Below are 72,089 nucleotides of genomic sequence, written 5' to 3' on the forward strand. Positions count from 1 at the left end.
CCACAAATGTTATGTAGTGTGCTTGCAAGTTGCTAGTGCTATTGTGACAACTTTCTGCTGAATTATTTTGTGTGAATCTTAAAGAGCATTGGTTACAGTATGTTTTTCTTTCTTCATATAGATGCTCCTTCCAAACTAACACGGAAGGAGCTGGCTAGACGGGCCCGGCAAAGGAAGCTGGAGGCGATTGTCGCCGAATATCGGCGGTTGGTGGCCCGGGAGGAGGAGGACAAGCAGTCTCAGTCGACAACATCCAGCACGACAGCTGCATCCTCCTCCGTGCACCCTGGGTCAGCCAGTCAGCGCAAGCCTCCAGCGGTACGGAGCCGTGGTACCGCAGCCACCCATCACCACCAAGCAGCCAAAAAATCAACTGCCCCCCACAGCAGGTGCGAGGCACGCGTACACCGCCTAACCCTCAGGGTGTCCTACCTTGAGCAGGAGATGCAGAGAGTGAAAACCCTGCTCAAGAAGAACCTCTGCAAGGAGCAACGGGACCACCTGGCCAAAGGACACCGCCGGCGGCAGTAGAGGAGAGACTGTCCCTTGCCCCTTTTTTAAAGACTTTTTGGGGGGGGGAGGGGGGGATTGGGAGTTGGGTTTTTTGGACTTTGGGGACTTTTTTATTTCACGGACATTCTTTGGGGTTAGGGAGGGGGGTGGGTTGGGTCTTTTGGGATAGTTTATTTTTGTTAGGGATAACAATAATTATTTACTTATAACTGAAACATAGCAGACGCTAAATAAACAAAGGTAACTGTTATGATTAGAGCGCACAGCAGGTAAAGGTTGTCACAGTTTAAACTAATCAGAAATGGTGCTCCAAGTGAAACCAAGTCGGTTACCACGACCTGATTAGAGAGTTATAATAATTATAGCTCAAACAAATTCAACTATTTTCACTGAGCACTCAGAAGTCCACAAATACTTTTTCAAGCGATGCAGTTCAGTTTATTCTTTTTTCATAATTCAATTGTCTTCTTCATTGAATTACAATCTAAAGTATTTGTGGACTTCTGAGTGCTCAGTGAAAATAGTTGAACATAGCAGACGCGTTTTTACTGTTTTGCGGGGGAGTTGGGGGGGTTAACTGTACGTTTGTTTTCCTGAAACTTAACTGGCTGCTTGATTCAAATTGTCTAAGTAATCGCCCAAATGTTTACAAAAGTAAGTGCTACTCACAGAGTTAGTGAATTCAATTGTCCTACAACTTTACTAGTACTACCGTCAGTCTCTCCTCTCTCCTCCTGACCGTCCTGACTCGTGCAGATCCGGTTGCTCCCCTCTGTTCTCCTGCTGGGTATCGTAGCGCTTCTCCCACGCTGCTTGTATTATCTGCATTCTTCAGCTGAATCCACCATAGCGCCGCATTGTGCATTTGACTTGCTCTGTCCTCAGCGCTGCTTTGCTGCTTTGGGATTGCTGCTCTGTGTTTGCTCTGTGCCTAATTTCATAGCGCCGCCTGTCATTCTTATTGTGCTGTGCTCATAGCGCTACTCTATGTTAACCATTTCTCTTCTAAAATATATATTTTGATCATTGCACCCCACTGCTCGCCCCAACCTCTCCCAGCGTTAAGTGTTTGTTGTTGTTGCAGCCATTTGCTTCCTGTGACGTCCTAGCCCGTCCCTCCAATCACGCTCCCGCCTCCCAGCTGAGCCTGCCTCCCACAGATAGATTAGACCGACCCCTCCCCCCGAGAGCTGTGACCGTCCTGACTCGTGCAGATCCGGTTGCTCCCCTCTGTTCTCCTGCTGGGTATCGTAGCGCTTCTCCCACGCTGCTTGTATTATCTGCATTCTTCAGCTGAATCCACCATAGCGCCGCATTGTGCATTTGACTCGCTCTGTCCTCAGCGCTGCTTTGCTGCTTTGGGATTGCTGCTCTGTGTTTGCTCTGTGCCTAATTTCATAGCGCCGCCTGTCATTCTTATTGTGCTGTGCTCATAGCGCTACTCTATGTTAACCATTTCTCTTCTAAAATATATATTTTGATCATTGCACCCCACTGCTCGCCCCAACTTCTCCCTGCGTTAAGTGTTTGTTGTTGTTGCAGCCATTTGCTTCCTGTGACGTCCTAGCCCGTCCCTCCAATCACGCTCCCGCCTCCCAGCTGAGCCTGCCTCCCACAGATAGATTAGACCGACCCCTCCCCCCCGAGAGCTGTGACCGTCCTGACTCGTGCAGATCCGGTTGCTCCCCTCTGTTCTCCTGCTGGGTATCGTAGCGCTTCTCCCACGCTGCTTGTATTATCTGCATTCTTCAGCTGAATCCACCATAGCGCCGCATTGTGCATTTGACTCGCTCTGTCCTCAGCGCTGCTTTGCTGCTTTGGGATTGCTGCTCTGTGTTTGCTCTGTGCCTAATTTCATAGCGCCGCCTGTCATTCTTATTGTGCTGTGCTCATAGCGCTACTCTATGTTAACCATTTCTCTTCTAAAATATATATTTTGATCATTGCACCCCACTGCTCGCCCCAACCTCTCCCTGCGTTAAGTGTTTGTTGTTGTTGCAGCCATTTGCTTCCTGTGACGTCCTAGCCCGTCCCTCCAATCACGCTCCCGCCTCCCAGCTGAGCCTGCCTCGCCCCTCCCCTTCGACTATCCACTTATGACAGTGGCTTTTGCGCGCAGCGTTCACGCGCAGCGACCGCGCCCAATCCGCGCCGAAGGTGCGCCAAAGGTAAGCCCGTCTACGCCCGTCCGCGCCTGGACCGCGCCCAGCGCCATACCCCCTGCCCCTCGCAATGCCCAGCCCTCCCGCATTACCTACGATGCCACCACCCTCCTAGCCCTTAACCGCGGCCGTCCCCCCAACTACGTCCAAGCCGCTCCTGGACACACCCATGGACCTTTCTCATGCTACTCCTGCAAATTCATCGGCACCGTCAACAACTCCGCTACGATCACACCTCAGATTCCCGACCCCAACCACCTACAATGCATCTTGCTCAACACCCGATCGGTCCACAGGCATGCCATTGACCTATGGAATCTACTAGACACCATCTCTCCGGACGTCGCCTTCCTTACAGAAACATGGATGAACGCCTCCTCCGCCCCAGACATCACCATTGCCATCCCAGAAGATTATAAGATCATACGCAAGGACCGTACCGGCCACACAGGAGGAGGAATCGCTATCGTCCATAAGAAATCCATCCACATCTCAACCAGCTCTGACGTCAATCTCGCCAACTCTGAACACCTTCACTTCCAGATCCACATCGACCCCAAGACCACACTTAGAGGCACCCTCCTTTACAGGCCACCAGGACCCCGCGCACAATTTAGTGAGGACATCACGGACTTCATCACTTCACACGCGCTCCCCTCCAAAGATTACATCCTTCTGGGAGACCTCAACTTTCACCTTGAAAAGAACAACGACCGCAACTCCACCACCCTTCTGGACAACCTCGCCAACCTTGGACTTAAACAACTGGTCACTTCCCCCACCCACATCGCAGGTCACACTCTCGACCCTATCTTCACCTCCAGCAATCATGTCTCCTTCAACCACACTACGGCTCTCCTCTGGACTGACCACAGCTGCGTTCACTTTACCTACAACAAGCCCAAACCCAACAACCACCCCCAACCAACTCTGCAAAGAAACTGGAACAAAATCACCATCGACCAGATCTCCTCATCACTTCTTCTAAACCCCCCAGCCCACTCCTCAAACCCCGACCAAGCCGCCACCAACCTCACCCTATGGTTATCCAACAGCGCCGACATCCTAGCACCACTGAAAAAACGACAAAGCAAACTTGGCAGCAAGAAGGCCTCATGGTTCAACGAGGATATTAAGAAATCCAAGAAACTCTGCCGCTCCCTTGAGAAGGCCTGGAAAAAAGACCCAACCACCAGCACCAAGGACGCCTTCAAAAACGCCACCCGCATACACCACCAACTGATCCGAAAGGCCAAGAAAACCGCCTTCAAGGACCGACTAGATAACAACGCCCACAACAGCAAGGAACTTTTCAACATCGTCAAGGAATTTACCAATCCCTCGGCCAACTCTAACGACATCACCCCCTCTCAAGCCCTCTGCGACTCCCTAGCCTCATTCTTCCACAATAAAATTGCAGACATCCACAACAGCTTCGACAACCAACCCGGAGACCAACCCACCCAACCATCTGCTGGATCTTCTCCCCCCTCGAACATCCTTAATGACTGGAACCCAATCTCCACTGAGGACACCATCCGCCTGATGAACTCCATCCACTCAGGATCCCCCACAGACCCATGCCCTCACCACATCTTCAACAAAGCAGACTCCATCATAGCACCGCACCTCCGAGACGTCATCAACTGCTCCCTCAAATCCGCCACCTTCCTGGAAAGCTGGAAACACGCTGAACTCAACGCCCTTCTGAAAAAACCCACAGCGGACCCCACCGAACTCAAAAATTACCGCCCCATCTCGCTCCTTCCATTCCCGGCCAAAGTCATCGAGAAAGCTGTCAACAACCAGCTCGCCGCCTTCCTCGAAGCCAACAAATCCCTCGACTCCTCACAGTCCGGCTTCCGAGCAAAACACAGCACTGAGACCGCCCTCATCGCAGCAACAGACGACATTCGAACTCTACTGGACAATGGAGACACAGTCGCCCTCATCCTCCTCGACCTCTCCGCAGCCTTCGACACAGTCTGCCATAGCACCCTTCTACAGCGCCTCAGAAACATCGGAATCCAAGGAAAAGCACTAGATTGGATCACCTCGTTCCTCACCGGAAGAACCCAGAGAGTCCACCTTCCACCATTCAAGTCAGAGGCCACTGAAGTCATCTGCGGCGTACCACAAGGATCTTCACTCAGCCCCACCCTTTTCAACATATACATGAGCCCCCTCGCGGCCATCGCCCGCCAACACAACCTCAACATCATCTCCTACGCGGATGACACTCAACTGATTCTATCACTCACCAATGACCCTAGCACCGCCAAAACTAACCTACACGAAGGAATGAAAGAAGTAGCCGAATGGATGAAACACAGCCGTCTGAAACTGAACTCAGATAAAACAGAAGTCCTCATCTTAGGTACCTCCCCCTCCGCATGGGACGACTCTTGGTGGCCAGAAGCCCTTGGAAAAGCACCCATCCCGACAGACCACGCACGGAACCTGGGCGTCATCCTGGATTCCTCACTTTCAATGAACAGACAAGTCAACGCCGTCTCCTCATCCTGCTTCAACATTCTTCGCATGCTCAAAAAAACATTTCGTTGGATCCCCACCGAAACTAGGAAAACGGTCACCCACGCCCTGGTCACGAGCCGACTGGACTATGGAAACACCCTCTACGCCGGGACTACCGCTAAACTCCAGAAAAAACTCCAACGAATCCAAAACGCCTCAGCCAGGCTCATATTAGACATCCCGCGCAAAGAACATATCTCTGGTCACCTGAAAAACCTCCACTGGCTTCCCGTCAATAAGAGGATCACTTTCCGGCTCCTAACCCACGCACACAAAGCACTCTACGAAATCGGACCAGAATGCCTCAACACACGACTGTCCTTCTACACCCCCTCCCACCAGCTTCGATCTTCCAACCAAGCCCTTGCCACTGTACCTCGCATCAACAAAACCACCATGGGAGGTAGATCCTTCTCCTACCTGGCAGCTAAAACCTGGAACTCACTTCCCACTTACCTTCGCCTTACCCAGAACCACCTTGCATTCAGAAAGCAACTTAAAACGTGGATATTTGACAAGTAATTCCCCACCCCTCCTTAAGCGCCTTGAGACCCTCTGGGTATGTAGTGCGCTATATAAATTCTCTGACCTCACCTGACCTGACCTCCTACTCCATTATTCTTCCTCCCCCCAAACGCTTATCTTACCTGTGAGTCGTGTTTGAAAATAGGGCTAGGCACAGGGCTGGCTGCATGGCAAATGATGATTAAGGTTGGCAATCCTGGGCGGATGAAATGGCATTGTTGTGGTGGTAGTAGTGGTGGTACACAGTGGCAGTAGCAGCATATGAAAAAAAAGAAAATGAAACCTTGAGTAGCCTGAGCGGAGCATTAGAACGGTACGATGGATAGCACAGTACTCCAGAACAGTGCCATAATTTAGCCTAGCAAATGCTAAAGTATTCAAAGTATAACTACTAGTTGTGTGGAGTTTGGCTTTGGCTACTACAAGAAATAGTCCTGAAGGACACAGCAGCGTAATCCTTTGCCACGTGTAGGAGGAGGATGTTCTTGATGAACAATCCAGTTGATGGCGCCCATGAAAATCAGATTTGATTTGCAAAAAGTCATGGGTCTGTGTCAAGCTGAGTAAGAATATATCCTCGGATTCCTTCACCAGCCTTGAAATTTAATTAATTTTCTGTTGCTATGACCTTATCCTCCCCAGCAAGTGTGTGGAATTATTGTTGTCATTTACTCACACCTCAATGAAAACCACACAGCCCGGGGGAAGAGGGTTAGGGTTTGGAAATTGGATGGGAATGGGGTTTTTGGGGAAAGTTTTGTTGAGAGAGTAAAAAAAAGCACCGCATGGACAAACAACAAATGAAGATAAACAAATCTTTGGATACAAAGCTATCCATAAATCTTTTAAGGGACATAAAGGAAGTTCAGGCACTACTGCATGCATGAAGTTGTTTGCTAAATGGATAGGTTACTGAAAAGTAAGTAGTACTTTCTACAACGTACTATGAAGAAACAATGTGACAGTACAGGGCTGCAGTAATTACGCAATTTCACTTGCCTATCTGCCCTCAGAGAGAATAACCACTTAGTACATTACATTAGTTTAAAAAATAGCAAAGGAAAGCGTATACAGAGAGCAAACAAATGCAAAGTCACACTCATAGAAGTTCACAGCAATAACATTACTTAAAAAAAGATAAGTAGAAATGAAGATGGATACTGTAACTGTATGTTGTAGTTGTCCTGTTGAATTTGGGAAGTTGCATGCATCCAGCCATTCCTCTTATTCGCGGTACTCCTCCATTCCACCTGACGCTCCGTCGATCAATGTTGGTGACCAGAAGACACACTGTCCACTGCCTGCCTGGCTGATGCGGAATTGCTAATGGTAAGCCTCAGTTAATCATTTTTGCAATCGCACATGGTAAAAGCCGGCCTGTAATTGTTGATGGAAAAACAGGAAGTGATATTAAAACACCACGGAGAAAAAAATATACGGTACGCTGTGTAGTGCAAAAATAACACTTTCAGTTTCACAGAGGCGACAGTATTACATACAAGCATCATTTCGAAAGTGTATACTCTGAGTCTCCTTTTCAAGGATAGTAACTGTATGGGCGAATCGTGCGGACCTGCGGTCCGTGAATTTGCGCGAAGGCGCACACAAAACCGCGAATTCACGGATTTTTCTGCAAACTCGCGGATTTTTTTGCGATTTGCATAACTATTACTGGAGTACTCTGTACTGGCTAATCCAGTAAGTGCTACCTCGTTGGGTAAATGTATAGTGCTTTTCCTACACTACAGCTGCGTAAAGTGCCAGAAGAGTTGTCTCCAGTGACATCTGCAGTAACACATTACCGGCAATGTTAGCCTATGGGCCGAAATGCACCTTTCAAACAGGGCCAAATCACCTTTCCCCTCAACTTACAGACAAACTACTAGTTTTCCCCTAAACGAGATCTTCCCACCGTGCCTCCCAAACCCCTAAACCCACTCCCAAAAATGTAGAACACCCCTAAATAGCCCCCCGAAAACATGCAATACTGCTACCTGGCAGAGGCCTAAGTGAAAATCATGCCAAAACGCTCTCTGCGACTAGGCCCAACCCCCCTTTTCCACCATGGATTTTCTTCAAACCACTTGCAATCAAAATTAGACCTTCCCATGAGTGCTCGCAGACCCCTAAACCCAGTCGCAAAACTCTAGAACACCCCCAAGTAGGCCCCCCAAAACATGAGATACTGCTACCTGGCACAGAGGCCCAATTGAAAATCGTGCCAAAACTACTCTGAAAGTAGGCCCAAAACCCCCCTTTTCCACCATGGATTTTCTTCAAACCACTTGCAATCAAAATTAGACATTCCCTTCAAAGGAAAATGTCATTGGCCCTGTGGTACATCTCGTAGCAGCGCTTGAAATAATAAGCCTAATGATGTTGCCTCTATCTACCCCGCCAGGGGTCTAAAGTTTTTAAAATGGAAAGCATGGCAGTACACCAATAGATCAGGGAAGGCCAAACCTCCTGTTTTTAAAGTTCTCCTGAGCTTCTTCCATGCTACCCTTGGCGATTATGAATTCCAGATAAAGGAACCCAGTTTCCCTTGCAACTTTTTGATAGATGCAGTATTAAAAGATAAGGGGATGGAATTGAATAGGAAAGTAAGTTTAGGAAGGATGATCATCTTAATTAGATTGACCCTTCCAAAGATGTTTAAAGGGAGTGATGACCATCTTTGCAGTAGAGCACAAACCTCCTTAGATACCTTATCCATGTTAGTTTTAGTGATGTCCTCCATTTTATGGGTCAAAAGGACCCCCAGGTACCTCATTTTTAACTTGGCTCCCACCGTACTAACCTCTTGGTTCCACTCCATGATTTCGGTTTTATCTTTATTAATGGAATAACCGGAGACCTCCCCGAATTCTTCAGCTAGAGCTATCATTCTGGGCAAGGCGACCCCTGGGTTTGAAGTGAACATAAGAAGGTCATCTGCATATAATGCAAATTTTAATTCTAAATCAGAAATCATAAAGGGTTTAAATGCTAAATCAGATCTAAGTAAACAAATAAAGGGCTCAATATACAAATCAAACAATAAAGGTGACAGCGGACAGCCCTGCCTGGTCCCACGAGCAATTGGTACCCAGTTGGTTAAGAGACCGTTGATTAATATCTTTGCCCATGGGGAGCAGTAAGAGAGACCTCATAGCAGTTATGAACTTGGTTGGAAAGCCAAAGGCATCCAGAACCCTCCATAAATATAGCCAGTCTACCTGATCAAACGCCTTGGCGGCGTCCACTGCCGCCAGGGTCAAAGGAAGCCTCTTGCTGATGGCGACATCTATCGCTGCGATAACCTGAAATGTCAGTTCATTTAGTTGTCTATGTGGAATGAAGCCCCTTTGATCCTGATGGATGATTGTCTTTACCGTTTTGGCCAGTCTGGCTGCGAGCACGCCGGCAAAAACCTTGTAGTCTGTATTTAACAGCGAGACTGGCCTATAGGATTCGATCTTTAATGGATCCTTATTTGGTTTCAGGATTAAGGTTACAGTAGCCTCTGCCCATGAATTGTGAGCATTCCCCCCCCCTGCAAAGATTTTATTGCACAGAGTTGTAAGGACAGGCACTATTTGGTCTATAATTATCCTATAAATTTCAACAGGGAGACTGTCTGGCCCAGCTGCCTTGCCACTAGCCATTCTCATCAGCTGAGCTCTGACCTCACCTTCCTTTATGTCCGACGCAAGGAAGCTATAGTTCTCTTCAGCCAGACATGGAAGATGTATCTTACTTAGCCAGTTTTCTAATAGCAGAGGGGATTGGTTTATTTTAGCAGGGTACAGCGTTTTGAAGAAAGATTCAGCCTCCTCCCTAATTTGCTCATCATCGCTTGTAACAATGCCCGAGCTTCCCCGGGTTAGACTAGTGATCAAATTTCTATTTCTGTCCATCCGAGATTTCCAGGCAAGAAGGCGACCACATTTCTCCCCATATGAAAAATTTTGAAGTTTGCTGGCGTCCCATCTACCTTTGAGGACCTTATCCAAGCCCGCTTGATAGTCTGCTCGCAGGCCATCTAGTTCCTTTTGCAGGAGAGGTTTCATGCTGGATTGATTGGCTGTGGCTACTTGGAGTTCCAGCTCTTTCGATTTGATTTTACGAAGCTCTTCCTCCTTCTTCTCTTTACTCATCCTGTTCTTCCCGATTGACAAAGTGGTCAGCATACCACGCAGAAAAGCTTTAAATGTTTCCAAAACCACTTGTTGGGTAGCTGAGCCTGTGTTATTTTTAAAGAAGTCCTCAGTCAAAATTATCAGTTCCATTCTTGTCCCATCCTTTAGTAGCATAGATCTATCTAGAGTCCATCTCCTTTGTATTTCTTTTACTTTGAAGTTAATTATTAACTCCACTGTTGAGTGGTCCGACAGGATAGCTGGGGTATATTCGGTAGTGTCAACGGCCGCAAGTAACACCTGATCAATAAGGAAAATTCTTTTCTGGAATGGTGGCCATGTCTACGGCTATAGAAAGAGAAGTCCCTCTTTGTGCTGTTTCTAACTCTCCAGACATCCATAAGGTTATAATCTTTAACTAAGTTTTTGAGCTCTCTCCGGGATTTCACTGGGGGTGTAAATTTAACCCTCGATGTTCGATCCAGCTTGTCATCCGAAATCAAATTGAAATCGCCCCCTAAGATAACTGGCCCTGTGTAATCTAAAAGAGTTGTTCTAAGCTTCAGGAGTACCCCTGGAAGATCTTGATTAGGGCCATAGTATACAGCACATACAAAAGGAATACTCTGACATTGTAGCGACGCCACCAGCCACCTTCCTGACTGATCAGTTTCATATTTCACAACCTTAATCCCTGCATTAGCTCTGTTCAATATTGCTACCCCTCTAGTGCTACCATTCTGGTCTGAACATAGGACTTCTTGTATCCACCTAGCCCTTCCCAGCCCGGACTCACACTCCCTTCTCTCTAAGTGGGTCTCTTCCAATAAACAAACCTGAGCCCCTGACTTAAATAAATATTCCTTAACCCTTAAGAGTTTCCTCCTGTTTCTTAGGCCATTCACATTCCAGCTGATAAACTTAATTTTGTTATTCATATTAACCATTCCACCTACCACCACAAGCCCTGCTCCCTTCCATATCCAGTATATTCATTAATGTGTATATGAGATTTTTTTTTACCCCTTTTACCCCTGCCACCCTACAAACCACCCACCCCCCCTGAGGAACCCCTCCCATACCTACTTTGGCAATCTTGTCGCCTGTAGGGGCTCCCGTGGTCTGACCTAGATCCCTCCTGCCAGTTACTTAAAAAAAAAAAACGGACACCTATATATGAGAATTTAAAACAAGAACTGACAAGAGGGAAACGTATGCGGAAAAGGTAGTGTTCTCTTATATAATCCAACTTGTTTGGTCATCTAGTTAATGCTCTAAGGTGGAATACAACCCTTGTCAAAAGTTGTAATCAAACAGGCATACAGAGTATGTCAGTTATATATAATTCTCAACAATTCTCAACCTGAGCAATTCTAGGTAAAAAGTCAATAAAGTCCAATCAAAGTACTGATTTTCCAGTTAAATAGTTTTCAAAATATTTTCTTCTTTATTTCTTCAACAGTTCATATGCAGGCACAACGCATAGTTCTTCCAATCATTTTCTTAGCGTACAATTCATTGCCAACACGTGTTTCGTCCAGCTAATAAGCCTAAGGACTTCGTCAGGGCTAGAAACAAGTGACATATACACTTGATTAGATGTTAATACAATAAGCCATAATAAGTTCATTTTTAACTGGATACTGTATATTAGATGTTCAGTATACTCTCACGTGTAAACACAGGGAAAAACATTTCATAGATTTGTACGACTTCTAGGTGATATTCTTAACATTCAGTTGGTTATAAAAATGTAACAACAAGATAAAGTGCTATTACTGGATAAACAAAGAAAGATAAATAAAGTCCTACACCAAGGGATACACCGTGCCATTAAGAAGGCGCGAAAAGCAGAATTGTGTCAAATCTACTCTAAATGGCCTAATACATGATAATACATGATGATATAAAAGATCTCCTATGTATAGGAGTGTCACTAAAAGTTAATATAGTGCTAGACTTACCAGTTAACAAAAGGTCTCAGTAGAGTAGTATCTAATGGGTTTGTTCTTTTTGTGAGGAAATTAACCTATTAGAAGAGTACACATATTTTAATAAGATATATACATTCTAAGGTGTTACCAACCACCAAATTACTATCGTTATTTATATTCCTATTATGAATAGAGCCAAAATATATCTTTAGATTGGGCGGCGGTACACCAATACTTAAGGTACATTGATTAAATATAAAGGCCCTTCATATAACTCGAAGGTGCTCTTATATATAAATCTGAAAGGAAAATCAACCTCATACTTCTAAGTTGAACACAGCATATATCGCCTTCATTAATTGTAAGGTGAAATAGCCTGATATTAATCTTTAATATCAGGTACACTTACTAGATCACGATATTTATTAGTTTACTCATATTTCTATATGTACCTATATATGAGCCGGGTACCTTATCATGTCTTCTAACTAGTGAGAAAAAAAAAAAACTTTTTCCTTTCTTTTTTTTTCCATCCTTTTTTCCCTTCGCCTCTTTCCTTCCCTTTTTTTTCTTTTTTCTTTTTTCCTTCCCCTTTTTTCTTCTTCTTTCCCATCCTCCCCATGCAGTGTATATGAAAACAACAAGAAAAACTATTATTATTTTTTCTTCCTTCCTTCCTCTCCCTTTTCTTCTCTCTTCATTTTCCTTTCCCGCTGTTTTATATTTTCTATTTTTTATATTTTGAGTACCTCTTATCCTGTTTCCCCTCTGTTCCCCCTCCTAAATGCTCCAAGTAACCATCTGCTGCCCCCGTCTCCTCCATCTTCCTGCTTCTCTCCATTTAGAATCTTTTAATTTCGTTTAGATGCCATTAGGAAGTTCTACTAAGGATTCTCTCTTATTAAAGTTATGAAGGAGTCAACTTCATGTGGGGATAGAAAGTTATGGGTCTTTTTCCTCCTTTTAGGAATGCATGGAATTTCATTTGAACCTGGGCGCCCAGGCTCCTCAGGTCAGGCATTCTATTTCCCAGCTCCCACTGCCTTTGTGCTGTGGCCTTTCCTACATCTGATCTAATCAGATATTTGATAGAGTCTATCTGGAGGGTTGTATCAGATAGTGCTCTACTCAATATTAGCTCCTTTACTGTATAGGTGAGGAAATTCACCAGGATTTTCCTGGGCGCCTTCCTCTCCTTGTGAAGCCTATAAGGGTCTCTGTGAGCTCTTTGAATTTCGGCCTCAAGGTCTATGTCCGGCCTGTCTTTTAGTATCCCATCTCTAAGCAGGTTGCAAATAAATAATTTAACATCCCCTTTCTCGACTCCCTCAGGAATCTTTAGAAATTTGAGATTGTTCCTTCTCGAATGTATCTCGAGTCTCTCAATATCCATTTGGAGATTTTTGTTTTGCAGTCTGAGAGCCTCTAGGTCCCTCTCGTGTCGCTGGGATGCCCCTGCAAGCAGGGACACATCTTCTTCCAATACGCCAGTTCGCTTAGACACTTCATCCAACTTAGCCTCCAAATTAGCACATTGTTCGTGAATGCTTTTCTGATTTGCCTCAGATACTACAAATTTGGATAACAAGTCCTCCTTCATATTAAGTAATAAGGACTCTAATAGAGAGAACCTGGGACCAACAGAGGTATCCATAGTCAACTGCGGGGCTTCCTCATCTGCAGGTGGAACCTCTTCTGTTCCTAAGTCACAATCTAAGACAGAATATCTGTTGGTTAGAGGTAAACCCCCTTGGGCCGTGGCAGCAACAACAGGGGATTGTGCAATAGAAATTGAGCCCCTCGATGGTTGGGCCGGGAGTTGTATCGCATTCGGAACACTCTTTAATGTTGACTTTGATGCAGACTTAGATAAAGAAGATAGAGGAGGTGAGCTGCCCCCCTTAGAGTCCATGGCCTGCTCCAAAATTTTAAAATAGGATTTCAAGGAGGGGGTCTGTTTACCTTCGGAAGCCTCTGTTTAGGCTCGCCAGCCCCCCCTTTGAGCTTTTCCCCTTCTTTTCCTTCTTCCGCCCCTTAGGTGTGGAAGCGACAGTCCCAGACCCTGTCCCTGTTTCAGACCAGGCGCCAAACCGCCTGGAAACCCACCTTATGGAGCTCCGAGTTTGACCTGAGCTGGTACCTGTTCCTGGCGCCCCCCTGCTCTGAGAGATCTTATAATCCTAACTGACTCAGGGAACATGGTAGAAATTCAAATTCAGTATGCCTGAACTTAGAATGATAAAATACATCTTTTAGTAAAGTTGGTTTTAACATTCTGTGTTTGAAAATACCACTTTTAGAAAGAAGGTATTTTCTTGCCTAACTGTCCAGGCCTGCCTCTGCTAGGATGTGTATTCCTTGTCTCGAGTTTGAGTGACAGGGCTGGGGGATTCCAAGAGACAGACTGGGACAGCCCAGTGGTGAATAGAGAGATCTGCATCTAGATGGGAGGGAGGAGTTGCACCTGGGACCTGAATAGGGCTGGGCCTTCCCTCCACAATGCTGGCTCCACCTCCTGTGGTGTGTCTAATTTCTCTGCCCTGCACTGTGAAAGGAGAGAAGAAATCATGTCAACAAAGTGCTCCGGGGCTGTGCTTTCCCTCCACAGTGCAGGCTCTACCTCCTGTGGGGCATCTGATGTTTCTGCCCTGCACTGTGAAAGGAAGGAAAAAGTCCTGTAAACAAAGTGCTCAAGAACTGGTTTGGACTAGGCAGAGGCCTCTCTGTCTTGAGAGGACAAAGGATTTTGGGGTATAGATATTGGGACCCAGACCTTTTGCCAAGGAGAAGAACCAAGGAATCTGCAGGAGTTTGGACTGCCCCTCTGCCAGTGTGCTGTTTGCTGGGTTGGCCTGCAGTGGATTCTATGTTGCCAAGGAAAGGAGAAGGAACTTTTTAAAGACTTTCATCATCTTACAGAATATTCTCCAAGGGCTTGAACTTGTGCTTGCCTCCTCTGAAGTCTCAGGGACAATAGACTTCATCTCCAGCTACCCTCAGAGTTTCCTTGCTGGGAATTCTGTCTACAAAAGCCTGCGTGTCGCTGGGAGCTGGAAGAGCGACGCAACGAGAAGAAGCGTGATGCCGCCGCAGCTAAAGTGGTCATATCGCCGGAGAAGCGCGCCACCGCCGCATCTCCCAGGAAGCGTGTCTTCGTTGAAGCTGCCTGTTGTCGTATCACCGAGGAAGCGTGTCGCAGGGCCTGTCACGGCTCCAAAGTACAGAGTCATCGCAAGGCTTCCAGGGTGTGATCGCATTGTCATCGTATCGTCACATCAAGGGCGCCATCTTCTCGCATCACACCCGGAGTATCGTATCACATCGAGGCGCCATCTTGCGCATCGCAACCAGGCCGCAGGACGAGAATGTACGCATCGCCTCCGCACCCTTAAAGATCACAACGCATCCCCTACTCTGCGCAGCATTGAGGCACGACGCATCGTCTCCCCTGGATCACGGAACCGACGGATCTCCCACTCTGCGAGCCTTTTGTTTGTTTTGCATGACGCATCCAGGTACTTTATTGAGAACTGTGTCGCATATATCATCAACTTGAACTAAGCAACTGTTATCATCTTTAGGTCAACTTTAATTACAGTATTGTGGATGTTTGTTGTTTGTGGTCTTGTGTTAAGTCTATATAAATAATACTTATTTTTTTTAAACCTGTTTGGTGTCCATCAGTAGTGTTTCCACTGTATTACTGTGTATATTCACAAATGCTTAACACACTGCCTCTGAGATAAGTCTGTCTGCTTGTGCCAAGCTACGAAGGGGGTGAGCCGGGGTTATCTAGGAGTGTAATCCCCTTGTCCTGACTGAGAAGCAAGGGTCCCTATTTGGTCAAAGGTGTACACCATTGCCAACTAGAGACCCCCAGTTCTAACAGTATTAATCAATTTCGTAATAATTGCACCACACAACATTTTAGTATCTAGGGGAAGCTTTTCTATGTGCTTTTACTAACAGTAACCCGAGTGCATTAAAATGGCCGGCAAAAATGCGGGAACTCTTCTGCGCATGCGTCTGCCACACTCACGTGGTATGAGGTCTTTCGCTTTGGTGGGAAATCTTTGCAGCTGCGCACTAGTATTAAAGATGGGCGCTTCATGTTTTACATACTAAATCACCTGCTGCTGCTTTAATTAAACCATGTGCATTCTGCTTAACTATTAATGCTATAGTTATGTTAAAATAATGGGAATAGAGTAGAGATGAATGGGACACAGTGCATTCATTTATTTCTTTGTTCTAAATTGTTTCTCTTTGACTTTGCTGTTAGCTCGTATTTGGGCCTGGAGAATGGATTGTAACGCCATATTGAAACCCACGCCACGCAGGTGCCAGAATTCCGAGAGTCCTCAAGCCATGGCATGGAACCTATGCCAGTGACAGTCTTGCCTGCAATGCTCCTGGGAACCCGACCTCGTGAACTCTCCAGAGGAAGAGAAAATATAATTTGTTATATTTTGTATATCATTTTGTTACAGTAATGCTGGGTGGAAAAAAACATGGGAAAGTAAATTATGGGCGGGAACATTAATTTATATTTTGAATGAAAATTATTTCATACTGGTATAGTGTGATGAGCTCTCCTCGCCTTTTGACCAATCAAATTAAGGCAATACACAAATTTGAAACACTGGGGGGTGGTACATTGCCCTGAAAAATGATATAACTAAGGTAGACTTAGCTAGTTTGTTTGTCCGACTTGTCCGAATAGCTGACCTGTCACTGATCCAACGTATGCTGTAGGAGATCGAGAGCAGAGGTGCTGGCGGAGCAATCTGTCAGAAGAATTGGGAAATTGCAGAGGGAGAAGAATCAATAACCCAATCGGGGTCCGACTCACAGCCGCTGAGAGGGGTGTGACGCTGGCGTTGCACTTAACTGAGGGTACCTGTCTTGACCTGCACCTGTCCTGTCCTGATCTTCACCTGCCTTGTTCAGTTGAATCTGAACCTTGGGGACTCCTGTATCTTGTCCCAGTCCGTGGCTAGGGTTAGTCTTCATACCATTCTAGGTAAATATAATCTGTGTGGGTATGTCCTTGTGCTATTTCCCTTTCTCACCCTTCCCAGGTATCAATGTCTAATAGAAATCTTGCATTATTCCTACAGATCATCACTTTGATTATTATTTTCTTGCTTGAAAAGTCTTTAATTGAACTTTTATGGACTCTTGTGAATAAGAATTTACATAGATAAAGAGTTTAAACTTTTCCGAGTCTGTGGTTATTTTATGATGGTAATGATATATGCTACTCATTATTGTAACACCCTATTCGATCCCTTAGGATTTTTAACTGCAGGCAGGTGATAAGGATTGGTAAATCAAAGGTAAAGGTCCTGAAGTGAATAAAATCCTGATAGGCAAGAGAGTAAAAAGTCAGGGTTACCTGTTCAAAGTGTGTATGTTTATGGGCCCAGGTGAGTATGGTAATTGAGCAGGTAACTCCGCACGCCATCAATGTCATTCCGTTAAGGTGTAAGGGTGCCATCGGGGACTGTTATGAGGCGGATGAATTGGGTGCAAAATCCTAATAGCCTGAGGAGACCAAACAGGAAAGGCCATTCTAGTGAATCAAACGCATTTGTGGTGCCTAGGAGGGCTGTGCCAGCCGCTAATGTGGGCTCCACACATTGCATGGCTGTGAACTGTGTTCTGAGGTTATGTGCTGTTGAACAGACTGGGACAAAGTCTGATTGGTCGGGGAGAATTATGTCTAGTAAAACAGGCCATATTCAATTGGCAATCAGTTTAGCTAGGATTTTGTTATCAATGTTAATCACTGACAACGGGCGATAAGAGTCACATAAATGTGGTGATTTCTTGGTTTTCTGTATGGAAATGATCAATGCTTCTCTTAAGGAGGGTGGCAGCATTTGGGCCTCTACATAACAACCATATGGGGGACAAGCAGGGTAGCATATAATTTATAAAAAGAGGCGGGTTGGCCGTCCAGACCAGGGGCTTTGTCATTCTGGAGACTGTGGTTGACTTGCAGGACTTCCTCTTCAGTGAAGGGTGAGTCAAAGTACTGTCACCGCACATCATGAAGCCACAGCAGTTCAAAGGTATCAAAGTATTCTATTAGCATTTCCTCTGGTATCTCATCTGTAGTATGGTAGAGATTAGAGTAGATGGAGGTCATCGTGTCGAGTATGGCCTGTGGGGAAGACTGGTTTGTTGATTGCTCATCCTGGAGTTCCGTAATATAGTGTTGAGGCCTGTGTAGCATATCTCCCAGGGGTTTGCTGGCGCATTTGCCCTCCCCGTACTGTCTCGCCTTGGATTTGCGGGTTAAATAGCGAAGTTAGCAGTTTGCTTCTTCCTCGTACTCAGTGACTTTCTCTCGTATTGACGCTAGTGTAGCAGGGGATCTCATGTCACATAGTAGCGTTTCGAGTTCCCGCAGATCTTTTTCCGGCAAGTCTGGAATGGATTGCTTTTAGCACCCCAGTCGGCTTTGTGATACAAGCCCCTCTTACCACAGCCTTGAAGGCCTCCCATAGTATCTGGGGGGAGCTGACTGAGCCCTCATTGACTACAAAAAATTCTGTGATGGCTGAATGTATTTCAGCCTAGAATACCTGATCACGCAGTGCACCGCTACGTGTGGCGCCATGTGAAGTCACAGTTTGAGGTCGAGAGAAGGGTATGCTCTAGAAGCACTAGAACATGGTCAGACAGTGTCCGATGGTGGCATGTCATGGCTGTTGCTTTGACCATGTAGTCACGTTTCTGGTGGTCAGCCGTAGTCTATGCGTGACCAGGCTTTGCGTGCCAATGCCACACACGTTCCCTCCCCATGGGTCCTGTTCTTATATCTAAATACATCATTTATGTTGAAATCTTGCATTAAAGCATGGAGTTGTGATACTGCTTTAGGGTGGGGCTGCCGAGCAGCTCCCGATCTGTCTAGTTCAGATCTAGGATTACATTAAAATCTCCCCCCCCCAGGTTATAGCCCCGTGGCCCATTTTCACTATTTGCTGCCACAGCTCATGTAAAATTCTGGGTCATCTATGTTAGGGCCATATATGCAAACCAGCATGAGAGATTGCTGTTGGAGTTGTCCTGCTGCTATAGCATACTGCCCCACAGTATCCTTTTTAATCTGACTGAGCATCCATGGGATACCTTTCCTTATAAGTATTGCAGTGCCCCTGGCATAGCTGGGATTCAGGGAGTGGTGTACCTCTGCACACCAGCGCACCTCTAGGCGAGTGGAGGTGGGTGGGGTCAGGTGTATTTCCTGGAGGAGGCAGATATCTGTGTGGTATCTGTTGAGGTACATGTGGACAAGGCGAGCTATCCTGGGGTTGTTGGGTCGTGTAACATTCCATGTTAGGAGCCTAAGTCCTTTGGGTGCCAATGGTATGTTATGGGTATCTGGGTGATGGTATGTAGGGTCATCTTCTTGGTGTGCCATCTACTCGGTTGGGGTAAAGGTGAGCTTAGTCTGGTACAGTAGGTCAGTAGTATGGGATCTGTCCTATAGACTGTCTGCTTCAGTGTCTTACCTATGTGTATTTGACAGGGGCCTCCTCTAAAACTTAGACAAAATCAGTAGAATAATGAAACCCCCTACCTCTCCCTCCCTCTCGCCTTCCCCCTCCAATCCCTGAACTTGGTTGCTTAATCCATCCCCACCCCCTCCCCGGTCTTAATAGAAGAGCATGGGACTCATTCCTGGGGGCGAAGAGGAGCCTCGCGTACGCCCAGCCTTCCTCCAGCTTCATGGGTGAAACAGTGGCTCATGCCTTGTGGATGGCTCCATTGGCGGTAGATCACATAAACTGTGTTAAGGAACCCTGAAGTGGGCTCTGCACAGGTCTTCCCCGCCAGTTACAGTGCCGCTTTGTACTGTGGTGATTGTTTGAAGAGGATCAGAGAGGTTTGAGTTGAAAGTCAGTCACTTTCGTCCAGATTCCATGATCTTGATACCTTGGAGAGTGTCTGGACAATGTTGCAATCAGCCCTTTAGCAAATTTGAGCGCTGCTTTGGCGTCAGTGAACTGATGAGCTCTGCCACCATCTGTTATGCGTCATTTGGATTAGTGGAGAGGAGCAGATTTTATCTCAGCTTTTTGGAGTAATTTTTTAGTTGGTAAAAATTCCTTACTGTCAGTCTGAACTATAATCGTGAAGTCCGGGTAAAAGGAGATCGTATTTCCTTGGTATTGTAGGTTGCTGCATTCACTTGAAAATCGCAGCACTGTGTCTCAATCCTTGATGTTTAGGATTCACGCTATAATGGGGCTGTTCGGTGCGCCTGGGGGTGGTCTGGGGTCCAGTGTAGTGTGAGCCCGCTCTATTATGAATCAGGAGAGAACACTTCTCCGAACAGTTCCTTGATCATGTTTGTTACGTATTTTTCCATATTGTCAATGGCCGTGGACTTCTGGACTTCAATAATTCTCAGGTTATTTTGTCTAGATTGTGCCTCTAGGTCTTCAAGTATTTTCTCCATCTTGAGTAGTTGTTCATTCCACTTTGTTTGGTCATTCCCTTCATCAGAGACTCTAGTTTCAAGGTGCTTTAGTCTATTATTGTATTTATCCACCTGTTCCTTAATTCTGTTGAGGTGACTGGCCATGAGGTCTAGTTTGGCGTCTATGTTGCAGAGACTGGACTTAACTTCCACCAAGATTTCTTTGATGTCGACATCTTGGGCGTATTCCTCCTGGGGGTTGACTAGGCTGGTCGCGGGTTGTGGTGTGTCCACTTGGCCTGTCTTTTATTCCCTTTTGAAAGGGAGTTTGGTCTGTCTAGTGTCAGGTTTGCCCATGTTGTTGAAGATTCTAGTTATTGCTTTCACTTTCCCGCCGCAGCAGGTATCACCTCTTCTGTATGAAGATCAGCAGGGGGCTCTCACGGACACTCACAGTGCAAGTTTCGCAGGTGAGTTTTGTGTGCTAGCGCCATTGTTCTGAGCGACCTCTGTCTCATCCGGGGGCCGTCCCAGAGTCCCACGGGGCCTGCGCTCCCAGGGAGGGGGGCCACAGGAAAGCGTATACTCTCTGCCCCGGGTTCTGGCTGCAATGGTGGGTCTGCTTTTCCTGAAGTGCAGCCCCATCAGGGTGAGCTGCCGGACCCCCGTCCCTTCCAACAGATGTCGTGTTGTAGAAGGAGTTATAAGGGGCCTTGCCCGTCCCGCCTCGGCTTCCGCTTCGACCAGTCTCTGGTCTTTGCGAGACTCAACCTCGTCAGGTCTGTTGCTCATCATCAGCTTCAAAGCCCCCCTCTTGTGCACTTTTTGTGGTGGGCCAGCTTGTATGTTAGTATAGCAGGTCATCTTCCCTGCATCAGTGTCGGGGGTATTCAGTGGGTTCTCAATAGAATGGGGTGGGCAGTCGCATCATCTATCTGCAACACTTAGGGGTATATTTTCAAGGAGCTAACGTGGAGTTAACAGCACTTTATCACAGCCAAAGTAGTGATAAATGTATCTCTCCATTCACAAGCAGGTGTTAACAGCCCACAGCACCAGTTCAACCGCGATAGCAGCTGCAAAAAACATCGCCACAGATGACTCCCTCAACTATTGCTAATGAGATGCAGAGTAGGCGTTCCCGTGCCAAAAGCTGCGACAACACCACTCCACAACATTCACAACGACCAGACAGAACTGCAATAAGAACACAAAACAGGTGATAAGGAACATTAGCACCAGGAAAATAACACCTTCTCTGACCTGGTGCAAATTCAGACCACAGCCTGCACCACAAAAGGGACCACAGCCCACAGCCACATCGGAAGGGCAACAGAATGCCATGGAGCCACTGGTCATGCGGCCCAGACACCCAAGAGGGCCACAACACCCACCGCCACCACCTCAGGAAACCCAACGCACACCTCGAACACCCCTGCAGAACACCACAGAGGCAACGTAGACAAAGACAACTGACCCCCAGGAAATGCACCAGCCTCTCAGACCCAACACCTGACAATGTCATTGCCCACTACAGGCCCAAAAGGAGAGCCATCCTACGCATCTTGGCCAACAAGGCCCAACAGACCGACTGAACCAACACAGCGGACAACCAACATCCCACTCCACACAAAGCTGCTGGCTGTGGTCCACCTGTTGGCCCCTGGTACCCTCCAACCAACACCCGCAAGAGTCGGACGAGTCACACAGCCAGCCACATCCAAGTACCTCACACTTGTCCTGGACATCACCACAGCCAGGGACCCCAGTCCCTATAAGTCCAACACAATGTGCAGGATCCGATGGACACCAAGCAGGGACCATACGCCATAGCTGGATGCACGCACGTCTTGGGGCAATCCACAGCACACATGTCATACCTGTGCCCCCTGCCAACATACCACACAATTGCCGCAACAGAAAGCACACGTCTCACATCAATGTGCAGGCAATAACAGAACACTGTGGAACCCCCACCAATGTCGCCTCCAACTACCCAGCCAGTGTGCATGATACCTCCATCCTCCGACAGTCCATCAGCAACCAGCGTTCCCAGGATGGCACCAAGGGAAATGCACAGCCCCTTGGTAATTTCCAAATTAACACTCCATTCACCTCAACTCCACAACCATGCAACGCACAACCCTTGCAATGCAAACATCACAAATTCACAACCAACATGCAAAACAACATGCCCACTCACCAGAAACGACAGAACAACTCACAATTTATTTTTTCTCACAATGGTAACCTGGGCAAGCCCTGCACATGAGCCATCAACGGCATGGCACCTCAGCCTCACACTAGCCAAATATGAGGAGAGGTGGCAACCAGGCATGTGTGAAGGAGACAGGAGAACTATGATTGGGAAGGTACACAATGCCAAGTGTGAGATAGATGTGCTAGACATACTGCAGTATGCAGAACACACCCATATACATGGCGACATACACCTCTGGTGTATGTAGTGTAGTGGACCGTGGACGCAACTATGTCATCCTGGCCAGTGGGGGAGTACGCAGAAATGTTGCCTGTTATGTCCTCCCCTTAAGCGTGCGCAGAGTGGGATGGCCCGGTGTATGCCAGGTCAGCGTAGGGGTGTGAATAAAAAGCACGTAGACCTGGGTGTGGTCCTCTTCCGGAAAGCCCAATATCTCTGCCAGGGTGGCGCCGCTCCACAAGGCCGATGCCATCCACGTGAGCGGAGTTGCCTGCGATCCTGTGCACCTGCCGTACCCCGGCCAGCTGGACTCCAAACCCATCAGGATCGCCCCTGCACAGCCAGGCCACACTGATTACCTCCCGACACCAGTGTGTGTCACGTAGGGCCGACCACGTGCAGGTGAAAGCTCCAAGCCCGAGGGTCACAACCCTTTCAGCCTTTCAGACCATTGCTGGCCCCCCGATGCTGTCCCACATTACTCCATCCTCATTCACATACTACACCGGCATCATCTTCAGCCCAGTAGGTACCATATGTGAAGCTGTGTCCTGAGGCCTGAATGGCAGTGGCCCGAAAGCAGGGGCAGTGGCCACGGCACCCTACCCCCGATCAGTGTGGCATAGTTCCATATGGGCATCTTGCGACACATGGTGCCACTAACCCTGTTCAACGCAACCCGGCAATACATGAATGAAGGACCGGGACTACCCTGCAGACTAGTAGGAGCCACATCCAGCACCTAGTTGCAAATCACGAATCGCAGAGTCCACAGCAGTGGTCGCACGGAGAGGAGTAAGAGGAAGATGCGGCTCAGTCCGGATGAAAGCCGGGTCACATTCATGGAGGGTACCGAACACTATCAACAACTGACCAGGTGCCATTGACCCTGTTCATCGCAAGTCTGCATCCCGTGGTGCCACTGAAGCTGAACTACGCCGGCTGGTGAGGCCATCCAAACCTATGCTGATGACACTCGGTGAATGGCCTGTGCTGACCGCTGCCACAGACCTACACCGCGGTCCAATAGGTCACACATGTGGAACTGTGTCTTGGGTAAGATGTGGAGAACTCCACACCATTGGACACGCCGCATTGCAGGAGGCATCCCCTAACAGTACTGGTGTCACTAACTCTGTGCGCAGAGTCATGGGCATCATATGGTTGGACCTTGGTGGCATCAGAGCCCATGGCCTGGTGGTTTTCTCCATCTTCTTCTGGCTAGACTAGACTTGGTGTCCGACATGTATCTGTTCCATTCATCTCCACCATGGTGAATGTATCAGAGTGGGCCTGCCCTCTGCTTTCTGCCCTGTGGGTACACCTTCCACTGTCCATCGTTACACTCTGCGACAAGGCCCCTTGTCATCCCGTGAACCTGTTCTGCACCTGTGACGCTGCCCCAGTGCACCGCAAGTCAGCGGCCCGTGGCGGCAGGCCCATGCAGGACACACTGCATCCATAGCTACTAACTCTGTGCAGCACAAATCATAGGGCCTTTATGGTTGAATGGTTATGTCCTTTATGTTGATTGATTCCTGACCCAGACCTGAGGCGGAAAGCCGGGTGCTGGAGGTACTACAAAATTGCTCACTCGAATCTTTTTAAAACTTGTTGTGTGGTGTCACTGACCTAATTACCTGTGTTTTTAAAAGCTAAAACTGCCAACTGCACGCAGCCGATTTTAACGCTGTTGCGCACTTTATTTACCTTCAGCCGCCGCCATCAGCATAGGCGTGCGTGCTAAACCACGCCCACCTGATAGGCCACGCCCACTTGCCCGCCTACTTAAACGCTGAATACCAGCGTCCAAACATTGATTCCTGACCCAGACCTGAGGCGGAAAGCCGGGTGCTGGAGGTACTACAAAATTGCTCACTCGCGTCTTTTTAAAACTTGTTGTGTGGTGTCACTGACCTAATTACCTGTGTTTTTAAAAGCTAAAACTGCCAACTGCACGCAGCCGATTTTAACGCTGTCGCGCACTTTATTTACCTTCAGCCGCCGCCATCAGCATAGGCGTGCGCGCTAAACCACGCCCACCTGATAGGCCACGCCCACTTGCCCGCCTACTTAAACGCTGAATACCAGCGTCCAAACGTTGATTCCTGACCCAGACCTGAGGCGGAAAGCCGGGTGCTGGAGGTAGTACAAAATTGCTCACTCGCATCTTTTTAAAACTTGTTGTGTGGTGTCACTGACCTAATTACCTGTGTTTTTAAAAGCTAAAACTGCCAACTGCACGCAGCCGATTTTAACGCTGTTGCGCACTTTATTTACCTTCAGCCGCCGCCATCAGCATAGGCGTGCGCGCTAAACCACGCCCACCTGATAGGCCACGCCCACTTGCCCGCCTACTTAAACGCTGAATACCAGCGTCCAAACATTGATTCCTGACCCAGACCTGAGGCGGAAAGCCGGGTGCTGGAGGTAGTACAAAATTGCTCACTCGCATCTTTTTAAAACTTGTTGTGTGGTGTCACTGACCTAATTACCTGTGTTTTTAAAAGCTAAAACTGCCAACTGCACGCAGCCGATTTTAACGCTGTCGCGCACTTTATTTACCTTAAGCCGCCGCCATCAGCATAGGCGTGCGCGCTAAACCACGCCCACCTGATAGGCCACGCCCTCTCCTCCTCCTCTAGAAAATGTATATGTTTAGGAAGCGCAGCGGACGAGCGCAGCGGGAGCGCCGTTTGCGCGCCGAAGGCGCGCCTAAGGCAAGCCCATCTGCGCCCGTCCGCGCCAAGACCGCGACAGGCGCAGGAGACTCTGTACATTCTTCCTCCCACATTCGCTACCAGGCTAGTGAACTTCACCAACTACAGGGCTCCAAGCACTGTCCCTGCATACTTGATCCAGCCACACTAACCGGCTCAGTCAGCTGCAAGCGCTGCCGCTGGACCTTTACTAACTTAGTCTTCACTCCAGCCGCTCTATCACCCCCCAAGACTTCCCAGCCTCCATTCAAAGGAGGTCTTATTAATGCACGATCCATGTGCAAGCACAATCAAGATATTCACGATCTCATCATTAATGACGATCTGGACTGCTTAATGATAACCGAAACATGGTTAACGGAAGATAGCAACCCCGATATTGCCATTGCCCTACCCCAAGGTTACTCGTTTTTTAGACAAGATAGAGCTAAGGGGAGAGGCGGTGGGGTCGCCATTATACTTAAGAGCATCTTCACCTGTCATACTTTCAATTTAGAACCATTGAAAAAAACAGAAGGGTTAGGTTTTTCAATTAAATTGAATGAACACACCTCCTTCTCAGGCGGCCTTATCTATCGCCCACCCGGCAATGCTACTGAGTTTCTTGACTCATTATGTGACTCCTTGGGATACTTCTCTCTAAAATACTCGCACTTTACCCTACTCGGCGATTTCAATTTACATCTTGAATCCAAAACCGATGCACAATCCATCAATTTCTCCCAAACTCTGGATATGTTCAATATCCAGCAGCGCGTCACTCTTCCAACGCACTCTCTTGGTCATACCCTTGATGGTGTGTGCTCTAACCTCCCTTCCTTAACCACCCTTCCCCCTCTGCCACAGATCTGGTCCGATCACTCGTTGATCCCATTCCACATTAAGATAATGAATTTGCCCCCGGGCAATAAATCCAACCCCCACCTCACTAACTCAATGAACTGGAAAAAGGTCCAAGAAAACATTAGTCTCAAACCCCTTATGCCTGCTCAATCCCCCACTTTATCGGGGAACGTCGAAATCGACGCCGACCACTTCCACAACTGGATCTCTCAGGAAATTAACTCCAGAATCCCCCCCAAGCGTCCCTATTCCTCCCAACAAAAAACCAAAACTAATGCCCCTTGGTTCACTCCTGACCTAGCTACCGCTCATTTGCTTTGTAAGAAGGCAGAACGTAAATGGCGTAAGAAATACGATGAGGTCAATCGCCTTTCCTATATTTTAATTAGGAAAACGTATCTCTCAAAAATTAAATCAGCCAAAAAAACCTTTTACGTTAATGCCATTAAAGACGCCAGCCAAAAACAAAAGACGCTGTTCAAAATAGTAAAATCATTTACTCAGCCCAAAGCACTCCTACCGGAAATACCTCCATCTCAAGACCTCTGTGACCAAATCTCTGACTACTTTGAAGATAAAATTGCTTCCATCCAAAACAACTTCCCTATCCCGGATGCCTCCCTTGTTCCCTCCTTCCCGGAATCGAGTGTCGGCATTCTTAGAAGCTTTCCTCCGGCCACGTTAACGCAAACCAAAGAAATTATCTTGGCCTGCAAATCCGGTTCCCCTTCGGATCCCTGTCCCCCGAAAATACTTCACCAACTAATCGAGGTATTGAATCCGACGATAAACAAAATAGTTAATTCTTCACTCCTCACAGGACATGTCCCCAGTCGTGGGAAGAAGGGAATTGTTAAACCCCTAATGAAAAAGGCCAACAAGTCCCCGACAGACCTGACCAACCTCCGCCCAATTTCACTACTCCCTGCCCTGGGAAAAATAACGGAGCAACTAGTCTACAGAGAGTTAAAACGCCACTTGGAAGAAAACAACATTCTACACCCTAAACAATCGGGCTTCCATCCAAAACACTCGACTGAAACTGCACTGATAGAGCTATCAGACACCATCAGATTGTTACAAGATCAGAGGAAAAATTCTATTCTCATCCTCCTTGACTTAACGGCGGCGTTTGATACCATATCCCACTCCATCCTCATCAGTAGACTGAGGGACATTGGCGTCACCGACACTGTTTTAGCCTGGATTAAGTCTTTCCTTACCGACCGTTCACAAACTGTCGCCCTAGGTCCCTTTCACTCGAAAGAGAAGCCGGTCTCATCAGGTGTACCGCAGGGGTCCATCCTGAGTCCCCTTCTTTTTAATATTTATCTCATTCCCCTCTTGTCTCTGATCGATTCCTTCGGCATACCAGTCACCTCTTACGCCGATGACACACAACTCATCGTGCCACTAGATGACAATTCCACTGACGCCGAGCTCAACCTTAAACTCTGTCTAACTGAAGTCTTCCGCTGGATGGATCGCAACCATTTAAAATGCAATTCCAACAAAACTGAGATCCTTCCAATTGGAAGAAACGCTTCCTTCAACCCAGCCCTCTGGTGGCCAGACGATTCAGCTGTTCCTCCCCAGACTGTTACATCCGCCAGAAATCTCGGCGTTATCTTTGACTCTGACCTCTCCTTTGACCTACATGCTAGAACGGTAGCTGGAAAATGCTTTGGAATAATCAAATCTCTCAGAAAATTCTTCAATTTCCTTCCTATCGATGCCAGGAAAACTGTTGCAATAGCGCTTATAATTTCCCGCCTAGACTATTGCAACGGCCTTCTTGCAGGGGCAAAAAAGAACACACTATCAAAACTTCAAAGTGTGCTTCACTCCGCCGCACGACTAGTACTCCCGGCCAAATATAACCTAAAGACTAAGGGTGGCAAAACCTTAAGCTCTTTGGCCACGAAAGCATGGAACAACCTGCCCAAAACTCTCAGACAACAGACGCTGGAAAAACCCTTTAGAAAGCTCCTAAAGACCTGGATTTTCAACCTCTCCGATGACTACTCTAAAGCGGCCATCTAATCCCTCCTTCAACCCCAGGATTGGCCACTCAGGATCTTTAGCGCCAAGATGCTCCCTCCGGAGCGAACGTCGCGCTCTACAAATAACCTCACAAATATCACAAATATCACAAATATCACTGTTGTCGGTTTCTGTTAGTGTGCCTGATAATAAATGTGGCCGTACGCACGTGCCCGTAGCCATTTTCTCTTTTTACAAGGTAGAGGCAGCCACTAACAATTGCTCGCTGGCCAGGGAAAGCGCTACGCTGTCTAATATTGTTTTAGCTGCTATTTGGATTGTTATTCTTGCTGCTAGCGCATTTTGCATAGCGCGATCGCACACATCTTTTAATCGTTTTTACTTCCAAAATCTGCTTTTAAATACCTTGGGGCTTTGATACACTACTTGTGACTCCCCGGTCCACCATAGCTTTCAGAGCTGCCTGTTGTGGAGGGAGGCTCACTTTCCTAACTTCCCGACTGCGGTGGAAATCATACTCTTAATAGAAGACGAGGAATTGGAGGTCCTATTTCCTAACCGAAAGCTGGCTTAGGGAAAGTTCAGCCCCTGAAATAGTAGAGGCTTTACCCCTGGGCTATGAAATTCCCCCCCTTGATAGAGCTGGAGCCACAGTGGGAGGCATAGCAATTATTCACAAGGAGCAGTTAGGATGCACAACATCCCCCTTTAATATCTTAAAATCTGAGGCCCTCAGCTTTAGAATTTCTCTTTCCGTGACATGTTATTTCTCAGGGGGACTGATTTACAGAACCCCAGGACCATGCGGGTAGTTTCTAGAATCAGCCCCGGACCTGTTGGCAAGCATGCTCGTTGAGAAGAGTGCAATTACAGTCTTAGGTGACTTTAACATCCACCTGGATGAGCCTAATGATCCTACAGCCAGGAGATGCCTAGCTGATATGGAAGCTTTACAGCTTTCACAATTTGTACTGTCGGACACCCATGAGAAAGGCCACCTCTTAGACCCTATTTTCTCAAATGACCTGAGACCGAAGGTACTAGATCCCATATTGATGCCGTGGACTGATCATGCCCTGATTCCATTGCATCTCCAGATACCTTTGGTAGGGGAACAAAAGAAAGAACACACAATAGTAGGAAGAAAATGGCCTAGGACACTTCCGGAGGCCTGGATCTAAGACCTGGAGTCCTCTGTGCCTCCAGACACAAAAGACCTATGGCAACTGGCTAACATGGATCAATAGCTCTATTGACAGGAATTGTAGGTAGCCAGGCCCTCTAACTCACAAAAATTTTAATAGATCCTCTTGGTTCTCACCTATGCTGGTTGCACAAAAAACTGTAAAACATTGGAACAAGATTGGAGGAAGTCTTATGACCCTGAACTAAAAAGATCTTATAAAATAGCTATGCTTAAGAGAACAATATCATCTGCCTAGGCCAGGCCATAGTTATATCGAGACTGGACTACAGCAACTCTTTCTTTCTGGGCTCTCCTAAATATGTAACAAACAGACTACAAATTGTTCAGATTGCTGCTGCCCGACTGCTTCTGAACATACCCTGACGTCAATCAGTCAAATCAGGATTGAGGGAATTGCATTGGCTCCCGATCCAAGCCAGAATAAAATTTAAGTCCTTTAAGCCTTGCCCATCGAGCCAAGTATGGGAGGGGCCCTGCCCTTATCCAAAAGCTGGTCGCTCACTATTCGCCCCACCGACATCTCAGATCAAGTTCAAAATTCCTGATGAAAGCGGCTACAATCAAAAGAACCAGATGGGGTGAAAGATCCTCACTCTGGAACAGCCTAGACGCAGAGCTCCGACTCACTGAAAATGAAGCCTCCTTTAGGAAAAGACTTAAGACATGGCTCTTCCGGTAGGACTGAGTGTTGATTGTCTTTACCTCTGAATCACCCCAGCGCTGAGATGGATGCCCAAGGGTAGTCAAGCGCTTTACAAATCCCATAAACATAAACATCTGAGCAAGTGTGCCCGTGTGTTCATTGTGTCAGCATGATGGGCACGGGCCCTGCAACATCATAGTGTGCTGTCTTCTGTGGACGTTGCCATGTCACCTCAGCATTGGCAGTGACCCTTGACATGTAGCCCCACACCTGCCCCCTGCATGCACCGGCTGCGTGTGTTTGTTCGGCAGGGGGGCAGGGGGTGGTCCAGACATGTGCCGGTGCATGAAGTATGGTAAGTGTGTCCTTGTTTTGGGGTTGCCACCAGTGCCACAGTACACGATGTTGCAATGTGGCATGTACCAGGAGGGTGGGCCCGCCGGGACGGAGACATGTAGGAGCGCGAGGACGCTTGGGTTCTTGGCACATGCATGCCAGGTGTCATGTGTATCAGTCTTGCAGATGCATTAGTCTGTTGACTGGCCTCATTCGCAGCGCGATTCCCAACAGCCATGTGCTGAACACATGTGTCTGACCTGTCCGGACCATTGGCCTACACCCAAGTGGGCGCAAACCTTCGAAGGCAAACGTTATTGTTGGCATGGCGCTAGACATGCACGGACGGACATTAGAATGGTGTCCAATAGGAGTGTACGTGATGCAACCGTGCATCGCACACAAGTGTGGGTACCCGTGGTAGGGAGGTGCTGCTGTGTGGCAACGTGACACATAGAGTCCGCTCATGTGCATCATGCTGGGCATGTCACCCATAAATCCCAGGGTCACAGATGTCCAACCACACCCACGACCGGCCTCTGTACGTCTCCGGTATGCATGCAGCTGTTGAAGTTATTGTAGGGTTGAAAGGTCCTTTGTCTGTACTATCAGGCGGTAGCACATCTGTAGTTCCGAGCAGGGACTTGCATGTGCCTAGCACCCCTGACAAATACGATACGATTGTTTGTGACTCACACACTTCGCACTGTCTGACATGAGTCTAACGTGTACACATCCCACACGCATTCGTCCTTGGTCATAGTTGGCATGCGTGAAATGGCCTTCACATGTACTCCCACCCCAACCAAGGCTTGCATCCATTGCACACAGACACTGCTCTTTGCACTGAGCTGTGCCATTTCATCCACTGGACTGTCTCAGGGCAAGCCAGTGCCGCTTCAAGCAGAGCCACAGACGCAATGGCAGACTATCCCGGACACATGCTCGACTCCAGTCACGTGGAGTTGCACCATGCACATCTGCTGCATGTACTGGGGGCACTGCCATTGGCAGTGCTGCATAACAGTTACCGGCTGAGCTGCTGCCTTGTGCATGTCACCTGCGTGTAGCCTGTGTTGCATTGTCGCTCGTGCATATTCAAGTGGCCCATGGATGTCTGAATCTCCAACATAATGGTAGCTGAACTGGATTACGAGGTGTGTGTGCACCCCCTGTAGGCCCACGACCAAGAGTGTCACCAGGATGACCGCATATGGCATGCATGGATCTTTGGCATGCAGGCTGAAAACTGGACCTGGGAGATTGCACGAGTTGTAGTGTACAGTGAACACATCAAGCCACTACCCAATTGGGCTTTAATGCACAATGGGTCCTGTGGTTGGAGTCAGTACATCTGTCCGGGACAACTGATGGATTATGTCGGCGACATGTCAGATGTGGTGGACGATGATCGCTCATTTGAGATGTTGGCCTACGCAGCTGCAGTCGCGTTCATGGATGAGTGACAAGGTACCTGCAGCCACAACTGGATGTGAGCCATTGCACGTGTCCCGACACATGGTTGCATGTTGTGGGTATGGTCACATCTCCCAAGATGACAGTGGACATAGCTGCATTGGCCAGGATTCATATTCCAGACACGGACAACCAACACGGGTTGGCACTGACTTGTGTTGGTGAGTTACTCCCCCGGGGTGGACATGGGCATTTTCCTACGTTCCTCATTCTGACATTCTGCTGCTGTTGTCTGCATATCGTGGCACTTCTCTTAATGTAGAGTAGTTTGTTTGTTTTTTTCTTTTATTGTTCAGATAGTTAAAACCATAACAATATACCAAATTCTAATTTTAAAAAGTCTGTGTCACATAAAAATGACATCTCTGTAAAAGCATAAAATCCTAGAAAATTATATAATTGTAAAATGCTTATCATATTATTACTGTGATTTAACATTCTGTTCGTGCTCGTGGATTCGTAAAAATGTAATAAATTTGCTGTTCATTTGGGGGTCTTTGGATTCTAGTCCACATATGATAGCTGACCTGCACGATCTTATGCCTCTGTCCTGAATTGCTCGCCGCAATATTGTGGTTCGGGCTGGTTGCAATGTCTTACAGTGACATACAAGATGAATCAAATCTTCTTTTTTATAACCGCAATGCCGGCCATTTTTGTTTTCTTTTAGTTTCCTGTGAAGGGCTTCCGCAAGAGTAGGGAACTGTCTGAACCTTAACATTATTAATTTCCTCTTTATGTAGATTGAATAAGTAGAGTCTAGATAGGCTGCTTGTTTCAAGGTTTTATAGGTGTTGATCGGTGTCCACGAGTGACTTCTTGTACGAAAAAGTTCTTTATCGGTCAGTAATGTGTGGAACCTTGCAGCTTTATTTATTATTCATTTGAATGCTTGGTAAGGCATTTGTTTACTCCACAGCTCCCTTGTGCAGGTGATCTTTAAGGAGTGTTCAAGAAATTTGTGTGCTGGCGAATATTTATCTTGATCCATTTTCTGCATAGGGATTCATTAAGGCCGTTTTTTTCTAGATTTTATTTTATTTGATACCATACTTTAATGTATGAGTAGAGCCTACCCAATGTTTCATTCATTAGCCTGAACTCCAAGCGCATCTGAGCTGGTGAGGCAGTCTTTGGAAGTAGAAGAACCTCTTTGTAAATGCGCGTTGTTAGACTGTTTAGGGTTTCTGCGTCTTTTCCATGCATTGCAGCGCTGGCGTATGATAATGTTAGTAAACATTTGGCTGACATTATTGTTAGTAATGGTTTCAAGGACGGACCCTCCAACTTCTTTGCCAGGGTTTTGAGGGCGAATGTTAGAGCCCCTTCCCATTGTTTTGTGTACTTTTGGTGATCATGAAATGAAAGTTTATCGTCAATGAAAAATCCCAGATATTTATAGCATGATACTTTCTCCAGTGGGTTACCCTTTAGTCTAATTCGTTGAGTCGTAGCTGTCCGATTTGTAATAAGCATCGTTTTTGGTTTTTGAGAGATTTAATTCCAGGTTGTTTGCCAACAGAAAATCGGAGAGTTCATTTAATAGCCTTATCAGACCTATCTTAATCAGGCTTAAGAGAATAATATCATCTGCGTAGGCCAGGTACGATAATAAAAGTTTTCTTAATTTAGGTGGGTGTGAGTTAATCTAGTTTTCTTGAAAGGTCTGAAATAAATAAATTAAAAAGGTACGGTGCTAGTAGGCACCCCTGCTTTAGACCCATGTGGATGTACACTTTCCTTCATAGTCTTGCTCCATTTCCAAGGTTCATATGCACCCAGGTATCTCTATAAAAAAGTAGTAGACCTTTCAATATCCTTTCAGGTATACCCCAGGATTTTAATTTGGACCACAAGAGTTTCCGATCGACACTGTCGAAGGCAGCTTTTAGATCGATGTAACACAGATGGAGCTCTTGTTTTCTGTTTTTACATCTTTCTGCGATCAACAAAAGCGACAATATATTTGTAGGGATTCCGATGCCCTTCCTAAATCCAATTTGATTGATTGGTATTAGGTTACTCTCACTAGACCATTCAGATAGATCTTTAAGGATTAATGAGGCAAAATATTTGGCTTCAACATCCTGTAATGCTATTAGCCTATCATTTTTTGGACTCGATCTGTCCCCTCCTTTGTAAATGGGAGTAAATGTAAATGTAGTGCTTATATAGCGCACGTATCACCCCCGAAGGGGTCTCAAGGCGCTGTACACATACCGCTGTGGAACCCTTCCTGGCCTTTCCCTGTGAAGTGCCCACTCCTGGGCACCCCCAAGGTGAGGCCAGGCATCCTAGCGTTGTTGGGGCTGTTGTGGAGATTAAGCAAGCTATTGCCCAGAGTTGCAGAGTGGGACCCATGATTAGAATAGGCACCGAGGCTAGAATTATCAGGTCCGGGGAAATTGAGCTCAAGACCCGCCGAGGCGGGAATTGAACCCTGGTCCGGGCCAGACCTCTGCATCAGGGTCTGCCACTCTAACCATTTAGCCACACTTCCTAAATCCAGTTTGATTGATTGGTATTAGGTTACTATCACTAGACCATTCAGATAGATCTTTATGGATTAATGAGGCAAAATATTTGGCTTCAACATCCTGTCAGGCGATTAGCCTATAATTTTTTGGACTCGATCTGTCCCCTCCTTTGTAAATGGGAGTAATGAATGATCCTTGCCAGCTTTCTGGGATTTGATTGATTAATTTTACATCAGTGTATAGTTTCCCTAGTATTGGGCTCCAGTACTCCGAATCATATTTAAAAGTAGCCTGGGGAATGCCATTTGGACTGGGAGCACCATCACTTTTGCCTTTCTTTATTATGTTTGTTATTTTTTCTGTTGAGTAGTTTACTCCAGTGATCTGCGATTTTTAAAAAAATATATTTTTTTTATTAGTTTATATAAACAAAGAGTTAAGAAGTATCAGGTACAATACATATGATCATAATGATAAGATGGGCCACGAATGTTGGTTATCATTCAAAAGTACATCAATCAACGCAATGAACAACCCAATCTGCGCGCTACAGCCCTCAGGACCCGATCACTCAGAAAATCAGGATAGTAAACAATTACATTTCCCAGAAATTTAGATTTGATCAGAATCGATATGTGAAACAACAAGAGGGATCAAGGAGACTCCAGCGCTAATAATCAGTGTAATATGCATCGTTTTCACTTTAGATACACGCCTAATCCCAACATCCCTTAGATCCCGCCCACCAAGAAATCAGGATAATAACGCTGTGCATTGCACCCAGATACTAAGAAATGACCAGGATAAATTACGGATATCGGAACACGATCAGGATAAACGAAGGATAGTTGTGCATATGAAAAAGAAAAATGAACAACGCAGACGTGCAAACACCCATCCCCCCTCCCTGCACCCCTGCATTGAGCTGCCGCCCCTCCCCAACTAGCAGTGTGCCTGTCACCCCTAATCTAACCTACAACTAAAAGTAGAAGTGGAGGAGGACCCCCCGGCAGGCCCCCGCCCCCCCCCCACGGTTTGCTTCCCATATGCTATCGGACCTAGTAAGGATAATGCAAGATCTGCAAATAAGGGGGAAACCAGTAATCGCCTAGCCCACCTCCCGCAAAAGAACAATATAAAGTTGAGTCTCGAATCGGCACCAAATCCAGCAATGTAACACTATAGTCAGATGTTGTTCAACCTTGGCCAGTCCGATCAGGAGCAGAGAGACTCCCCGGCCCATCCGCTGCCACTGCCGGAGAGCCAAATAACCAAACACGTTCTTTAAGGTCCGTCCGGATGGGAGCCGAAAGCAGCAGCACAGGCACGACCCCGCTTTCCCCGTTGTCCCATTTCACCGACAAGGGTTTCCGGCGTTGTTTTCTGATGGATAGCATAAAGTCCGGGAGAAAAGTAAAATCCACATCAATGCACCTCAGACCAAATAACTCGCCATCCGCACGATCCCGCACTCTGTGCTCCAAGGAATTCCAGACAACCGATGACTGAGCACCACAGGGGTCTAGGACTGTGAAATCTCCATCCTGAACAACGGGGTACGTACTCTTTAGCCCCATCTCAGAAACAACAGCCTCCAATTTATGCTCAAGAGCTAGCAGTCTCCGGCTCATGAAGGAGTGCAAGCCAACGATAGCCGCCATGACATCCCCGGGTGTAAACTCCATCTCTCCTCTCCCAGTAGTAGCAATTGTCACCTCCACCAGAGACCCTTCAAGCAGGATATTCCTTACCGGAGTGTTATTCGAGCCGGTCTGGCCCCCTCGGAGGATCAGACCTGGGTTTAGTCGGAACGCTTTCAGGCACCGAGTCGTATACTGTGGCCGCTCTCCACCATCCACGTCTGGAGGAAAGCTCACTGATCCGACTCCCTTCACCAGCCAGCGTACGACTTCACTGAGGTCCGGGTCACCCCCGGCAGCCTCAGAGGTATATTCGCTTCGGCGGGCGGAGCTGCTGTCGGCCTCTGTCGCGTCTACTGTCTGGGTCACCAGCTAGGGCATTCAGGCAACGCTCAGAGCAATAGTTCCCTGCTCCGCTGTTGCTGCTGTGCAAATGTGAAGTCCACCGTTGAAATCGGGCGAATCACAACTCCCATCCGGGCCGACCGGTCCTTCTTGGTCATTTATGGCCGATGTTGTTGAGCTTGCCACCGGCCTCCCCACCACTAGAGGTCCCGGTTCCACAGCTGGCCTAGGCTGCAATCTTCACCACGACAATACTTCGGTTTACAAGCCGATAGTTTACTCGGAATTACACGGCCGGGCACCGCTTCACCTCATCGATGCGGGAACATGGCCCAGGCGCAGGATTAGTAGCAGGATGTCGTGGAAGGAGAAGGCGACCGACGGAGCCGAGAGCCTAAGCGGCCATCTCGGTCGCCAACTTGGCTCCTCCCCCAGTGATCTGCGATTTTATTTCTTTTTCACTAATGTGCTTCACAGTTGGTAAATGGAAGTTGTCCAGGTCATGTGGTTGTTCTTCTTCAAATTTCTCCCTGAGGAAATAACCCACTCCTGCTCCTGTATTGAGATGTTGCAATATTTCGAGGTCTCCACAGGTTGTGTATTGACTTCTCTTGGCCGTACTGACTCGCACTTGTTGATAAGGTTTCCGCACTTTCACTTGTCTTCAACTGTGTTGTGTCTTGATTTGTATGCCAATGTGTGTGTTACGGACTCTCTGGCTCCCTGCCATACATGCATTGCTACCCCATCAGGACTGTGTGTTTGTACTTGGGCATTATCATGTCTCTGTTTTGTGCTTTGCCATTTACGTATGATCGTTTACCAGCCACAGGCGGGTGCACTTGTGTCCTGTGTTTGTTTGTGCACAAGTTGGTGTTTGCACCATATTGAGTTCGATGTTGTGGTGCTCTGCTTCCTATGTGTGTGTGCTGCATTGTGTGTGAAATGTTCCTTCAGCTCTGATGTGGCTCACACTTCTTCCTTTCAGGTGGTGTAGTCTTCACTTCTGTGCTTGTTCAGTGGTGTGACATTGCCGTGTTGTGTGACTTGTGCTCCTGGTTGGCTTTGTTACTCTTGGGCATGGTTTGTCTGCAGTTGTACTGTGCTTAGGTGTGCATGTGTGCCATTGTGCCCACTTCCCCCTTACCCCAGTCCCTGCTGGTTCCTCTCCCTGTTGCTTGTTCTATCTGTTGTTTGGTGCAGTTTCCTGTCCCTGAGTCATGCCACTGTCTCCAGACTGATGTGGTGGGCACCATTTCCTCCATGTCATCCAGTTCCTGGTGTGGCGCTGGACTCCCACCTCCAGTGTGCATTGCTGCCTTCTTGTTATTGGCATGTTTCTGCTTGTTTGTGTGTTTCGCATAATTTCTGCAGTTTTTGTTTTCTGCCAGTCTCCTCCTCCACTTTCAGGCTGCATTCATCTTGTCCAAGATGTCCTCCAATGTTCAATGTTTTGTTGCCAATGGGTTTGGTGGGGTTGTCTGCTGGCTCAGGTTGCCTCCATTGTGTTTGGCAGTTGTTTTCTATGTGCTCTGTCTTACTTTTTCAGGCTTTTGTTGTGCTTACTCCCGCCTGCCGTGTGTTTTGCGGTCCTGACGGTACTTATCCCTGCTTTCCTCATCACGAATGGGCTCATCTCACGTTTTCTGGTGTTGTGGTTTGTGTTTTTATCTCTGCCCGGGTGGTTGTATCGCTGACATTGGGCGCGTTTTCGGCAGACTATCGCATGCTACCGCCGGGTTGTGAATTCTACATTAACACAGGGTTATTTTCCCGTGATGGGCTGCGATGTTTAAAGTTGCGTTAGCAATTTTTGGTGATGTTTATCACACGGTCTTGTGAATATACCCCTGAATTTTAGTCCTAGGCGCAGCACATTCTCGGCACAGCTCTTAGCATGGTTTACTTCTGCTCAGAATTGTCTCAGACCGCCGCAAATCCAGTGCATTAGAGAGAAGGGGTCCCAAGCGGGATGTACAGCAGCCCCTGGCCCCCACCGCAGCCATATATTGGGCGCACCTCACCCACCCTTTCAGCGTATCGTCGCTTATTGAGTGCTCTCGATTCATCGCCCACCATGGGCGTTTGCCGTGCTGTATCACTATGCGTGGCCAGTGTTTGTCTTTGTGAGTCTATGTCCCCGCCGATATTTGTAGTCTCCCTTTTTGCCGGTGCTGTGCTGTTTTTTGACTAGTCTGACTGGGATCCTGCTAATCAGGACCCCAGTCTATCTGTTTTCTCCTTACAACTGTTATATGTGCTAGGTACAGTCCAGATTGGATACTGGGGTACCCTTGTCAGTCCATAGTAAATAGTACACCAGGGCATAGGTACCCCCAGAGGTCTCTCATGGGCTGAAGCATGTATTATGCCACCCATGAGAGACCATGCAAAATGGAAATACAGGACTGCCATTGAAGCCTGTGTAACATTTTACAAAAGATATAGGTTTACTATATCTATAGGTCACTACACTTAAAACCTATCAGTCACCCCATAGCAGGCCTTGATAATCCTGAAGGCAGGGTGCTGGGTTTTACGTGAGAAGGTGCCCCTGCATGAGCAGAGTACCCATGCAGCCTACGGAGACCCTTCTCCCGGGCTGCTGGTGACGCAACCAAACATAGACATAGAGGTGCATCATATGCTCGCGCAAAATGCTATCTCGAAAACGGCTGCAACAAATCATGTCCTGTTTGGTATCAAATAGCTTGGAATTGTACCTCCATCCCAGTAACCGGTGTGGGAGGTATGATTCCACCCTTCTGAGCCTTGTGGGGTCCCTGGTCTTCCCGGTACCAGCCTTCTCGAACCGGACAGCACAAAATGGTTGCTGCTAACCAGAGACACATTTCTGCCCTCCTGCTGTTGAGCCAAGATCGAACAGGGGAAGGCAGAACAATAGGCATCCTGTCACAGGGAGGTGTGACCACCTCCCAGACAGGATTTGGTATTGGGGCTTGGTGGGTGCACTTCCAAAGTGTCTGAAAGATAGCACGAGAGGCACACTTGCTGTCCCTGTGCATAGTCCAGCTCAAACCAGTTCTGGGAGCCGATGGCTCCCACTCTGGCGTGAAACTGAACAAAGGACAGAGGAGTATCCTTGCCACTGTCCAGACCTCCCCTGGGAGGATCCCCAGAATCTGTCCAACCCTCTCCTCTGGGTACAAAGGGGCTTACCTGGCTGTAGGACCATAGATTCGACTTGGACAAGATTCTGAACCAGAAACCACTGAACTTTGATTTACTATGTCTTCAAGAGGCGCGTGTTGCCTGGGCTAATAGGGGGTATTTGAAAAACTTGGGGTTGGAGCTAGTAGTATGCTCTAAACAAACTGGTATTAAGAGAGGGGTTGCAATATTGATGAAACGCGGTTTGGGTGTCTGTGTAAAATCTTCTGCAGATAAATAGGGCAGTTGGGCTATCACTGAATTTAAGATCAATCAGTGCAGATTTACACTCTGTAATTTGTATGGCCCTAATTTGGATGATGCGGAACTTTTTAATTACTTGAATACAGAGTTAGCACAATGGGTACAACCACTGATAATGTGTGGTGATTTTAATATACATATTGACGCTGGGTTGGACATGAGAAGCCCCATTATATATATAGGTAGGAAGAAGTTGGTGCACACTTCATTAAGGGGGTTAATTTTAGAGCATGGATTATATGATGTGTGGGACTCATTCTATTCTGGTGATCCTGGGTTTACTTTTCTTTCAGCTCCGCACTCCAAATTTGTTAGATTAGCCTATTTTTTTGTTGCATCTGCACTGTTAGGGAAAGTAAATGCTGAGATTCAACCGAAATTGGTTTCTGATCATAATCCAGTAATATTGGAGTTGACCTTGGATTATGAGATGAAGGAAAAGAGTCAAATATGGTCCTTTGAGCGAAAATTGCTACTCGATGAAGAGTATTGTCAACATATGGCGAAGATAATTCAGGATTTTTAAAAATTTAACAAAGGGTCAGCAGAACAGACAGTAGTTTGGGATACTTTTAAAACAATCGTCAGAGGTGAAACTCTTAATTTCGTTAGTTTTAAACGTAAAAGGGTCTGGGCTAAACATAAGAAGGATTTTGACGCGGTCATATTGGCGGAGCATAAACTTGCGGAAGCAGTGAGGTTGGGTGTAGATTCTACGATAGCTCAAAGAGATCTAACTATAGAAAGGACGAGTGCTTATGCTAATATTGCTGATCAAATAGCGGAAAAGGCTGCTCTGCACAAGGAAGAGGTTTACGAATTTAGTGAACAAACAGGTAGAATCTTGGCTAAAAGACTAAGGGATAAAGCGGTGTTTAGTGACATTGTTAAAATTACTGATTTAAATGGTGTTTTGCAAGAAACCAAGGAGGGCGTACTAGAAGCCTTCAAAGGATCCTACCAATCTCTGTATAGTTGCAATTGGTTAGAATCTGGATTAGTGGACGAGGGTGAATATTTAAAGGATTTGGCACCGAATGGTCTGCAGGAAACGCAAAAAATGATATTATCTGCACCGTTGGTCTGGAAGGAAATTGAGGTGGCGTTTTTAGGATTGGCCCAGGGAAAAGCTATGGGTCCCGATAGCATCCCGCTCGAATTTTACCAGACATTTAAGAATATGTTAAAAATTGAATTGTTAGAAATTTGCCAACAAGCCTTTTTTGGTAATGCTCCTGATTCTTGGTCCCAGGCAACGTTTTTTGTTTTTAAGAAGAAAGGGAAGAAAGATATTGAAATGGGGTCTTTTAGACCCATTTCGTTTTTAAACTCTGACAGCAAGATATACTCAAAGGTGCTTGCAAATAGACTGAAGGACTTAATGCCTGGTTTGGTCTCTCTGCAACAACATGGCTTTATTCAGCACAGAGACACTACGGATCATATAAAAAGGATCATATCCATGCTAGACTGGTCTCAGGGTACTAATTCTCCGGTAGGTTTGGCCCTGTTGGATGCTGAAAAAGCATTCGACAGGGTTTCGTGGAGATTTTTATGGTCAGTCTTAACATGGAAGGGGTTCCCCTTGGAGTTTATTAGAGCTATTCAGACTTTATATAGTAAGCCTTCGGCTGCTATTCATATTACTGGTAGGCTGTCAGGGAAGTTTGCAATAGCAAGGGGAACGAGGCAAGGTTGTCCCTGTTCCCAATTGCTATTCGCTCTTTATATTGAGCCCTTTATAAACACTTTGGAGAAAAATCCTGCAATAAAACCGGTTGAGATTAATAATAAGGTGTATAAAGTGTTTGCATATGCGGACGACAACGCTGTGGCTACTTCCGATATTAGTAATGCTTTGCCTGGGATTATTGAAGCAGCGGATATATACGGCCGCTTCTCGGGTTATAAATTGAACATTAGTAAAACCCAACTGATTCATTCAGAGGCTGGCTGACCAGTTGATCTTAATTTTGAAACAGAAGCAACTTATCTCGGGATTAAAATATCACCTAAAATTGAGGATATTATTCTGTTGAATTTGGATCCACTAATTGCTTCTTCGGGTAAGACATTGGAAAGGATTGATAATCTTCATCTTTCTCTTTATGGGAGTACTAATGTGCTAAAAATGCTTATTTTCCCTAAAGTTTTGTACCTATTTCGGGCTATCCCATTGCTTATCTCAGCCTCCTTCTTTTCCCGTATCGAAAGAATGTGCACAAGATTCTTATGGAGTTATTCTCGTTCAAGGAGAGCTCTTAAATGGTTTATGTTACCGAGATCGAGGGGTGCTGGGGAGTACCTAATTTCTGTATATACCACTGGATAGCCATACTAGAGCACATGGGGATGTTAATTTTACAAGATGATCCAACAGATGAATTCTCAGCGCCGTCTATTTGTGAGATGTTATTGGGACCAGAAGCAAGACAATGCCTAAATCGAGTAATTGAACCTAGCTATTATGAGAGAACTAAATTTAAAGTTGTTATGACTGCTTATGAAATATGGAAAAAAACCAGAAAGAAATTTGACATAGGGTTTAATTTGAATTTTTATACACCATTTGAGCATTGCCTTTTACTTCCAGGAATATTTAGAGACCAGCTTATGGATAGGTGGCAAAGTGTTGGAATTAATCAGATTGGGGATTTGTTATCAGGGAACCAGATAATGTCCTTCGAGATGTTGCTGCAAAAATATAATCTATCCCAAATGGACTTTTTTAAATATCTCCAAATCCGCAGCTTTTTGGATCGTAAAATAATTCAAAAGACGATTGTATTACAAAAGATAGATGTGATTGAAGCTATTAAATTAAGATAAAAAAATAGGCCCTTTATAGCAAATGATTTCTGAAAGATGTGAAGATGATCTTGCGATTTGTGAGGCAAAATGGCAAAATAATTTGGAGATAGAACGAATTAACTTAGAGAAAATTATTTGGTTAGCCATAGAAGTATTATATAATGGCCCTTCAAAAAGCCAACACTTCATGTCTATCTTTGATTTATACTATACTCCAAGAAAACTTGCTAAGAGGAAATCTACAAGGGGTAACCAGTGTAATCGATGTGGGTTATATGCTGCTGATGCAGCGCATATGTTTTTCTTTTGCCCCAAACTTTTGCAATTTATTAAGGAAGTGGAGCATTTTTTGATACATGGCCTGGGTATCCGAACTCATTTCTCAGCTGAATTGGTGATTCTTGGCTGGCAAGAAAATGCGGGTAGTCCTATGTCGAGATCCGAAGAAGGATTTTTGTTTATCTGTATGTCCATTTTCCGCCTATGTATTACATCTCAATGGCTGGATGCTAATCCACCAACTTTCATTAATTGGCAATCCAGATTATTGTCTATTTATCATTTTGAGATTTCTGTGTACAAAACAAAGGGTGTTAGAAAGAAAATGCAAGGTTTGAAATTGTGGTCTCCTATTGTTAAATGGTTATGATGGTACGATACTTTCTAGAATTATGATTTATTGATAACGAATGATTTTGAAGTGTAAATATGAGGGTATATATATTTTGATTGTCTATATAACATCGTTTTTTATCTTGTTTGTATGATGACAGAAAAGCTCAATAAAAAAAAAAGAAATAAATAAAAAAAAAAAAGAAACCACTGAACTTTGACCACCTGGACACTTGGACTTCGCTGGACTTTGTTTGGGCCCGTCTTCATCTCCCACTCAGTCTGCTGCATTGTCTGTGCCTGTGCACCATACAGGATCTGTGCAGGACCTGTGGAGCATCAAGGACAACTGAAGAGATCTCTCTTGGAGGGAAGGAGTCACAGGTACCACATCCCAAAGTACCAGTCTGCTGTTCCTGAGCTCCTATGGACTCCAAAGATCCCTGCAACACAGGAGGTAGGTCCCTACATCTCTTAAGGCCCAAGGTGCCCTTTCACCACGTTTCAGGTCAGAATCCCTTGTGGGGGCTGCAAAACCTGAACTCCTGTGCACTGCATGCCTTTGCAAGTGCATATGCTTGTTGGCTGTTGCTAGACAAGTGTGTTGGGCTACTGATAGCCCTAATCTCTGGGCACATTTCTTACCAAGATCTTTGTCCTCCTCACACTGAGTGCTCCATGGACTTTCATCTTGTGAATCCACCTAAGGTCCTCTCGCGACTCCTGTGCCTCTGGCCTGTGAGTCCACTTGAGGGTCAACTTTGTTTTCCATTGGCTTCCCTAGTTGCTCCAGGCTTGCCCTGACTCCTATTCCTGTGGTGAATCTCCTGGGCTTTGCTGGTCCAAACCATTACTCTTCTTGACCTTCTGCGTGGGTTGCCATTGCCAAGGTTTTTTGGTGTCCACGCAGGAGACCGACCCCCAAGCATTTGACATCCTTTATGGGACAGCTTGCATCCAGCCCCTGGTTTTCTTCAACATCTGTGGGTCCCCGTGGCTGCAGATTCAAAAACACCGTCAACGCAGCTGAGGCGCCCGACATCGGTGGGCATTCGTCTACCGTGCCCCTGGTCACTCCCAGTGACCCAGACTCTGTCCCCTCTGCTTTCAGATACTCTTCATCCCGAATACACGTTTGGATTCCACCAGACGTTCTTCATCCTTCCAGCAGTGACTCTTCTTTGAAGTCTCCCATTGAGATCGACGGCGGTTTCCAACGCCACTACAGACCTATGCACCCGGCTTCCCTGGGATAGGTAACTCTGGTACTACGGTATCCATGGATGGGGTGACTCTCCAACCTCCTAACTTCCACGGGGTTTCTTCTGAGCACATTTTAATTCACTCTGTCTGGTGCACAGAGCGGTACGCGATCTGGGCTCAGTCCCATTACAGGAAAAGTTTTCCTGGTACCTCCCTAAGAGGCAGCTTAGATCCTCCAGCGCAAGTCTGCTGGTAATTCCTAGATTCAAGCGTTCTAGGATGGGGAGGGCTTTCAGCGGGGCTGCTGCTCACCATTGGAATGAGCTACCTTAGAGTATTAGGCAAATCAACTCTCTAATTGAGTTCAGAAAGAGCCTGAAAACTTGGCTTTTCCCCAAGGCATGATCCCTCCGTCTTCAGTTTCTCTGGACCCTCCGCTTGACGGTTACTTCTTCTAGTCTGAGCGCCAGGATGCTCATAGGGTGGCAGTTTGTGCTATATAAGAACTTTTTACATTACATTACGTTACACACTGGGAAGTGTCCTTAAACTTTAGAACTTCAACCTCAACTTCCCCATAGGATTGTACGGAGCACGCAGTCGTGTTCCCACACTGCACCTGTCTTCCGTGGGGGTTCCTACTTTCTCACCTTGGGTGGCTCCTTGGGGTCCCAGCGATTCTACTTACTCTAGACCTTGTCTTGACTCGAGTTGTAGTTCTTATACCACTATTTAATATATGGTTTGGTCTCTCTGTGGGCTCACTGTCTTTTATTGCTACTTACTATCGTTTCTGTGCTACAATATTGTTTGCTTTGTGAATATCTTCGTGTAGAAGATATTGTGTCATGCGAGAGAGTGTTATATAAATAAATACATATTTTTATAACTACTGTGTGGTTCTCCTTTCATTTAATTAATACAATAAGATTGCATTCTGGTAAAACAAGCTGCTTAACATCCCTTCAAGACTAAGCCTGAAGGCTGCTCTCCACAGCTACCTCTTGGATAGCTTTCTAAGGTTATCTTTGACCTCTTAAATCAGCCTAAGGGCTCTTTGGACTGGTGCGAGGTGCCTACTTTAATTAGTGATTCATAAAAGGGGGTGGTGATGGACAGAGCATCTGAATTAAGCAGAACACTCCTACCCAGTCAAAAGATCAGGTCTTGATCCATCACCGTTTTTTAGCTCACTGCACCATCCCAGTTCAGAACCTAGCTACATGCAAATTAGTCTGTCCCTGGCCCAGTGCATCATGGGAACAGGGCGGACCAAACTACCAAGCCAATTCTTTACTGGAAAAGAAACAAGCTTCCGGGGACCGGTTTCTGGCATTACAGCCGTCTTCGGCCCGGCTTGCTTGAATCCTGATGGTGCAGTGAGCAAGGGACTCATGTCTGAGCATACCCTTCCACTCCTATAGTGGCCAAAACGATTCATGAAAGGGGGTGGTGATGGACAGAGAATCTGAATTAAGCAGAACACTCCTACCCAGTCAAAAGATCAGGGCTTGATCCATCACCGTTTTTTAGCTCACTGCACCATCCCAGTTCAGAACCTGGCTACATGCAAATTAGTCTGTCCCTGGCCCAGTGCATCATGGGAACAGGGCAGACCAAACTACCAAGCCAATTCTTTACTGTAAAGGAAACAAGCTTCCAGGGACCGGTTTCTGGCATTACAGCCGTCTTCGGCCCGGCTTGCTTGAATCCTGATGGTGCAGTGAGCAAGGGACTCATGTCTGAGCATACCCTTCCACTCCTATAGTGGCCAAAACGATTCATAAAAGGGGGTGGTGATGGACAGAGCATCTGAATTAAGCAGAACACTCCTACCCAGTCAAAAGATCAGGGCTTGATCCATCACCGTTTTTTAGCTCACTGCACCATCCCAGTTCAGAACCTGGCTACATGCAAATTAGTCTGTCCCTGGCCCAGTGCATCATGGGAACAGGGCTGACCAAACTACCAAGCCAATTCTTTACTGGAAAGGAAACAAGCTTCCGGGGACCGGTTTCTGGCATTACAGCCATCTTCGGCCCGGCTTGCTTGAATCCTGATGCTGCAGTGAGCAAGGGACTCATGTCTGAGCATACCCTTCCACTCCTATAGTGGCCAAAACGATTCATAAAAGGGGGTGGTGATGGACAGAGCATCTGAATTAAGCAGAACACTCCTACCCAGTCAAAAGATCAGGGCTTGATCCATCACCGTTTTTTTAGCTCACTGCACCATCCCAGTTCAGAACCTGGCTACATGCAAATTAGTCTGTCCCTGGCCCAGTGCATCATGGGAACAGGGCAGACCAAACTACCAAGCCAATTCTTTACTGGAAAGGAAACAAGCTTCCAGGGCCAGACTAATTTGCATGTAGCCAGGTTCTGAACTGGGATGGTGCAGTGAGCTAAAAACGGTGATGGATCAAGCCCTGATCTTTTGACTGGGTAGGAGTGTTCTGCTTAATTCAGATACTCTGTCCATCACCACCCCCTTTTATGAATCGTTTTGGCCACCACAAGTGTGGAAGGGTATACTCAGATGTGAGTCCCTTGCTCACTGCACCATCAGGATTCAAGCAAGCCGGGCCGAAGACGGCTGCAATGCCAGAAACCGGTCCCCGGAAGCTTGTTTCCTTTCCAGTAAAGAATTGGCTTGGTAGTTTGGTCTGCCCTGTTCCCATGATGCACTGGGCCAGGGCCAGACTAATTTGCATGTAGCCAGGTTCTGAACTGGGATGGTGCAGTGAGCTAAAAAACGGTGATGGATCAAGCCCTGATCTTTTGACTGGGTAGGAGTGTTCTGCTTAATTCAGATACTCTGTCCATCACCACCCCCTTTTATGAATCGTTTTGGCCACCACAAATGTGGAAGGGTATACTCAGATGCGAGTCCCTTGCTCACTGCACCATCAGGATTCAAGCAAGCCTGGCCGAAGACGGCTGCAATGCCAGAAACCGGTCCCCGGAAGCTTGTTTCCTTTCCAGTAAAGAATTGGCTTGGTAGTTTGGTCTGCCCTGTTCCCATGATGCACTGGGCCAGGGCCAGACTCATTTGCATGTAGCCAGGTTCTGAACTGGGATGGTGCAGTGAGCTAAAAAAACGGTGATGGATCAAGCCCTTGATCTTTTGACTGGGTAGGAGTGTTCTGCTTAATTCAGATACTACGTCCATCACCACCCCCTTTTATGAATGGTTTTGGCCACCACAAGTGTGGAAGGGTATACTCAGATGTGAGTCCCTTGCTCACTGCGCCATCAGGATTCAAGCAAGCCGGGCCGAAGACGGCTGCAATGCCAGAAACCGGTCCCCGGAAGCTTGTTTCCTTTCCAGTACAGAATTGGCTTGGTAGTTTGGTCTGCCCTGTTCCCATGATGCACTGGGCCAGGGCCAGACTAGTTTGCATGTAGCCAGGTTCTGAACTGGGATGGTGCAGTGAGCTAAAAAACGGTGATGGATCAAGCCCTGATCTTTTGACTGGGTAGGAGTGTTCTGCTTAATTCAGATACTCTGTCCATCACCACCCCCTTTTATAAATCACTTTAATTAGTGGACAGCATGTACCAGGTCAAATACTCACAGGGAGGCTACTGTATTCACTACAATTGATTTGGCCAGCGCTTACCAGACTCTAGGCATTGCACAGCTTTTATAACAACTGAAAGCAGGATCCAGTATAGAAGAATGCCTTTACGGCCGGCAGGTGCACCTGCTGATTTTCAGAGGGAGATGTCCAGAGTATTATCAGGCATAACAGGTGGAAAGGTGTTTAGGATTACATTTTGATATTTGGAAAGGACAAAAAAGAGCATGATGGGACATTGAAGGAGGTTTTACATGCTCTAATGAAAAGTGTTCTGAGTGCGAATGAAGAGAAATGTGGTTTTGGAAAATGGCTTGTGGAATACTTGAGGGACATTGTATCTAACTGTTGAATATTGGGTTGCGATGTGAACATTACCAGCGCCATCTTGTCCCACTTAGGCCCTTTTTAAGAGCGCGTAAACGGCAGCAATTTTAAGACTGTGGCCACTCTCGTAACATCGCCGATGGACTGCGCGTCTCCCCGACCTTGCGATAATCCCCCCGCGCGCCTGCAACCCCCAAGCACATGCTAGAGTCATAAAGCATCCTCAGCGCGACCCTGCCCCGGAGTCACTTCCCGTGCCGAGCCCACATACCCTTTCATCCCTGGCGCAAGAACCGGCCCTTCGATAATCTCCTCCCCCCGCACCTGGCTGCTCGATCCGATCCCAGGCCATAACCAACCCCTGCGGATACAGTTTATTGCCCCATACAGTAGGATTCCACCTCTCATCAAAGGAGCCGGAATTAATCACTGCCACAACCCCATGAGATCCGACCGATTGCGCGTATCTCAGCTCCTGCCGGAATGCCCAACTGTGCGATAGCAATCACCTACTGAAACCGGGGTGGGGGTACAGTACTGTTGGTATGTGTGGAAACGGGCCTGAAGCGGGGATTCCAAAGATGGTTCACAATGCATCAAAGTAAAATCAGGATTGTGTTACACTGTAATAAGAAATAAACCTGTGTATAAAAGACCAGACCACAGAGATGCAGTTAGAGCACCTCGAGACGACACACTGCTTGTCCGATTTGATGTGTTTTCCTTTGAAGAATAAATCCATTTCCTGCTTTCCAGATCCCAGCGCGCGCCTCTTTATTTGATAATTCGATTGAATTAAAGGCTACTAACGCAAAAGCAGTGCTTGAGGATATCTGGGGAAAATCTACTTTGATTCAACAATAGGAAGCCGTACGTCAAACAATCGGTCATGTTGAAGCTATTCTGAATGTTCCTGAGCTCAAGTCTGAAGAACAATGAATGTCTTTTTTGGGGCTAACAGAGTTTTATTCCCGTTTTGTGAAAAATGATGTCTCGAAGGTGGAAAATTTATGAGCGTTATTAAAGAAAAATGCAACATTTGGTTGTTGGCAAGGAGGAGTTTGTAGCAATCAAGAATGAGGTTGTAAATGGGATTGGATTTACTATATCTGTGGATGCCAGTGGTTACGGAGTAGCAGCTGGTCTATCACAAAAGGAGGATGATTGGGTGGTTGCATATGCATCTCGCACCCCGACACAAGTCAACAGAAATAATTCAGTGATAGAGAAAGAATTACTCGCTCCAACTTGGGATGTAGAGTGTTTCGGATTTATGTTTGGGGCAGGAAATTCAAAATCTGTGCAGACCATAACTCTTTAGTGAATATTATAAAAACCAAGAAGTGGGAAAAATATAAGAGCACAGTTAGCACGATTGGCTTCAAAGTTGCAAATGTATTATTATGATATTTTATGTGTTCCAGACAAAAATACTTGTGTTGCTGATGGGTTGTCACAGTTACTAGTGGAATCATGCAACGCACAGGAAATGGATGAGAGTGGACATGATGTGGCATACACATATGAAGACGTGATGTGTCATAGGAATAGGGATGTGATGAATGTGTTAGAGTTGTTGGAGGTGAAAGGGATAGAAGAAATTGAAAAAGATGTGGTGCTGCTGGGTGTAAAAAAATTAATTGTAAATGTGTGGCCTTTGCAATGGCAATTGTAAGCTGAACATAACCCATTTTGGAAGGTAAAGGAGGAATTATCCTTTTGTAAATGTATTGTCCTTAAAGGAGGTAGATTTGTACCTCCTATTAGGATTCGCAAGAACATCATCACATTAGGACATGAAGGCAATTGGAGGATGTCAAGCATGAGGCAGAAAGTTTAGGAACAAAATTAGGTGGCCAGGTTTGGATGGTATGGTGGATAGTTGGGTGAGGGAATCTAATGCAGGCATGTCAAGTAATAAAGTGATTAAACCAGTGGTGGTACCTTTGCAAACAGTAGATTTATCTGATGGGCAATGGCAGAAAGTACCAATTCATATTATGGGGCCATTTGCCACGTTACCATCCAAGAAGGCATATGCCATTGTTCTCATTGGGCATTACTCTAAGTGGGCGGCAGTTCATATGGTTGGTAGTGTGACCACGGAGGTGATTATTGATTTTTGGAAGATGTTTTTTCCAGAAAAGGTGTACCAGAGTTGTTGGTGTCTGATAATGGGGTGGTGCTGAAATCAAGTAAGATGCAGTTGTGTTTGGAAAAATGAAATCATGTAAGGGCGTTGTTGTATTATCCCGAAAGTAATGGTCATGTTGAGCGGTTCAATGGAATTGTCAAAGAGGCAATACAATTGGCACTTAAGTCTAGGTTATAATGGATGAAAGCTCTTCAAAGTATGTTGTTATCGTACATGATTCCACGTCATTCAGTAACAGGTAGAATGCTGTTTGAGGTGTTAAGAGAAAGGACACCTTCTTCAAAACTTGTACGTTGGTTATTGAAGATTAAGAAGGAAGTGAAAGGGAAGTCAGAGGCTGAGCTTCTGATGAAGAGGAATGTGGAACGGAGTCAAACTCAGGTCATTAACAGAATCAACATTATTATTATTATTATTTGAAGCTTGTAAAGCACACAGCTACTCCCAGTGGGTGTTTCCCGGCTCTAAGACAGGCGGCAGGTGCGGGTAATCATGGAGGGCGAAGAGTTGGAAAATAGCCAGGTCTTCAAGTGGCATCGGAAAATAGTTTCAGATTCAGCCATCCGCAAGGACATTGGCAGGCTGTTCCAGGCTTTGGCCGTGATCACTGTGATAGATCTGCCACCCATTCTGGAGCGGTGAAAACGGGGAGTCACCAAAATGCGGAGATCGTTTGATCTGAGTGAGCGGTTAGACTGAGCATGCTTAGGTTAGGCTCTAAAGTAGGCCGGTCCCTGACCCAGCATTGCTCTAAAAGCTAAAACCAGTGACTTAAACTGAATGCTCCTGGTCCCTGAAAGCCAGTGAAGCTTCTTCAGTTGGGGAGAAATCGAGTGGCGATTTTGGATGTTATAGATCAACCTGGCCGCCGCGTTCTGAACAATCTGTAAGCCTTTGATCAGGGAGGCAGGAGCCCCAGCGTACAGACTGTTTGCATAGTCCAGATGTGAGGTGATCAGGGCGTGAACAATGATCCACCGAGATTCCCGAGGGAGAAAAGGGAGAATTTTGCGAATCATGTGCAATTTACCGAAACACACTGAGGAAACCTGGTTGAATTGAGATTTACAGGATAACTCGTTGTTGAACCAGAATCCAAGATTCCTGGCTGCGTCCACAGGTTCCGGAGGGGGGTTCAACTCCAATGGCTACCATCAAAGAGGTGCAGGAGGGTTTTTTGATGAAACACAGCACCTCAGTGTTCTGAGAGTTCAGCCTAAACATGTTTGATGCCAAACAGGTGGAGATGTTGCACACGCAGTGTCTAAAATTAGAGGAGGCTGCTTCAGAGTGATCCTTGAATGAGAACACCAATTGTGTGTTGTCAGCATTAGAAATCACTCTGACACCACAATATTCTACCACTGAGGCCAGAGGAGAGAGATATACATTAAAAAAATAGCGGGCCCAGCGTGGAGCCCGAAGGGACTCCACAGTTCAGTGGTTTCTCCTCGGACACAAATGGCTGAACGGAGACCTGTTGAGAATGACCATCTTGAAAGGATCTGATCCAGGATAGAGGGGCACCCTGAATCCTGAGAATGTATAGTCTCTCAAGCAAAATATCATGAGAGACCGTATCGAATGCCGCGGACAGGTCAAGAAGCACCAGCCTCGCTGCTTCACCTGCGTCGAAACATTCACAAATGGTTTCAAAAACCTCCAGCAGCGCAGTCTCTGTGCTATATCCGGATCTAAACCCGGATTGTGAGTCGTGTAAATGATGGCACGTCTCAAGATAGCTCGATAATTGCTCTTGAACTACTTTTTCCAGGACTTTGGCTGGTTTAGGTAGCAGGGAAATGGGGCGGTAATTTTTAAAAACGGAAGGATCTGCATCCGTTTTTTTCAAAATAGGTATTAGCATGGCCTGTTTCCAGGTCAAAGGGAAAAAATTACTGGCGGAGTTCATTTTCTTGACAAAATACTCTCACATTACTGAGCGCTTAAGTTTGTGAAAATTCTTAATCGCGGCTCTGTAAAATGATTTAGCCTCTGTTTCATAGGATAGTCTCCAATTCTGTTCGAGTTTCTTGCACTGACCTTTTTCAGGGCGCAGAGCGGGGGTAAACCAGGTGCCAGATTTTTTTTTTCTAGAGGAGACAATAGGTTGCTCTGGGGCAACCGTATAAAGGGCAGAGGAGAGCCAATAATTAAAGTTAGATACATTTAGTTCCAAATTCCCCCCCAACTGCAGATGGGTGCGAGAAAGGGCGGAGCCAAAGTATTACAAGTGATTTTAAACCATTTCCTACTGTGATCCCAGGCCAAAGAGGAATTAGTTGATTGAGACAGAGTAGCCACACTAAACAGGATTTAAAAAAATGGTCTGACAATGTAAGAGGTATAGGCGGAGCCGCCGACAGATTAGGGTAAACAGTAAATCAGGAGTGTGGCCGGCCCGATGGGTAGGGCCTGTAACCCGCTGGGTTAGATCAAGGCCTTCCAGGGTTTCTAGATGCTGTCCAGCTTTACTGCACTGAGTATCATCCACATGTAAGTTAAAATCACTAAGGATTATATTATATGTATGTTTAAGCGACAGATCAACCGCAATATTATACAAATCTGTAAAATGTTGAGGCGGGAGGTAGGGAGTTTGTAAATAAGAATTCCAGCCATGGCTATATTCGATACAGCAGAGGTGCTGAAATACATCGCTTCTAAGGGGCTGATGCTAGGGATTTTCCCAGCCTGAACGTCGGATCACTGCAATCCCACCACCCACCTTGTTGTTAGGCCTATTTATTCCCACAAAACGATATTCAGGGGGGATGCCAAGATTGAGGTCGGGTTTAGGAAAGTCCCTAACCCACGTTTCCCAGGCATGAGTTGCAAGGGAAAGCAAAATGTCATCCGAATGGCGGGGTAGCGAACTACAATTGAGTAAACAGGCTTCAATGGGGGTGAAGACCAATTTGCCCCTTTGCGGGTCCAAAGCGCATTGGGTGTAGTCTGGGAGGGACTACGGGATCTAACTTAAAAGTGAATAGACAAGCGGCACAATTAAATTGAGACGGGGCCCAGAAAACTCAAGTAAGGTCGGGGCACCACAGCACTTATCTCGCACTTCCAGCAGTTGCAACCTGGACCAAAGGATTTGGGCACCAGAGGGGCACCCAGGTTTAAGTAGTAAGCGGGTGCTAGTGCGCTAACCCGCTTGTTCCACCTCCAGAAGCAGCCAGAAGTAGAGAAGGCGGCAGTCCTTTATACTCTCCACTACAAACGGGCACGCCCGCCATGGACCGGAGTAAGAGGAAAAGAGGCAAAGAGCGGCTAAGGTAGGTGCCCTACATACAAGATAACCAAAAGTGCAATGTGCCAGCAATTGATTTAAAAGCAGTTAACGCCTTCCCTGCTGGCTACATTCCCCCGCTGTGCTGGGGGGAGGGGGGCGCGCGCAGCGCCCCCATGCTCATGACGAGCTCAGCTCATCACGGCCACACCCATTTCTTTAGAACGTTCAGCACACCAGGGGAATTAGCCCAGCGTGCGAGCGTTCTAAAGGCCATGACGAGCTCAGCTCGTCAAGAGCACCGGAGCACTGTAGCTCATGACGAGCTGAGCTCGTCATGAGCATGCAAGGGGTTAAAAACACAAATATTAGTTTCAATTTCAAAATTAAAATGTAAATAGTGTGAGTGCCTTACATCTACGCGTGTCGGGTAATAAGATGATGTTGAATATTTTGGTACGTCAGTATGTGCGAGTGAGGAAACCAGGCCTAGTGGAAAAGGGGGCACCTCGTTGGTCTGATCCATTGAGGATCATAAAGGTGTTGGAAGGTGCAGTGAAACTTGAAGATGGGAGAGTGCGGAATTTATGCCATGTGAGTGAGTGCAAGGAGGTTAGCGGATGTAGGAGAGTAGGATCTGCTTCCTATGGTTACCCCCACTTTTTGATGTGTTTCACTGGTTTATCGACTTTAGTCTGGCTGTGGCCCTGCTAATCAGGACCACAGCCTAGCTGTTTTCTCTCTAAATTGGTTACATGTACTTTAGGTACACTCCAGATTGGTTACTGGGTTACCCTTGTGAGTCCCTAGTATATGGTACCTTAGGTACCAAGGGCATAGGTACTCCAGAGGCCTACCAGGGGCTGAAACATGTGTTATGCCACCACTGGGAAGCCTTCAAAAATGGCACCACAGGCTTGATTTTAAAGCCTGGGTAAGGTGGTGTAAGCACCCCTTACTTAGATATAGTATACCTATATCTACCTAAATATATAGGCACATATAAACCTATAACTCACTCCTATGGCAGGCCATGACAATCCTGAAGGCAGAGTGCTTGGTCTTGTGTGAGGGTGCCCTAGCATTGTCATATAGTTACTGCTTATCTATAAACTGTGTTAAGTTAGCATGAGCTTATTTATTGTTTAAACGCCATTTTTCCTTTGGCTGCTTCTGCACACGACACATAATTGTTGATTTAGCTTTCAGCCTAGAAGAGCATTGTGATTTACATGAGAATAATATGTTATTGCTCTGATATCAGCTTTGCTTGGTAAACTATGTCTGTACAGTGAGTGCTGAAGCTTCAAGGATAACTCGACCCAGATTTGTTGTGAGGTCTGATCTCCGCACCTTCATAGACATAACATAAGTGCAGCTCCTGCCAAATTCTGGCTTTAGGCGCGTTTTGTATTGCTTTGCTGAGAGCACACATACACACTTGATGCGGTTCGCATGCAGAGAGCTGGTGGAAGCTGATGTGATCTCTTCACACTAGGATCTTGAGGTATGGGGCCGCCCTGCTAAAACCCAAAGAGACCTTCTTAGATAATAATATAATATGCTATTTAGGGAGGGTGAGAATTAGGTGTTGTTAACCCTTATTCATTACAGCATTTTAGCATGCTGTCACCTTTTTCTTTCTATGGACTAGTAACTATGCTGATAACTTTGATTCTGATAATATGTTTCCTTGTATTATCTAAGATACTGCGTTTGAGAAAACGGCATTAGTAAATAAATATTTCAAATGTGCACGTGTCCTCATTTACTCCACGTTTTGGTTTGAAATGATTGTATAACGAAAGAGTGTTCATGTGTTCCACGATTCCTGAGGTATTGTAAGTTCATGTTCTGGTTTGTCTAAACATTGGGAGTTTGCTATGACCAATGAGACACTGTAGCTAGCTCAGTAAGGGGATTTTGGGTACTGAGGTGAGTTTTGGGCCATCCTAATTCACTGAGGTTCCAAATCTCTATGCACAGTTCTGTAGGAGAACGGAATCCCTGCTATAGCATGAGCTGGGCCCCTCTGCAGCTTTCGGAAACCTTCCTTATAGCTGTTCTACGTTACAGCCATACCATATACTCTTAAGTGCATTATAACCTCGCAATAATTGCTAACTTTGGTTTGGCTGCATCAAAACATGTTGTGTTTGGTGTCAAACACTTTGGAATCCTACCCCCCACACCAGTTCTGGTGGCGGGAGTAGAATTCCACCCTTCTAGAGGGAGAAGACATGTACACACTGGTATACCCGGTAAATGTTTAAAAGAGCCTCAGCATCACAAAATGGATGCTGCTGCCACAGACATGAGTCTGGCCTCCTGCTGCTGGACGAAACTCCGGCAGGGGAGGCCTGGACAATAGGTTTCCTGTCCAGTGAGGTACCTGCACCGCCCCAGACAGGCTTTAGTGTATTGGGGTAGGGTGGGTTGCATTCAGTGAATGCTTTTCAGACACTGCCGGGGGCACACAAGGTGAAACTCTGCAACATATATCTTGGACCTTTGACATTCCATATCGACTGGAAGATGGAAGAAATCTCCCTTGGGGTCAAGGAGTGACTCCCCTGTACAAACAGTCACCAAAGAAGCATCTTGCCGGTCTGCATTTTCAAGGCTGTTGATGGATCCCAAAGGATCTGCGACACAGGACACAGACTTTTAGACATCTCCGAGGCTGACACGAGTCCCCAGCAAAGCTGAGACCTGTAGCTATCACGAGAGACGTGGGACCGGAACTCCTGGACATCCTGCACATTTGCTAGTGCATCAACTTCCCGAGCTTTCCCAAAGTTGTGCACTGGGCTACTTGTAGTCCAAGCCCTGAGCACCTTTTGCCTTGAAGATTGTGGGCCCACACTCCACGAGTGTTCCGTGAGCCCACTTTCAGCATTTCCGCTGAAGGTGCCTTTGCAAGTCCTAGTCTGTTGGCTAGTGGTTCCCCATGAAGGACTCTACTTTGTTTCTAGGGCTTCCCTGGTTGGCCCAGAAGTGCTCTGACTCCGCTCCAAAGGGTGAGTCCCTCAGACCTTGCTGGTCTGCACCAAAGCCAATCTTGTCATCTTGCGTGGGTTGCTGTTGCCAAGGCTTGTTACGTCCAATCCGGATACCGACACTGCAGCTCTCGATATCCTTTGTGGGACAGCTCAAATCCAGCTCCTGGTTGTCGTCGATGGCTCCTGGACCTCATGGCTGAAGAGTCAAGCTTCACCTACTTCCCTTGAAATCACCCGACATCGGTTGGCATCTTCCTGTCGCCATCCTGGTCACTGGCTAGTGACCCACACTCTGTCCTCTCTGCTTTCAGGTTTTTCAGATCTCCGATCCACTCTTGGATCCATCCGGACACTCTTCACCTGGACGCCTGCAGCATTTCTACGCAGCTCTCTCTCCATTGGAATCGACGACGGAACCCGATACGAAAAGACACCTATGCACCTGGCTTCCCTGGGTGAGGTAACACGATTACTCCGGTGCTCCCGTGGGTCTTGACTCTCAAAGTGTCCAATTCTGAACGGATTTTACGTAGTCCACTCCTAAGTGTCCTTAAATTTTAAAACTTTAACTCTAACTTTCTCCTTAGAAGTCAATGGTGATTTGCGGCCGTGTTTAGACACTGCATGCGTCCTCCGTGGGTCTCCTGCGTCCCTACCATGGGTGTTTCCTGGTTGCTCCAGCGATTCTACAGGCTCTAGGCCTGGTCTCTGTGTTGAGAGCGGTACTTATACCACTTTCTTAGTTTATGGTTTGCTAGTCCCCTAGGGCAAAACGTATACTCTGCTACTTTACTGTGTGCTATTTAAGTTCTTGTATTGTACTTTTGCCTCTAGACTCATAAAGAGATGAGAGGGGTTGTGTTTAGAATAAATACATATATTTTATATATATACCTTGTGTGGTATACTTTCATTTGATTATTGAAGAGATTATCGACTGGTAAAACCAGCTGCTTTACATTCCTGCAAGACTTAGCCTGAAGGCTGCTCTCCACAGCTACCACTAGGATAGCTTTCTATAAAGGTTGTCTAAACCAACCATCAATAAGGGTCATTTGGACTGGTGCAAGGTGCCCAATAGAAAAGTGGACAGCATATGCCAGGCCAACTTGTCACAGTGGACATAATTGTCAAGAGTGTGGCATGCATGACACTGTAAGTGGATACTTGATGGGTGATGAGGTGTGTTCAAGGGTTGAAGCAAACGCTAGGGTGAGTGAGATGTGAGAGTACTTCAAAGTGCGAGAGAGAGGAAATTGCCTGGTCATATTACAGAGTTTGTGATGGAATAATATTCTATTTTAGTTATTTACAGTGTGCATATTTATTTCCTGGTAGTTGGTGTTCTAAGGGGGGAAAGGGCATGTGTCATTTATCTATTGTTGTTTTGTTGTTGTTGTTTTTTTGTATTGAGGGGAAGGTGTGTGGGACATTGGAGTGTTGTGAGTGGAAGGTTGGTGAGGGACATGATTGGGTGTTAGAATAGGAACATTGGGGGCAGCAGTTGACCAGGAGGAGCTGTTGTGCTGGCATCACTGTCTATGTATGAGGAACCAGGAACCCATGAATAAACACTTTGAAGTTAATATTACCTATCGGAGGTAGAGTCGTTCTTAACATGCAGTGCAACGTTTATCATCACCACAGTATGACACGAGCCTGCACACACCGCATTGTTGAATGTGTTCAGGAAACGGTTAATAGTGTGTTTAATGTGCACCCACGAATAAGCCCGCAGCACTGCATTGCTCAAGGTGAGTGCGCGGTGGAAGAGGAGACGCAGACTCGCTGTAAACAACACATTATTCTATTACTAAATGCAGGGGTAACCAGCAAACACTGCATAGCACACACCTTGTCCTTGGTGCCAGGAGATGCATGGACAGAATGTAAAGATATGGGTGTATCACTCCCAGGGCCTGCCTGAAATTTATCAGGCAGCACTAAGCCACTTTTTTTGCCTTAATGCTACCTGACAAATATCAGCCCCTTTAACGCAGTGTTCTGCGTTAAAGGGGGTTGCAATGGGTGTTGCTGGGGGCGTTCCCAGCAACACCCATGGCCTTTTGACATTGCCCCGATTTACAAAAAAACATAAATCTGAGGCAGTGCCAAAAGCTTACGCCTCCCCAGGGGAGGCGTAAGGGAGGCGCAACGGGGAGAAATATCTTTATTTCTCCTCGTTTTTCCTTTTTCTATATGTGCGGCATTCTGCAGCACATAGAAAGAGGAAAAGCCTCTTGTGATTATTTTTGTCCAGAGAGGTTTCCCTTCCCGTACAAAAATAATCATCCCCGCAAAGCAGACACCCTTGCACCATTGTGCAAAGGTGCCTGCGTTGGCGCTCGGCAGCCCACTGTGCGCCGGCGCAGGGGAAAAGGACAGGAATGCGCTGTATCTTATACATACGGCGCATTCCTGCCCTTTTCTTTGGCCGTAGGGAAGCGCAGTTGGAAGGCCTGCTGCACTTCCCTATGGCAAAACCTCATAAATGAGGCCCGCAGTGTGTTTACAGTGTTTACTTACACGCATCCATACATCTATGGGGGACTTAAGATTTGAATGATGGATTCGGCAACATGGTGGTATAATAGTAAATATGCCTGTGCTTGGGCCTCATGGTATAATCTCCGAGTTGCACTTGCTATGCTATACCATCAAATGTGCTTTTTAGGATAGTGTGTGGCCATGAATGATCAGACCAATGAGATCTTCTTCTGAGCAGCTGTAGTGCCCCCTGCCCTCTGTTACTTAGAAGTGCAGTCTGTCTCTGGCTATTGCACTTCCATTTCTGCTGCTTTACAGCAATTTTAAGGTCTTCTTAGAGTTTCTTGTTGCTCAAATGGGTGTAACTTCTGATATTTATACGATTCCCTCATCTTCATTGCTTGATTTTGCTTTTGAGTAAGTGTCACTCATAGCCATTGAAATGTGACTCATAACTTCACTGAATTTATTAAACTTTTGCTCATAGCAATCTGAAACCCTCAGCACGTTGGGCGTGGGTGAAGGCCGGTGATTTCTGGATTTAATGTGCTGTTGCAGCAACTTAAAATAAAGCTGCTGCCTGGAGGTGTCTGACTCTGGTCAATCAACCCAGGCGAGGTCACAGTGGGGCGGGTGGGTTGCCGGGAACGAACAATAGGCAAGGTGCTGCCTCCAAGATCCATGTCTGTAATATTTACTGACAGAGACACCTGCCCTCTGATCGATTGATTGATTCTCCACGGGGCACCGGAGCGCCTTCATTAGGAGGCACTGCAGTCTGTAAACATTACAAGTGAGAAAGCATGCTCTACTAGCACAGCGCATGCCGGTGCGATCGCTCAGGGCTGGGCAGCTGAGTTCCTCGAGCACGGCTCCTACAGTGTCCCCCGAGCGCGGGGGGTTGTTCCATGTGCGGGGGGTTCCATGTGCGGCCTCGAGCCGGTGCGGCCGGCTGCAGCCCGGGAAGGGTGGGGGGCCCTGGAGGGGGGCGGGGAGAGCAGAACAAGGTGCCTGGCTCGGCTCTGGCTCGAGCCCGGTGCCTGGCTCGGCTCCTCGAGCCAAAATAAACCTTTCTCTGGCTCTCTCCCGCCTTAAACTGCCTCTGTCCAATAGAAGTTAACGAGGAACAATACATTCTCCTAATCCATATTATTGTAATATATTTCAGTACATCTCCGTCACGATCATAAAGGGCTTATTCTATTGTTTTTGCCAAAATAATGCAGTACGAGGAAAACAGCAAGCAAAGATGTGGACAGGTTGCTGATGACAGTAAAGGGAGACATCCTTTGAAACCGTTTCGGCGTGTCAAATGCCAGTACAGAGATTTAAGTGGTTCATACCTGGTGGTGGGAAATAATTTGACAAGTGTTACTTCGATGTTGAAATTAAAGATATCATTTTATCATAGCTCCTTCAACGTTATTATGGATATATTATCCTGTCAACAATGCTCCTCGTACTTTTCTAAATTTGCAAAGAAGCAATTATTCCCCATGAGTCTCATGGGTTACTGACAGGTTTTAGATTAGGGGAATAACTGCCCAGTAGTAATACACTTCAGTGATCTTTACCATCCAGATGTTAATTTCAGGCCGCATGCTACCAGTGAAGTGCAGATTAGCTACATAGAGATCTGGGGTTCAAATGTCAGATGATGAATTCTCCCAAAATCTTCCACATGTTTCCACAATTCAACCATTTTGTGACCGATGTCAGTTGGGGACACAGCAGTGCAGTGGCGGCTGGTGGAATTTGAAAGTGGTGAGGTGTAAAACCATTGAATGTCTTGTAGTGCAAGTGAAGCTGGTGTTTATGAGGGTATGTTTTGGGGGGGCGGAGGCTCTGCACACCAACAGTCCACAGTGCTGCCTTTCACAGAGGCCCAGCTGTAGCTCTTTCTCTGCATTGATGCTGTAAACAGAATACATGAGGCTCAGAAGCATGTGCGGTGTATTCTGTTTAGAGCACAAGACCCTCTTGCAAATGTGGCATCCCCTCCCTTTCCAAGTCGTCGCAGTGTGAAGACTTGGAAAGCGAGGAGTGGTAGAAGGTAACTGATATTGGACAAGCAGCTTTGGGAGTACAGGGTTGATGCTGTAGACACCCAGAGCTGCATTGGAATGTGACTCTTTTGTAACTTGTGGGCAGGCCCAGAGCAGGGGTATAGAAAGTAATAGAATGCTTGTCCATGGGACAAGTTGCCTTATAAATCCACTTGTCATGTAACAAAATCCACTTTATATAATCTATCCCTCCGCGCTATAGGAATTCCACATCCTTGTCAGAGGACCCCAATTATTGCAGAATAGCCCATACTGCGTAACTTTCAGTTCCATCAATGCTGCCAACAGGCTCTTGCGCATGTGTCTACTTAACCCCTTCCGCGCTCATGACGAGCTCAGCTCGTCATGAGTTACGACGCTTGCACGTTCATGACCAGCTGAGCTCGTCATGTAACGCGGCTTTTTTTAAAACGCAGCGCACAGCGGGAAAACCGCTTGCGCGCATGCGGTTAAGATGGCCTTTGCGTCCGTTTTGGAAAACGGAGCAGGCTTGCCTTGACAGTCTGTGCTTTTGACATCATTTAAGTAGGATGGTAATTGTTTTTAGCAATTGCATTCCATATCACATTTAATTGGAAGGTTGTACCCCTCCACCCACTCCCAGACCCCGCCGCTGCAGCAGTGGAACCCGTGATCCGCATCATTAATATGTTCGTGCACATTTCTACCTCCTACCAAGAGAGTTGGGTAACTTGGATTTTTCTTGGTGTGCATGCCACCTTGCATATGACTCGTTCATAATTTAAGGTACTACCGTTCACTTAATTCTAATCGCACATTGCTTCACTCCTTCTACCCCTCATTGTCTTTTCCTTGTTCCATACAGGATGTCCTGTTATTGTCAGTCCTGATGAGACCCCTACATCCTATTGTACATCCTCTATGGATCCCACAATGTAAGAGCATAAGCAGCCATTTTCAATTTGCCAATGTTAGCCTGCTTTTCCTGAAATTGTTCTCTGTGAATGCTAATTCTGTTTGACCGTTCAGTGGAAAATTTCCATTTAAAGAACACCTGAAAGGGGTCTATTCACAGACTGCATTTTGAAGTATGTGAAGTAGAACTATTTACTAACCTAGGATGGAGATTTCCACCTCATTGTCCCTTTTCTTTGCTATTTAGAAATCTTAATCAGGAAGGCAGAGATCTCTGCACTTGTAAGCCTGCGTTTGACTAGTGAATGTGTGAGGGCATGGGGGTGTCTGGAAAATAGGGAAAACTTACTATATAATGGGAGGGGTTTTAGCAAATTTTGAGAGGCTTTTAGGGAGTGCAGCCTATGGTAGGTAGCTGCAGGAATGAGATGCAAGTAGCACCGCCAAGAGCTTCCGCAGTACCCATAGGAGTTTAAATAAAACTCCAAACAAGTTACAGGTAGAATGATAACCGATAACTTCGTCAAACACTGACTGAATAATGAAAATAGGTAAGTGAGTTTAACTGACCTATTGTTAGAGCGATCCAAATATCTTTTCACTATCAGTACGGTCCTGAAGAAAGTCCGCCGATCTTTAGAGACACCTAAGGACTGAAACATGTCGACCACCAAGTGTGGAAAAAAAGATTCTGACTTAAGTCTGATGCCATTACCTATCAAAAAAGTACCAAAGAATGAATGGGGATTTTTTTTATTGCATGATTGTAAAAGGAAAAAGATCCATGGCCTGAGCCATGAGAAATTGCGGCAAAAACTTATGGAAGACAAAAAAGTGATAGGCATGAATGAATATATTAGATGTTATTAACTTATGAATGATGGAGTGAATGGGAGGTAAGGAAGAATTGATGAAGAGGATGGATTATTGTTGCGGGCAGACTTGTGATTTCTCTGGAAAGTTTGAGAAAGAGAACTCTTGACACTTAGCGCCTTGAGACCCCAGCGGGTGAGTAGCGCACTATATAAATGCCCATGATTGATTGATTGATTGACTTATAACAGGATGCATTTAGATATATGAAAAACAAAGAGCTAACTAAAGAATTTTGATATTGGGGGCCCAGGATAGACAAGGAAGATGAAGGATTCCATGGAAGCATAAATTCTGATAAATCACAGCTCACATTCAGTCCAACTTTATTCCCTGTATGTCTTGGTAAGGAGTTAGTGTTGAGGTGATGGGACCCATATGGGAAAATGGCCGGTAAATTAAATGGATATTAGGGATCTATGGTCATTTCTGAAAATGGCCTGAACTGGAAGTTGTGATGTTTGTGGCTTGTGCATACCACATCACACCATGTGAGGTCATGGGCTACAGTCCTTTTGTCTTGATGAAAAGGTGGCTGCCAGTTACCATGGACAACTGGGTGGAGGCCAAAGGTTAGACAGGTGGAGTAGTAATAGGAGGAGTAATCTGCATAATAATTATGGCACAGCTTTCCAAACTGTGTGGCGCGACACATTACTGTGTCGCGCCCCATATGTAGGTGTGTCGCGAGATGCGATCTGACGTCTGCCGGTAATCGGCAAACAATAACAAAGCCCTATTAACATGCACAGGTCGTTAACGACCTGTGAAGTGCTCGGGTGCGGCTGTGAGCGGTCCCGGGATGCCACACACGACGACGGGGGCTGCTTGAAGCCCTTTCGTATGCAGGAGTATCCACAGGTGGACAGCTCTGAAGCTGAATAGAATGAAGATTGCTCTGCTCTCTGGAGTTTCTTTGCCAGAGTGCTGTAGGTGACGTAATGCTTGTCCACTCGAACAATGATCTGTTTTGCCTTCCCACCTTCAATCAGCCACAATTTTTTTGGGCGGAGCCAGCCTTAAACTTCTGTGTAGAATATGAAAGGACACTACATTTCGCCTTTCAAATGTATTTTAAATGCAAAGCAATATAGGAGAATTACCATACCATTTAGTTAACCTGTGGTGACTGCAGTGAGTTTCCAACAAGCGTGCCTTTAACGGGGGTAATCCAGTGTGCCTGGTGTATTTTCAGCACCACAAGCAGTCGCAAATAAGCCCCAACTATTGTAAAAAAAATCCAATTGTACTTTTCCGAAAGTCACAGACGCTGAATAGCTCTTACCCTTGAAAATCGAGCATGCAGCAACATTAAACGAAGTTAATTGTATTTGTTTTCTCTTGTTCAAGGTGAAGGTGATATGAAGGCATTTTTTTTGCTTAGCTCTCTCATTTTAAACAAATCCCCTGGTAGGACATATGTCTTCAAGTTGTGTGGTACCTTTTCATCACCCGAGCCTTTTGTCAAACCGACCAAAATGTAACAATTACAGCATTTCAGAGATGGGTCTGTCTAATCTTATTACTCATTCATCAACATGCGGTCAGCTGAATCAAGATCGAACAGTGCCAAAAAAGAGCAGCATAAAGCTTTCTCCACTGCAGCGACGCTAGGCTTAGCATATTTTTCCTGCTATTGTAGTTTCTTTTTGACAGGTGCAAATATTTTCTTAGCCTCCTGGATTATCAATGTAAAATCTGGTTACATGGAGATGTTCAGATCTTGAGGCGTCAGTGCTCCATTTTCTCTGGTCATATGCAGGGTGACATCTTTATCTCTAATTCAGGTGGCAGTCCGCAAGTATTGGTTGTTGCTTTACCTTGGCACAGCAGTTTGTGCTAATATTCTGTGGACTTTTTCAGTAATGAAAATAACGGAGAAATTCCTTCCAAACAGGTCCAGTAGGATATTTTCAACACGTTTCAACCTCCCACATATTGGTAGACTCTGGCAGCCCTAAAAGGGGAATATATTTCACCTGGAGCATAACGACCATAGGGAATATAGTAATCCGAGTGCTAGGGTGTGGTGTGTGTGGGGTGTGTTAGGGGTTTGTGTGGGGGGTTGTGTGTGCGTGTGTCTCTGTGTGTGTCTGTGGGGTGGTGTGTCTGTGGGGTGGTGTGTCTGTGGGGTGGTGTGTGGGGCCCGAACCCACCATAGGTGGTTTGGGCTCACTCGCTGCGCTTCTTTGCGTTACCGTGTCCCTGGAATTTTTTTCACAAAAAGGTGTGTCACCAACATGAAAAGTTTGGAAAGCTGTGAATTATGGTATGATGCAAAGCACGGAGGTACAGCCGTTGAAAATCAGTGCTGGACTTTGGATCAGGGATGGAACTGGGTGAGGCAGTGAGAGTAAGTGGTCTGTAACACAGTGGTCTATGGTAGAGCTGTCTTCATCCGGGGCTGTAGGTATCCACTGGGGAAGATTTGGTAGTCTGACCAACAAGCCTAAGAAATTCTAACATTGTGTGTGTTAACTTCTGGCTTCAGGTGATACCTGTATATAGGGTGTACCTTTTTAGGGTGAGCTCTTGTGATGCACTGCGTAGCAGTACTCGCGTAGGTGAGCCGTTTTGTTGGGGTTTTCAAAATGGACCTTGAAATTCCATAAAGCTCGTGCTTATGCATTTCCAAGGTCCATTTTGATTGGGCTTTGCGTTTGTGCTGTTTTTTTAACAGAACACGCAATAGGCGGTCGCGTAGCTCCGCCTGTGGCCTATTGGTGTCTGTTACGCGCACCAAAGCCCATATGTTTTCAATTATCGCGCCCACACGGGCGCGATAATTGAAAACACATGCTTCGCAGTGGCGCGCGTGCACCACTCGTGAGCGTTTTTTTTTTTTTTTACACTTTCAGTGCTGCTTGTTTCTATTGCGTCTCCCGTTCTTTGCCTCTGACTCATTGCTAAATCCCTGCCTAACTGTAGCTGGATTTATTGTGTCAGGGGCCAAGCGGGCCAAGAGTTTAATGAAGCAGTGAGCTATGCTATCCGACGAGCGCCCTCACTTTTAATCAGGGCTCGCAGGAGCGGAGTTCTCGCCTCTGCCTGAGTGTGCGTGGTTCATCGCACTCCACAAAGACCACGGAGCCGTAAAGTGTCTCGAGGCGAGCGCTTCGGTTGAGTTCGATGTCTGAGACATGTCTTGCATGAAGTAACTAAGCAGCAAAATCGTACTTAAGTGACAAAACGCACAGGCTGTGCACTCCAGCTTCCGCTCAGCGCATCTCATGTGACGGATTCAAGTGCCACGCGGAACTAGCCAATGTCACATTCAATGCAAGCAAGAAAGAGCCACATTATGGAGCAAACGGGCCACCCAAGCCTGCAGCTTATTTTAGACATTATTGTTAGCAGAACATTCAGTTAGTCCATCTGCTCTCGCGCGTGCCCTCTCCCCGGAGTGAACACTGCCACCCGACACCCCGGACGGGGCACACAAAGCCTGCTGTCCAGGAACAATCGTGCCAGGCGCATTTCTCAAGGGCCGTCAGCCGAGCACTCCACAGCCCGCAACAAAGCAGAGCAGAAAATGGCGATCGATGAACTGTGCACTAATAAGTAAAATTTGTTCGTCAAATTCAATTTGTTTTCAATGAGCACTCATCGGGCCATTGGTGGGGGCTCTTGGGCCAGAGCCAGCACGAGAGCTGGGGCAGGGACAAGACAGTGTACACAGGCATGTAGGTCACTGGGATGTATGACACTACAACGCATGCTTTTACCACGCATGCTGTTACAACGCAGTTTTTACAATGCATGCTGTTACAACGCATAGCGCTTTGGGGTGCTGGATAGTGAATAGTTTAATTTACTATTCCAACTCCAGTCCCCGTGGATAGTAGGGAAGGTATTGGATAGTAAATTAAATCTATTCCCTATCCTAGAGCGCCCCCCAGCGCAATGCGTTGTAATGACATGCGTTGCAATGGTTGCGTGGTAAAGGCACTGCGTGGTAAAAGTTGCGTTGTCAAGGTTGTTTCCCAGGTCACTGCAAACAATGACCGCGGCACCCGCAGCATGTGCTTTGTGGTGGATAAGACGCATAGAGTTTCATTTAGAGGGCTTGGCTAACACGACCTAAAAATATTTTCACTATACAAGTGCCAGAACACCTAGCACTACGATTGGTTGTTTGGTTTGTTCTGTGTTCTCGTGTGTGCTGCCTGGATTTACAAACACAAAGTATGGTATAAAATTAACACATAAAGACGCTCTAACCAAATTAACTTGAAGGAGAAGGGTAAAATATTGAATAGATAAATGTGACACTAACTATAATGGTTGGCCAAGGGGCACACAATAATGTTTAAGTTTTGGCATGATCATTTAATATTATAGCACTGTTTTTTGAAGGCAGAAGCTTTGTCAGCCTTATGTGCAACTTGAAATATAAGTGCAGTTAATTACAGCATAATATTTGTTTTAAAAAAAATGTAAGTTTCATCTTGCATGGAAACTTTGAACCTCCGACATTATCACTTTTCCGCCACTTTTACCCCCATCTGTCAACGAGTGCTTGTAATTTTATTACACTGTCCTGTAGTTTATGTAGAGTTGGTATTACCTTACCTGGTCCGTTAATGGACTGGATAAACGCTAATGCTATTAAACTAGTCTCCCGCTCTCTCAACACAGCTGCAGCCAGACTACTATTTCTGTGCAGGCAGCTTGACCCAGGCCTCAGCGCTGACCCAGCCCGTCCAGGGAGAAACCGGAGCAGGCAGCAGAGGGGGTAGCCAGGTCGGGCCACTGAACCAGGATTTATACCCAGCTCACCCCTTTTCTGTCATATTGCTATTAGGCTGCCAAATAGCCTGCAGGCTTAGTCGTCTGGTATCTGATTTACAAGTTGTCACAAGGAGACTGGTGCGCTAGTGGTGGCCTGTGGCGCAGTGCATCTATCTGGATAGGCTAGAATGGGCGATGAAACCAAATTTAAACAAGGTTGGTGGTGGCAGAGAAGGTTGGATCTGCAGCGTGCCATCCGCGTCCCCACTGTGCCAGCATTACTACCGCAGTTGTCATTTACGATACCAACCTTGCCAGTTACCAACCAGCCTGCACATCGCACCATGCACGCCTAGTACAACCTCCGCATGCCTCACGTCCGCAGCGATCGAAGCCGGAATTAACATTCTTCTAATACCCAATTTAATGATGCTCAATTTATCGACCCCCGAAGACTGAAAGACTGGCCCGACATCTTACGGGACCCAACTAGAAACCTGTTGACAATTTATCACGGATGGAGTTTAACTCACCGAGCAGCATACCACAACAGCACGTGGGGTGGACTAAAAGGCATGTGAGGAACAAACGATGACAATTCCGTGTGAAATAAATTCACCATAGTTTCCACCTTAATAGCACACATGACTTTACTCTTCAGATCGCCCCACAAGAAAAGGTCGTAGCAAGTGTGCACAGCCCTCCTTTCTTTTAAAGGGAGTTTGGAAACGTGTGCTGATGTTTTCCATGCTTTTATTTTAATAATGTTCCTGGTGAAAACATTATTCTTCAATACCAAATTAAACCTCACATTAATACATTTAAAAATTGCCATTTCGCCTAGTTGATGCCCAGCGTACACGTGTATGCGTGTAATCTGTTTGGAGGCAATATTCCAATCATGGCCTGGTGGATATCTGTAGGAACATCGCCTTTTTCGTTCAGTTGTGTACAGTAGCGGCCACCGTGAATGTATCGGCCCGTGCAACCAGAGAGTAGAGAAGTTCATTCATAGAACTGGACCCTCACAACAGAGTGCAGCTGGGTCCGCTCTGCGCAAATCTTTGTGAATACCCCGAGTAGTGTGGTCAACCCCAGAGGACATTCCCCAGCGCCTGGATCAAACATTAAAGAAGCAGAAATACAGTGCACTTGGAGAGCAAACACGCTTCCTCTTCAAACTGGTATCATCTAGAGAACAAGCATTGGCATAGCCAATGGGTCTCGTTGTAACATGGATTAAGGCCCAGAGTGGCTTCTGGAGGGGGCATAATGTGCATACTCCTTATCAAGTTTGAGTGCTATGGATACCACTTTCCTCTCGTATGCCATTAGTGCAAGGATTAATCATCAGCCGCCTTGACTATGGCAACGCCTTGTTGGCATCCATTAATGAAACTCTCCTAACCAAGCTCCAGGTTCTACAGAATACCGCAGCAAGACTGGTCCTTTATCTCCCCCCTGGTCACCCTCCGCCCCCAACCTAAAGTCCCTACACTGGCTGCCCATTAAAAAACGGATCACTTTCAAAATATGCTGCCTCGTACACATCACCCTAAACAGTAACAGAAAGGGACCCCGCTACCTAGCCCAGAAACTAATAGCATATCATCCCCCAAGAACCCTCCGCTCATCCAGCAAACATCTCCTAAGCATACCCAAGACGTGCACCGTCAAACATGGCGGCAGGTCATTCTCCAAAATTGCCCTTACTATCTGGAACACACTGCCATTACCTCTTAGAATAGAAAGCGACCACAAGTAATTCCGCAGTTCCCTTAAAACCTTCTTATTCTAATCACCTGTCCCTCAGCTCGTCCTATGGTAATTGCTGTTGTAGTGCTATGAGACCGTTCGGTGATATACGCGCTTAATAAATGTCACAAACTAAACTAAACTAAACTATCGGCTCACTGGGACGCAGAGGACTGACAGTGGTAAACCTTTTAGAGTGGCAAATCAGGCTTTAAAACCTACCCCATCTGCAGAACTCCTACAGGACATTCCAGGGATCTTTTGTAATAAATAAGACGTTTGGTTGGAGCGAAGAAAGAGGGGTCCCTCTGAAAATTAGGGAGTTTTCCATATCCTTTTCTGGCCCATTATCCCTCCCCCCAAACACAGTAGCAGGATTTCGCTCGAGCCCCAAGCAGGACGAGGCCTCAATATTTTGCACTCTGTACTTTGCATTTTATTCTCTTTCTTCCACAACCCCAGAAGGTTCTCCTCTTGCTGTAAACGGAAAAAATCATTTAAATAACTTTGACCTTGTTTTAACTGCTTCTGTTAACTTGACTTAGAACTCTACCCATGAAATACCATTGTCCGTATTTCTTTAAAATCTCTATCAATACTAGGCCGGCTGTATTATTTCTCGTTTTATTTTATGCGTAATTACAATGTGTAATTCTAAGCATGTAATTATTTTAATTTTTCGAACATGAATTACTTACAACAGGTTATGAGGAGGTTTAGGAGGACAGTGTCTCTTTCTTTCATACCCTTTTTGGGATTCTACTGACAAAAGAGCCGTGCTTAAAATCGACTGTTGCAATACACAACTACTCTCTGCAGTTTTAGTACAAGGATGGGGAAGAAACTTGTTAATATTGAGTGTGCTTTATTGCCTTGTAAACTCAAGCTGAGTACTTTTTAATGATTTATGGGTTCATAGCCTTTGTGATTTTTTTGTGATTACACATTCCTGAGCAACAGATAAAACAGTGTGTGATGGATCATTCTTGGCCGGGCCTATAAAGGAATGAAGTGTGATTAGGAGATAGCTCGCGGCATCGCACACAATACACACATACTCACGCACACACACACATACAAGTGCACACACCCACACACACACACCTAAGCATGAACACACACACTCACGCACACACGTGTGCACATGTGCATGCACATACTCATACACACACCTACATAGACATACTCGCACGCACAAATGCACACACACACAAATGCACAGACACACAAATGCACAGACACGCGCAAGTGCATGCACACACACAAATGCGGACGCGGACTGCAGAGGAGACTCGTTTATGTGGCGTGAAATCTCTCCTCATGGAGCGACTTTTGGGATGCATTACTGAGGTTGGCAGAACTGCAGATACAACAGTGCAGGAAACGGATGGCTATTTGTGGTGTCTCATTTACAACTGATTTTACAATGTGTTAACACACATCTTTTTAGCTTATTCAGATAATAGTTTTTATTAAAACTAACAAATCCTCTTTCACACGCAATACAATTCACTTTTTCATATCCCTTTCATGTTAACCTACAACTTTTACGCGTCCTTTGCAAACAGCCACACATTTCGAACTATCTCTAGACATTCCAGGGCCCACATACCGTGACCCTTTATTACTCCTACAAGATAACTATCTTTTATTGCCTTGTACTGTATTTAAACACAGAGGGGCAACATATCTGTACCTGTGGGAGCAAGGTCAGTAAGGGGTTAAAAACAACTGTAATCGTAAGGTTAAGCACAAGCCCCTGTAGCGGATGCCTTATCCCATTTAGCTACCAAACTATCTGTCTGTGTGTCTGTATCTGTGTGTCTGTGTATCTCTGTGTGTCTCAGTCTCTATGTGTGCGTGTCTGTCTCTGTGTGTGCGTCTCTCTTTATGTATACGCCTTTGTCTCTGTGTGTGCGTGTCTGTGTCTGTGTGCATATCTCTGTCTGCGTGTGTTTTTTGCTGTGTGCGCGTGTTTGTATCTGTATCTGTGTGTGCATCTCTATGTGCGTGTTTCTGTCTCTCGGTACACATCTGTCTCTTGTGTGCGTGCCTCTATCTGCGTGTATTTTTCTGTGTGTGCGTCTCTATCTCTGTGTGTGTCTCTGTGTGTGCGCGTCGCTATGTGTGCATTTGTCTCTGTAAGTACGTCTCTTCTCTGTGTGACCCTAAACTCTCCTACGACTGCCACGTGAACAGGATGGTCGGTAAATGCTACGGGGTCTTAAAGACCCTTAACCGTACCCTGGATCTCCTCCCTCTTGAAGCAAGGCGCACCATGACCCAAGCGCTCGTGTCTTCCAGAATAGACTATGGGAATGTGCTTCTGCTCGGAACATCGCAAAAAAACATCAGGAGACTTCAAGTCCTGCAGAACACAGCAGCACGTCTAGTCCTTAGGCTTCCTAAGAGAGCCCCTTCCAAACCTTCTCTAGATACCCTCCACTGGCTACCCATAAAAAAGAGAATTCTTTTTAAAGCATTATTAATATGCTATAGGATCATCTCCCAAAAAGCTCCTTCCTACATGAAAGACTTAGCCATTCCCTATGAGCCCAATAGAACTCTTCGCTCTAGGGGAAC

This window comes from Lissotriton helveticus, chromosome 1_1 (genome assembly GCF_964261635.1).
Source record: "Lissotriton helveticus chromosome 1_1, aLisHel1.1, whole genome shotgun sequence".
Taxonomy (NCBI): Eukaryota; Metazoa; Chordata; class Amphibia; order Caudata; family Salamandridae; genus Lissotriton; species Lissotriton helveticus.